Source organism: Amblyomma mixtum, chromosome 10, assembly GCF_055824585.1.
Source record: "Amblyomma mixtum isolate Tamu chromosome 10, ASM5582458v1, whole genome shotgun sequence".
In the NCBI taxonomy this organism is placed as follows: Eukaryota; Metazoa; Arthropoda; class Arachnida; order Ixodida; family Ixodidae; genus Amblyomma; species Amblyomma mixtum.
Genome location: NC_143021.1, coordinates 124,254,317 through 124,326,405, shown reverse-complemented (window position 1 = coordinate 124,326,405; position 72,089 = coordinate 124,254,317). Strand labels below are relative to the sequence as shown.

Genomic DNA, 72,089 nt, shown 5'->3' with positions numbered 1-72,089 from the left:
AGGCTTGTACATCCAACAGAATCTATCTCGTTCCAAGGAGAGTTCCAAGTCCAAAAACTGTAACTTGTTGTTTTGTGGAAATTCACAAGTGAATTCCAAACCATGGCTCAGTTCACTAAATGCATCTAGAATTTCATTTACAGTGGCTCTGTAAGCTGGTGCGTCTTGCTTGGTTAACACAACTAAACAATCGTCGACATACCGGAAAACCGACATACCTGGCACTGCCTTCCTATATATTGCGCGAGTTTCGCTCAATAAATTCAGTTGTCAGTCAGCGCTCTTTCCTGTCACTTCCTCGTTTCGCCTTCGGGCTTCTTCTTTCGCGCTGTTTTCACCAATGGCATTGATATCAAACCGGCTAACTCACCAAATCCTTTATTTATCGTCATCATCATTAGGTCCGCAAACTTATTAAAATCTCATCCGCCCACCTAACTTTCTGCTGCCCCCCGCCACCGTTGCCTTGTGTTTGAATCCACTTCGTTACCCTGAAGGACCAACGGTTTCTAGCCTTCCCATTGAATAACATGCCCTGCCAACCCCACTTCTTCCACTTGATTTCGAATAGGAGGTCATTACCACGCCTGATCCGTGGCTCACATTGCTCTCTTCCTGGCTCGGAAAACTACACAAATCATTTTTCTTTCCATAGCTCGTTGCGTTGTCCCTAACTTAAGTCGAACCCTCTTCGTTAGCCTCCACGCTGTTGCTCCATGGGTCAGTACCGGTAACATAAAGCAGCTTTATACTTTTCTATTGAGGGATGCTGGTAATCTGCGTTCATGACCTCAAAGAACCTGCCATAGACGCCCACATTGCAGTTTCCTTGCTAGGCTGTTGAACATTACTTTGGTTTTTTGAATGTTAATTTTTATAACCACTGTTCTGCTCTGCCTAACTCATTGCCCATGCTTTCCAGCTCATCTACTGGGTGACTGAGCAGGGTAATGTCATCAGCAATCGCAAAATTCTTAGGTGTTCTTCATAAACTCTTATCCCAAAATGTTCCCAATCTAGGCCTCGGAACACGTCCTCAAAATAGGCAGTGAATAGCATTTGTGATATCGTGTGCCCCTGGCAGACACCCGTTCTTACTGTAATTTTATTGTTGAGCTTATGAAGGACTATCGTACCTGTGCAGTCGTTAAAGATATCGTCCAGTATTTTCACATGTCTCTTCTGCACCCTGATTCCGCAATGCCTGGATGACAGCTGAGGTTTCCACTGAAACAAATGCTTTCTCGTAACAAATGAATGCTATAGATAGGGGTTGGTGCTACAGTGCGCATTTCTCTCTCATCTAATCGATAGTGTGAATATGGTCTACTGCTGAGCATCCTTTACGAAAGCCTGACTGGTCATTTCATTGATTTAAATCTGAAGTTGTCTAGATTCTGTTTGCGATTAACTTAGCAAATATCTGGCAGATGCTCTTGCGTCATAAAAATTCACTATAATCATCAGCAAATACCTTGTAGAACGGGCAGTATGCTGATCGGTATATAATTTTTCAAGGCGTTCACGTCTCCTTTCTTATGAATTATGACAAAGTTAGCTTTCTTCCATTTTTTCTTTTCCTTTATTTCTGCGCAATTCAAGAGCGAGGAAAAGGTTTTTTGCCACCTGACAGTGGCCTGCTTTTGCTCAACAATAAAACATCTTTAAACACTAAAGCACTGTATCGCATTTATAAGGACTAGTACATTGTGGATAGTATAGAAAGTATAGGCATGCTCGAGGTTATAAGGCATTGAGTCTGCAGGATCGCGGTTTTTTCTCGCAGAACGTACCCTCCGTCATTCAAGAGATCGGCTACTACCTTATCCTCAAGAACTGATGGTGATGATGTCCTTGGGCTGCTTGCCCCTTTGCATTGCTCCTAAGGCTTTCTACTTCCTCTTTACTCGTGGGATATCCCATTGCTCTGCGCTCCTGCAGCTCTCATTAACGTTTTGATTAGACTGGCTACTGTACAGATTCGTGTTTGACCCTTCGGCTGCATTAGCCACCTTATCCATATTACTAATGACATTGCACTCTTTGTGTCATAGCGAATACATCTAGTTTTTTTTCCTATGCCTATTTTCCCTTTCACTGCTTTTAAGCAACCTTCGTTCTTCACAGCAGGCTAGATTTCCCACATTAAACTGCCTTATGTCGGCTAAATTGAGCTTATTCGTTAACTCTAATAGATCTGCCGGCTGTATTCTCTCCGTAGGGTTAGGCACTTTCATGCTTTGGCATTTCTTAATCAGATCTCTTTCTCATGAGGTAGCTTGCCGGTATGCTGTCGAACCATCCTACTGGCTACTCTACTGCGCACATCGAAATAATAGCCGTGACATTATATTAGATTGTTTGAACAATAATATGGTCTTTATCAGTTAGAGCTAAATATCTGTTATGCAGCGACAACTTGAACTCCTCTACTTTCCTTCATACGGCTAAGACATTAATTGGCTTCCACTTCACTAATTTCTTTCATTCTCTCTCCCTTCAGGTCTAAGCTAACTCGAGACTTTACCATTATGCGGTCGCTACAATGCACCAATCAGAGGACCTCTACATCCTGCACAATTCCATGTTGAGCGCATAGTATGAAGTATATTTTGTTTGTAGTCTCAGCACTGAGTCTTTTCCACGTCCACTTCTTGTTGAGTAGGCCTTGAGATTGAGCTAGTTGGTGAACAGATATTGTAAAAGGAATACAATAGCGCACCAAAACGAGGACCAGGACGCCCAAAAGACAGGACAAGCGCCACCAACCAAATGATTTTATCAACAGATAATAAAATCAGTTGGTAGTTGACGCTTGCCCTGCAGTTCGCGCGTTCTGGTCCTCATTTTCTTGCACCATTCTATTCCTATTACGACTTCATGCTCCTTCGTTTCCGGAAAATGGTTTTCATGATGCGTAAAATATTTCTCCCAGCGAACCTCACTTATAAATCCCCCGTGGTATTCTTGGAATCTATTCTATAGTCGCCTACCGCCTGGTCTCTGGCCTGCGTCTTCCATACCGTCGCATTGAAGTTTTCTATTAGTACAGTGTACTGTGATTTTACTTTGTTCATTGCCGATTCCACGTGTTGATAGAATCTTTCAACAATCTGGTCATCATTGATTGATGTAGGCGCCTAGGCTGCCCCACCTTCAGCTTGTACCACTTATTAAGCCTAATTACGATAGCTGCCACCCTTTCTTTAATAATGTAGAACTCCTTCCTGTTGCCAGAAATATACTGATTAATGAGAAATCCTACACCTAGTCCTCGCCTGTCCGCTAATCCACGATAGCGGACATATTATTCCGCTATGCCGAAGCATTTTGTGGTGTTAAACTGCAACGCGTACTTGTTTTACTCTGTTGGAGCGACAAATACAACGCGCACTTGCTCTTTCCGTTGCACATCGTCGTCTTCAGCAAATATTTGCGTTTTCGAAAAGTAGAGGAGGACATGTGATGAGATTCCAGTTGCCCTTTGTCTTGTCCACCATTCAGTTCAATTTTATATAAGAAAAAGCTGTCATCCTAAAATCTTTCCCAATTCCATTTTTTATCTATTCACGTTAAAAATAACCTGTAAACAAAACATCCTAAACAGTGCAAGTATATCCCAGAATTCATTAGTTACCATTAGTCACCGGTTTCCCAGAGTCTGATTCATTCTTAATTTAAAACACTTAATCTGCACTCATTTTTTTTACCTCAAAACGTTCTTCACCATCTCGTGGTCGCCGCCTGTGTCTCTGCCAGTTGCCCGCATTGGGTAAGAGCCACTAAGTCCTTGGAGATAGTAACAACAGCCGACAAGTGTCATAACTATTCAAAATAGTCTCAGCAAGTTATATATAAAGAGTTAGCGACGCAACAGGTGGAAATGCATCGTCTGCCGCTGCTCGTAACTGAGCTCCCCAAGCAGAGGCCGCCGCCGAGAGGACCCTGCCGTTAGCGCCGCCGAAGCACAGCCTCATAGCCACCGCCGAGAGCACCCAGGAATACGTAGTGCCAAAGGCATGTTGACTCCTTCAAGAGGTCCCTTTTCTTCATCCCAAAAGAGTTTGCGTAGAAACTAAAGAATTTTTGGAACTGTACACACTCACACGTGTCTATAAAGTGTTTTACCTGAATATATCGCAAAACCATGACATTACAAAGCCGCACTCCTTGATTTATCTATTATCGTAATCGCCTTTAAAAAGTGTATTTTCATTAATGTAATGAAGGCATTTACGCGCAAAATCAGCTCCGCGCTGTGTCAGCGCATGGTGTATTTTTTTACGGGTGCAAAAAAAAATTTAAACTCATAATCCTTCCTTTTAAAAGTTGCGGCACAGAAAGGAGTCATCTATGACGCAGGATAGAGAAAAAGTGCCTTGCAAATGTTGGCACGCAACTAACGTCTTCAAACTTAGGGGTTCAGTGCTCTCAACCTGCAACGCTTCAACTATTTTTCAGTGGCATTCGGCAGTAGTTCGTATGCAAAACAAACAATGGGAGGCGCGGAGATTTCCTCAGTTTGGGTGGAATCCTAGGCCACGGGTTTCAATATATAAGCAACAGCCAGTTAAAATAAAGTGAATGAATGACTGAAAAACTTTGTTGTCACAAGTGTTCTCCCAGCGTATAGGTGGAGCCCTCAGTCCAGGGCCCCAGTGGCCCTTGCAGTCTTGCGAGCCCTGTCGATCAGCTTGAGCTGCTCTTCAGGCTTCGAGCTGGACAGCGCAGCCTCCCACGGCTCCGGTGTTGGTGTGTTGTTTATCGGCGCTGCCTGCATTTTCTGACAGGCCCATGTAACGTGGTAAAGCGTTGGGTGTTCACCGCATAGCGGACATTTGTTGTCATATCGGGAAGGATAGATTTTGCGGAGTAAACTCAGATTTGGATATGTATCAGTACGCAGTTGTCTACAGGCAACCGACTGCTCTCTACTAAGGTCTTTGTGGTCTTTGTACCGTCTAGCGACTGCGTCCAGTTCCCCTTCGGTGCGCGCCTCCCGGTTGGCGTATGCTCGGGCGTTGGCATCCGTACGTTGGTTCCCTTTGACAGCCTCACGGCCTGTGTCCACGTGATGAAGCATCTCGTAAAGGTTATTGTCCTCGCCTTGAGTATGCGAATGGCTGCAGTGGATATGCGCCCACTGCTTTACCTCCTGCATGCCTCTTGCGAGTCCGTAATGATGTGTGCATGTGGCTCGTCACCCTGCTGGATGATGGCGTGTGCAACTGCTGCTTCCTCAGCCTCGAGGTTGCTGTTGGTTTTTATCGAGGCGCAGTTGATTTCCCTGAGCTGGTGATCCACCACGCTGGCTACCGAGCCGTATCGGTGTCTGTATGTGGTTGCGTCAAAGTATAATACGTCTTTTGTCCCGGCGAAGCTTCTTTCGTCGAATTCGGATCTTGCCTTTCTTCTCGCCTTATGTATATCTGAATGCATGTTGTTCGCAATCGTACTGATCTCAGTGATCCTCCTGATTTCATTTGGTACGCTCGCTGTGCTGTTGATTTGTTTCAAAGCGTCCCTCATGCCTAGAAACCGCTGCGTATTTCTGCCCATTTTGGACAGCAGAATTCTTGTTTTCTGCGCGAGAAGGTGGGCCTCCATAATTTCTTGTACTGTGTTGTTTATGCCCAGTTTAAGGAATTTAGCCATCGAAGTGGTGACCGGCAGTCCGAGAGCGCATTTGTATGCTTTCCTAAGAATTGCCTCTAACTGCTCCTTTTCTCGCTCGAGCGGTCTCTGATAGGGGACGCCGTATGAGTTCCTACTGACCATGAGGGCTTGTACTAGCCTACATGTGTCTTCCTCCTTCATACATCTTTTTCTGTTGGAAATTCTTGCAATCATCCTGGTGATCTGTGCTGTGGTATTTGCTAGCTGTCTGATCGTGTGATCAATAGGCCGGTTGCTTTGGATCCACATGCCAAGGATCCTAACTTTCGATACTTCCCGAATCTTCGTTTCCCCTATGTAGATATCTGTGGAGTTTTGCAGATCACACCCTTTTCTGTAGACTCTGAGCACCTCGGATATGTCAGGGGAGCATGCAAGTCCGCAGTGTCGGCCGTATGCGTTGGCCGTGTCTGCTAGTCGTTGAAGAAGCTCTTGTTTTTCTCCAAAGGATCCTCTTGTCACCCAGATTGTGATATCATCTGTGTAGATGGCATGCCTGATTCCTTCAATTTCTTCGATCGTCCTTGCTAAGGCAATCATTGTAATGTTAAAATGCATAGGGGATAGCACAGAGCCTTGCGATGTTCCTTTTTTAGGGGTGTTGAAAGTGTCAGCCCTGATGCGTCCTATTCCAATGGTAGCGGTTCTGTTAGGAAGGCTTTCATTTGGTTGAATATTCCCTGCCCGCAACCCAGTTTGCTGAGCCCCTCCAGCACAGCCCTGTGACTGATGTTGTCGAAGGCCGATTCAACATCGAGAGCGAGCAAGAAGTTTTCTCCATATTTTAGGAAGGTATTAAGCACCTCCTTCTTTATCTGCAGGAGAACCTCATGTGTTGATAGGTATTTTTGGAGTCCAAACATCGCGTGCAGCATGAGGTAGTTGCCCTCAAGGTGGATCTGCAACTTGTGATGCAGAACTCTCTCGTACACATTTCCCAAGCTTGATGTTAACGAAATGGGTCTAAGATTTTCCAGGTTTGGAGCCTTTCCAGACTTCGGAATCATTACTACTTCTTGATTCATATTGCAGCGAAGAAGCTTACACACAGAGAAGGAACACGCAAAAAAAAAACACGGTGCGTGTTCCTTCTCTGTGTGTGTGTGCTTCTTCGCTGCAATATCAATCAAGAATGTTACCAACTTGCCCAAAAACGTGTTTTACTCAAGTATATTACTACTTCTGCATGTCGCCAATCGTTCGGGAGGGTCCCCTGTTCCAAGTGTTTATTCACGAATTCCATGAATATATTGATTGAATTGTCATCCAGATTCCTTATCATGGCACTGTTGATGTCATCCTTCCCTGGTGTTGTGTTCTTTGTGGCGGACATCACAGCCTGTGTGACTTCTTCTATGGTAAAGGGTTCGTCCAGAGCGGGATTCGCTTCACCCGTGCATGCCAAGCTGCTGTCGGCGTGTGTTGCATAGCCGATGTAGAGCTGCTTGATGTTCTGTAGCATTTCCTCGTCAATGCCTTGGAATTGGTGCGCGAACCTTTGGGTCGTCTTATGAGTTTCGGATTTTCTCGTGGTTGGGTCTATGAGAGCCCTTAGCAAGGCCCATGTCTTGGCCCAACCTAGAGTCTCCTGCAGTTCGTTGCATGTTTGGTTTGACTTTTCCTCCGTCTTAGTAGGCCCCATCTGGCGTTACAAAGGTGTTAAAGATGTGTGCTCACGTCGGGTGTGTTGGTAGGGAGGGCGACCTTTCGGGTTAGTTTTTGGCAGTCTGTCTTGATTATTGCGACCCAGCCTTTAATGTCCGTGATCTCAGCTTCTTCAGACTGTGCCCTGGATTTTATATAGACTTCCCAGTTTGTCAGTCTAGCCTGGCCATGTTTTCTCCAGGTCCGGAGGGTTTCTATATGGATGCGCAATATGCAGCGTTCACTGCCTAGAGTTTTCCCGTTATTTTCCCATTTTGCGTGCCTTACCCCTCTGACGAATGATAAGTCTGGACATGAATCTCGGCTTATGCTGTTCCCCACTCGCGTGGGTTGGGTGTGGTCAGTGATGAGGGTGAGCCTTCTACGAACAGCTTCTGTAGCTAGATCTCTGCCTTTCTGGGTTTCCCGAACGTAGCCCCAGCTTTTATGCCAGGCATTAAAGTCCCCCAGAATGACGAGACAGTTATTGGGTGCTGCTTCTTCTGCCTTGCCTAGCCGGTAGCTGAAATTGGCTTTCGTCTGGCTTGGCGGGCTGTACACGTTAAGCAGGAGGGTGCGTTCTTGGCTTCTCTTTTGGGTGATGATTTCTATAAGGACGTGATCAATGTCCGTTTCGTCGATGACGTGTCTGATTGTGGTGACCGCTTTCGCAACCAGCGTGGCAACCTTGCTTTGCCCCTGCCCCTCGTAGACGGAGTACCCCGCGAGAGTGAGTGAGCAGCCGGTTTCCTGTAGGGCGATTATGTCTGGCGGAGAGGTGCAATTTGTGATGTGTTGTTTAAGAACACACTGCTTTTGGCCGGTCCCACGGCAGTTTCACTGCCATATTTCGAAGGTTTCCAACTTGACCCAGCGTTTACGGTCACTCGCCATACTGAGATGGCCTGTTATAGGGTTTGCTCTGGATTTCATGGCTTTGAATTGTTCTGGGCGCTCTCTATCCTTGTGCGTCTCGTCTTCGATGTTTGAGATGAGGTTGCTAACATTTGCCAATGCGTTGTTAACCGCCACCATGGCAGTCGTGAATTTCTGCCGCCCTATAGCTGTCGCTTGATCTTCTGTTTGCGAGTTCGTGTTGTTCTGCCTTGTTCTTTGGGCCTTTAGATCGTCTAAAAGATCGTTCAGTTTCTGTCTCAGCTCGGCGTTTTCTGCCCTGAGCGTCTGAGTTATTTGCCTTAGCTCTTAAACTTCCTCGTTAGGTTGCCCATTAGCGTTGTTAGCTATCACTGTTGTCGGTCTGTTCGTGTTTTTTGTAGCAGTGGGAGAGGAAGGAAAAAGATGCTCTCTCCAGCTCACCCTGTTTTCTTACTCGTTTTTTTGTGTGGTCTTCTTATGCTCCTGCTTCTTTTTGGTTTCCGGAGCCTCCCGAGTCCTGGGCGCCGATCGCGACTTCGATCCTGGTCTTGATGCCGATCTGGACCCGGATGTCGAACTGTAGTCCTCGCTGGACCAGCGTTTCCGGCCTCGTCCGCCTCCACCATTGCCTCCGTCGCCCTTGTATACACCTCCTGGTTCCTATTTTTTTCTCGTCCATGGTCTCGGTTACCTGAGGCGTTCCTTGCACTCCTCTGGCCCTGTAAGATGCACTTCCGTGCATAGCGCACGCCTGGGCTCGCTGGAGTTTCCGTCCTTGATCACTCGATCGGTGCATCTACAGCAGACGACGAAGTCTGGTTTGGGGCACACGCCCGCCTTATGTCCGCCCTATGCCCGTATTGAAGGACTCCGGAAATTTCGATCGCCTGGGGTTCTTTACCGTACAGGAAGGGAGGAAGTGGGAGTGAAAGAAGAAAGACAAAGAGGGTTCGTATTGAAGAGAATGAAAAATGTATTCGGGGAAAGAAAATTGCGCAGTAACTGCCTCGAAAATCTCTGTGGACTCCCGTCATCCGTTTGTAGAGGGAGGGAGGAAGTGGGAGTGAGAGAAGAAGCAGAAAGAGGGACCGTAGTGAAGAAAATGAATTTGAGGAAAGGAAATTACGGAGGAGGCTGCGCCGCTGCGCGGAGGAGAGGCAACAGTTGGCACGATTCCAGCGCACTGACGGACATGGCGAGCATGATCCATTAAAGGCTTTCGCCTTCAAAAGCTGTGTCCTGCACCGTGCAACTTATCAAGATTCTTCCCTATCGCGTTCAAGAAAAAGAACTGTGAATGCAGATAAGGACGAACAGCGCAATGCAAGAAAGGCGCCACTGGCATTGTGCGCAAAGTTTATTTGTCACACAGCAGTTCCCATATGGGTGAATGTGAATCGGTCTTTCTAAGAGAGAGCGAAAGAGCTGACGTTCTTCTTGAAAACAAGGTAACTGCACAGAAAACACGGACAACACAAACAGAAGTGGAAGGGACGCGGGCAGACTGACAACTGAATTTTTTTTTTGTATGAAAGATGGTAAACGAAGATATTGACAATCTTTCTGGTGAGTTTTCCCACGCTGAAAAACATTGTTGTGCCTGCGAAAAAAAAATTGAACTTTCTCCTTGCACTCCTAGACAAGACGTTCGTGCGGCCAATCATAGAGTACGCAAGTGCAGTGTGGAGTCCTCATCAAAAGGGTTTAAAACGGAAACTGGAAAGATTGCAGAGGATGTCAGCACGTTTTATATGCTCTAAATACCGCCGCACTGATTCAGTCACAGCAATGCTAAAAGAGTGTCAGTTAGAATCACTAGAAGTAAGAAGAACAAAGCAGAAAATGAAACTTTGTTTGTGATAATGAATGAGAAAGTCAAAGTTTATTTATTTATTTATTTATTTATTTATTTATTTATTTATTTATTTATTTATTTATTTATTTATTTATTTACCCTAAAGACCCAGAAGAGGGCATTACATAGGGGGGGGGAATGATTAAAACATCACTATGCTACACCTCCCCTGAAGCGTTGCCGTCGGAAAAATCACAGTAAGGTATTACAACCTATTATTACACGTACTGATGTCTATCGCTACTCCTTTTTTCCCGATGCTGTAGAAATTTGGAATCAACTACCAAGTGACGTTGTGGACCAAACAGATGTATACAAATTTGTGATAGGTGTGAACGCGTTCCTGGAAGATTGCTATGCAAATCTGTAATTCTGTGCATTTGAGTGTTGCTTTTTTAGCGAAGATAATTGTACTTGTCTGTATATGTTTCCCTCCCTGTAATGACCTTCATGCAGAGGGTTAACAGTATGAATAAATAAATAAAAATAAAGACAGAAATTTTGGGCGCGCACAGCGACGCCATACATTACAGTTGTTCCTGGCGTGTATTATAAAGACAAAAAATCGCGTTTTTTTTTCAGCGCTTCTTGCGTCGAACTTTCAGATTTTGAGGGGCAATTTCTGGGTGTGAGGATGCGATAGCAACTAATTGGCAGCCTAGACCACGTGGTGTTTTTTTTTTTCCCCGAACAAAACTCAGTTGTGAGTGCGCGCGTTTTCTGCACATCTGTTTCGTTGCGCTTGTTTTCTGCCGCAGTAACGCCATTTTCAAGAAGCACATCCGTCTACTAACCCAGCTTGCCGCTCTACTACAGAAGAGGTTGCAAAAAATAATGCTGGAATCCTTTCAAAAAAAAAAACGCGGAAGGGAGATCATTCAAGACTGGAATATTTAGAAGGCCAGTGACAGGTACGTGGGCACGCTCCCAGTTTCATTACCTCAGGAGGAAATAACGTTTCTCGAAGATTTTATGAATTACAGGAATGTTTTCATTCTTGCTGCCGCTTTATAATGGTTCGATTATTTTCGTATTTATACTTTTACCATTGACACCGCTTTTGCCACGAGTGTTTTACTTTGGATTACCCATGGCCTGCTTTTGGAATGTCGTCCACTGTTCTGTACTGCGCCGTCGCCTGCTTCTTTGTCTGATATTGTCAGATAAAATTAGCGTGAACCGCCAATAGGAGCGCGACGACGGACTGGAAACGGCGAGATAGGTGCCGCCTCTCGAGATCTCCGCACATGCGCAAACTTTCGCCTTCTGGCGACCATTCCGCTGACAGTAGCGCGGGCCGCGCGTTGCCGGGTTTTCTTTATGCATGACACATGCTACGCGTCAAATATGCCAGTGCTATCCACCTTGCCCCTTAATCCGCTGGAGCGCTCTTCACTGGCAACATTCATCGGCAATATAGTCAAGTTTCTCTCTTACGTACACCGTTCCATGCGACCAATTTGAATTTTGAAATATGATAGGTCATGCGATTCGGCTGCGGCTCGAAGTACGCTGCTGACGAAACGAAATCAGAGCAGCAGACGCTCTGGAGTAAGGGCTACTCTAGGCGCTCCTTCCGCGAAGAAAGACAGACAACCAGCGCGCAGGCCTATTCAAGTTGTGCAACAAGGCAGGTCGAGGGTGTGTGTGCTGAATCTATAGGCCGCTCTGCTACACAAGTTCCTCATTAGCGACCAGCTAGTGTGCCGCCGAGCCCACTCATAGCTTTGTCGTGGGGCGTCTCGGTGATTTTTTTTTTCAGCCAGTGATCACGCACCTGACATGAGACGGTGAAGCAAAAAATTATCTGCGATTTCATCGGTTTGCAGGGAGCGAGAAGCTGTACTCTCATGTGTTACTTTAAAAATATCACTCGAGCTATGACTGTTCGCTCAGTAGATCAGTACGCTATCATGGAACGAGTCGGCAAACTCTACGAGAGTAGCTGCATGCGCACGAAGCACACGACTGGGTCACCGTCATCTCCAAGTATGTTCCTTAAGCTGCGCACGGCCGGCGGTTGTTTTCTGCAGTTATCGCATTGTTTGGAACGTTCAGAGCGATCCACGTGACGTTAATTGCATGCAGTATGCTCAGCGTTTGCTGCGAATCTCAAACTAAACATTTTACTCGTTCCTCTATTAGAGAGGCTGGTAGTATCTGATGCTGTTCGTTTCAGAGCGCTCTGTGCGCTAAGAGGCACGCAGCGCAATCAACCGGCTAAAACCAGGCACTTTTACTACATTCGGCTGGCTCTTCCCAAGCGCTCGCCTCTGCTGAGGTGGCCTCGAGGCGTTCCGAATTTCTTCGCATAGCGTTTGGATACCTTGGAAAATTCAGAGCAACAAAGGGATGAGCAGAAAGGAAGAAGAGACAGACGAGCCGAACTCGCCCAGCTCAGCACAATTGGGAGAGAGAGAGACTCTTTAATGAAATACAGAGAATTTAGCCGGCGTTTCAATATTGCTTGCATGCTACTCTGCGTAGGGAGGGGAATTTTGGAGATAAAGACAGAAGGAGAGCAGCGTGGAAGAGGTAAAAAAAAAACGAAGATAAAATGCGGCCATGAAATGGGTACTAAGGATGCAATGGTGAGTATTGGTGTAACCTATGGAATGATGGAGTGCATAGTCCGACAAATGGGCTGACGAAGTTCACTGCATGAAGAACGCATGAAGGTAACCTGCAAGCGAATTTAAACCTTATCGAGATGTCCAATGTCTTTTAAATATGTAAATAGAAAGTTCATTGCAAGTCTCTTTTCCCTGAAGCAGGCTAAGGGACCTAAAACTTTGTCTGTTGTTAGGGGCACTGGGCACAGCTTCTGCATGCAATGTTCATAGTACGCACGGTCGTTAGCATACGCAGGGCACTCAAGCAGAATATGTTCCACAGTTTCTATCTAGGCACAGTTGTCACAATGCAGACTGTTCATTTGTCCAAAACGGTATCGCAATCCGTTTGTATACGCAGCATTCAGACGAAATCGGTGATAAGGTGTTTCCAGATGTCGAGGAATTCTGGGTGAGAGTCTTGATCTAAGATGTGGGTCGATTGAGTGAAGAAATTGGTACTGATGTGTCGGCAAACTCCAAAGCCGATACGTTCCTTCGTAAGCAAAACTTTTAGCCATTTGGAACGCATCAGATTTCGTGAAAAAAGTTAGAATGTATCTCCGATGTTGATGGCCCTCACGGGCCGCTTCATCTGCTTTTTCATTAGCCAGAATGCCACAGTGAGCAGGTACCCACCGGAATGTTATGCAGTGGCCTGCGGCAATAGCTAAATGATGTAGATACCCGATGTCCAGGGAAACTGGCTGATGATTTCGTTTCTTTAGCAGGTTGGCCAGGATCTCCAGAGATGCTTTTGAATCGGTGAAGATAAGCCAACGGCCGGCGGTTCGGCGCAGGATGTAAGAAACAGCTTCCTTATTGCCGTGAAGCTCAGCTGTCGTAGAGGATGTCCTCCACTGCAGCCTGTAAGAAAGGGCATGGCCTGTTGAGGGCATATAAAGGCCACGAGAAGAGGTTTCTTTTGTAGTTGAACCATCGGTGAAGATACGAGTGTGCTGCGTATATTCTTCAAGTAGGCGAGAGTAGCTTGCAGAAGCGCTGCCTGTGGCATGCGGCTCTTTGCATTCACTGCTGGAACAGACTTCTTCACCTTTGGAGGAGACAGTGTCCATGGAGGAAAGGCCAGAGGTAGTAGTTTGTGGCTGCTTAATAGTAGGGAGGGGCAAGAGGTGCACTGCCTGGCCAAAGCTAGAGTTGCTGTGAGTTAGGTGGACACGGTGTAGGAAGTGCTTTTTCCCTTGCAGGACATGGCAGAGATGGGTACGCATAGTTTCCTGGGCGGCAATCACCTCTAGTGGGAGACTTCCTGCCTCCGCTACTGTTCCTGATGCAGAGGAACTCTTTGGGAGGCCAAGACATATTCGCAGGCAGTTGTTCCGTGCGGCATTGAGAGTCGTATTGCTTGTTTTAGATAATCTTTGACATTTTTCTAGCGCTAAGACAACAAGGACGAAAAAGGAACAGACAAGGACGAGCGCTACTTCCAACTGTTTATTTCGTAAAACCGCAAGTGCTTAAAAGAGTTCTCGAACGCTTTTATGACACCGCAGTAAATTGCACGTGCGCGATTACACAGTATAGCTACCGAGACTAACAGAACTATGAAGATATAAGTGCACGATTACGTTGATACCCTGAGGAAGGCAAGTTCTTTTTTTGACAATGAAATAGACGGTGAGCTTACACAATTGCTACCCAGTGATGCTATGTTCTGTGCTTCTATAATCTCTCGGGTTATTTGATCGCGACTAAGTCCGATGATGTGGCACTGATTTAACAATGGAGTACAATTACGGCACTTACTGCAGTGAATGGCTAGGTTGCTTCCGTAGGAATTTTTAACATTGTTGTTGTGCTGGCGTAGCCGGTCATTGAGACAACAGCCCGTTTGCCCAACATACTTTTTGCCACAAGATAGAGGGATGCAGTACACAAAAGAGTCTACAAAGTCCACGTACGCTGTTTGGTGTTTGATGCCACATAATTGTTTGACAGAAGAGTAGGGTTTCGTCAGCTTGCAAAGTTTGTTAAGCTTGTTAGGGGCCGTGAAAACAACTCTATCATCTGCTTTCTGCACTACCTTTTTCAAGTTGTGGGAAACAGTGTGCACGTAAGGGAACACAGCAACCTTTTTTCTCTCACTAGACTGATTTGCGATTTCGTCACGACCGTTCAGGTTCCTAAGGACGCGTTCTGCTACCGAGACCTGAAGTGGAACCGGGTAGCCAGCGGCGGATAACCGGTTCACTTGTTTTTGGAAACTACGGGGCATGCAGCGGTGGCAAGATTTTGTCAATGCGTTTCTGAAACAAAGTGCAATCACTCCTCGCTTTACCAGCTTAGAGTGGGCGGAGCGGAAAGCTAAGAGAGGTTTATTGCCGCGAGGTTCGTAGCTCCAGCAAACGTGGTTGTCGGTGAGTGAAAAGTTAATATCGAGGAAGCGGATTTCCCCGTCAGATGGTAGTTCATGGGTTAGTTTTAGTGGGCTGAGATTATTCTGGAAGGCTAGTAAAATCTGGCTAGCTTCGTGTTGAAGGGAGTTCTGGTCACAGTCAAGAAAAACTAAAAAGTCATCCACAAATCTAAACACCTTAAAAACCTTTGAACCCTCCAAATACCGCTGGAGGGCTCTGTCATGGTAGCTTAAAAACAGATCGCTGAGCACCGGTGCTATACAGGAGCCTATACATACACCTTCCTTTTGTAGGAAGGGTTGGTTGTTCCAGGAAATAAAAGTATTTTTCAGGTAGAACTGCAAAAGTTCAAGAAAGCCGCTACACGAAACCCCGGCATCATTTTGGAAGGGGACAACACCGAAGTGGTCGATGCTGTCTTGAACATATTCTAGTAAAGAAGCATGTGGCAGTGAGTAGTATAAGTCTTTACCATCGATTGAAAAGGCCTGAAGACTCTTGTCGGGATGGGATGAAACAAAGTCTAATACTTCTTCTGAGTTCTTAACCACAAAGGGGTCGTCAATGCTTAGCAGATTTAGCTTTTCTTGAAGAAACAAGGCCACACACTTCTGCCACGTCCCATTCTCTGAAGTAATCACCCTTAAGGGTACGTCAATCTTATGCGTTTTCGCACTGAAAAAAACATCGAGGTGGTTCCACGGACAATTCTGAATGCCCCTGGTTAGTTTGTCTAGGCTGAGTCTGGTGCACAATTTTTTCGCTTCGGTTTTCCGCCTAGAGAGCGAGATCTCACCGTGGGAATTGAAGGTGGCGGAGATAGCCTCCAGCGCTTTGGCGTTGAAACTCTCGTGGGAGAAGACAGCAAAGCCGCCTTCCTTATCTGCCGGTATAACACACATGGACTGTTCCAACAAAAAACCTGCAACGCGTTTCAGGGGAAGTTTGGATGGATTCGGTCTGCTGCGGTTGAGGACGTCAACGCCGTCCAAGGTGCAACGGCTGGCCTCGTCGGAGTCTGGAGCTAACTTGGATACACCATGTACCATGGACAGAAGCTCATGACCTGACTTCTTCGTTTCGTAGGCGAACATGGGGCCAAGGGCCAGGACGTTCTTGATGTCTTCTGGCATAGCCAATCCCTCGGGGTTATTCAGGGTGCCCTTGGCTTGTGCTCGGGCGGCGATCTGCGACCGTACAATCTTCAGTTGCTGCTGTCAGATGGCCTCGGTAGCTCGAGAAGACAGGCGCTGGTATTCCCGTAGAAGGCAAGCAGATTTTGACGAATCCGTTGGGTCATGCAGCTGCATAGCCAGGTGGCTTCTGTAAAGCCGAGCTTGTCGATGACATTCTGCCCGCAGGATCTTGCATATCCTTCCGGAGTGCCCAACAGAAGGAACAAAGCCTCCGAGCACGGTGATGACGTCCTGGGGAAGGAGTTTTTCTCGCATGCAGAAGGCAAGCGAGCGTGCTCTGCATGTCACTGCAGCGATGAGGGACACTTTCGCACTTGGGAACACAAAACATTGAAGAAAGGGCCCGTTGAACTAGCGATGAAGTTCAGAAGGGTAGCGGATCGGGCTAGTTGGTGCAGGTTTGACATTTTTCTAGCGCTAAGACAACAAGGACGAAGAAGGAACAGACAAGGACGAGCGCTACTTCCAACTGTTTATTTCGTAAAACCGCAAGTGCTTAAAACAGTCCTCGAACGCTTTTATGACACGCCAGTAAATTGCACGTGCGCGATTACACAGTATAGCTACCGAGACTAACAGAACTATGAAGATATAAGTGCACGATTACGTTGATACCCTGAGGAAGGCAAGTTCTTTTTTTTGACAATGAAATAGACGGTGAGCTTACACAATTGCTACCCAGTGATGCTATGTTCTGTGCTTCTATAATCTCTCGGGTTAGTTGATCTCGACTACGTCCGATGATGTGGCACTGATTTAACAATGGAGTACAATTACGGCACTTACTGCAGTGAATGGCTAGGTTGCTTCCGTTGCGGGCAGAATGTCATCGACAAGCTCGGCTTTACAGAAGCCACCTGGCCATGCAGCTGCATGACCCAACGGATTCGTCAAATTCTGCTTGCCTTCTACGGGAATACCAGCGCCTGGCTTCTCTAGAGTTACTGTATATGCTACCAAAGGTAGCAGAGTTGCGCGTCTGTTTGATCCACGCCGCTCGCGACTCCATTGGTAGAGCGCCATCACGTGGTGTCCAAGCAACCGTGTACTGCGGAGAAGACGACGCTCGATGGGCAAAATCGTTCACTTTCGGCTCTGAACCGGTTTTACCGGTGTCGAGTGCTCCCCCGCCGCCTCTGTCCCCGATTCGAGACGCCCTGCAGCCTTTCTTCTCCCTGTGAGAGCCTCCTCGGTACGGTGCATGTTTTGCCCATCCGGCCAGAAACACGTGCGCTGATGACGTAGGCCGGCCGCCGCCGCTGCAGCGAACTGGATTGACAGCCGGCCAAGTTCGAAGCGGATCCACTATCCAACGGCTGTTTACGTTCGCTGCTGTGGGGTGTAGCTCACGCGTTTTGTTTGTTTTTTTTTTGCTAAAAGTTGCATTGAGGTTTCTTTACCGAAAAAAGGCTGGACTTGCGGCTCTGCGCTTTTTCGTGTACACTGTTGAAACGCTAAAATAGAGCTCTGCGTTGCGTATTTATGCCTGTTGGCATAAAACCTGAATGGCAAACCATTTTTTATCGAGAGAAACATGTTTAGGCATCTGATTGTGTACGTCAGATGGTAACGTTCATCCAGTTTCGAGTAAACTGTATTTTGGATTTTTATACAGTCCTTTCTATAGTTCCGGCTCATAACTTTTTGCAGGGTTTCGTATTTAGTAAAGGAGACTATAAACAGTTTATTTAATGCAGGTCCGGTGAATAAATGTTGCCGCAAAGATGAATGAATGCTGCATTTGCACGGCGTATTTAGAATACTGAGTCTGCCCTTAGGTTATCAGGTAAATAGTTCGGGGAAGGTGACGGGAATCGCCTGCTGCCGCAGCTCACGGCGCGCGCTAGAGCACCGTTTTTTCTTGGCCACATTTGTTTACTGGGTTACGCAGTCAGCTTTTTAGGGGCTTTTTGTTTGCGATCAATCGAAAAAGTGCTTTAAAAACCTCGGAAAAGCGCTCGCGGTCGATCGGTGATGCGCTAGGCATGTCGCCTGCAGAAACGGAGTGCGGCTTCGCCGCATAACTTCGGTTGCTTGGCAGGCAAGATGGCGGACCTACGCGCAACTCTGCTACCTTTGGTAGCATATACAGTAACTCTAGGCTTCTCGAGCTACCGAGGCCATCTGGCAGCAGCAACTGAAGACTGTACGGTCGCAGATCGCCGCCCGAGCATAAGCCAAGGGCACCCTGCATATCCCCGAGGGATTGGCTATGCCAGGAGACATCAAGAACGTCCTGGCCCTTGGCCCCATGTTCGCCTACAAAACGAAGAAGTCAGGTCATGAGCTTCTGTCCATGGTACATGGTGTATCCAAGTTAGCTCCAGACTCCGACGAGGCCAGCCGTTGCACCTTGGACGGCGTTGACGTCCTCAACCGCAGCAGACCGAATCCATCCAAACTTCCCCTGAAACGCGTTGCAGGTTTTTTGTTGGAACAGTCCATGTGTGTTATACCGGCAGATAAGGAAGGCGGCTTTGCTGTCTTCTCCCACGACAGTTTCAACGCCAATGCGCTGGAGGCTATCTCCGCCACCTTCAATTCCCACGGTGAGATCTCGCTCTCTAGGCGGAAAACCGAAGCGAAAAAATTGTGCACCAGACTCAGCCTAAACAAACTAACCAGGGGCATTCAGAATTGTCCGCGGAACCACCTCGATGTTTTTTTCAGTGCGAAAACGCATAAGATTGACGTACCCTTAAAGGGTCCCTGAAAGGGGTGTCTGAGGTTGGCAAACAAATACTTGCATTATGTAGAGCGTAGGCCACTGAACGTTCATGCCGCGTACAATACATCAATGGCGAGTAGATAATTTACAATACATTTTCAAAAACTACCTCTCCCGAGCCTCGCGGCGACTAGCGGCGGTGAACTTCCGCCCGAATCCGTACTCTTTACGTCAGTTTGTACTCTTTACGTCACAAGTGCTGGGCTATGATTGGTTCGCGGTGCCAACGTGAAATCACGCATTTAACAAACTAGAAGCTCTAGATACTTCACACTCTTACTCTTTTCGGAAACATTTCGCATTTCAGCAAGCAGAGTTGTCGTTTATATGCATGTTTACGCAGTTATTGTGTGGTCGGTGTCAGAAATTAGTACTGCACTTCCGGTTTACAATGTTTTCGTCTGCTCGTGCCGCTTGTGTCACTCCGCCGGCGCCGCCGTCGAACCGAATCGAGAATCGAGGTGCGATTTGGAGTCACCGCACTACTGATTTCTGTCGCGACCTCCGTCGCATGCGCAATCAAAATGGACCGGCCGTGCTGTGTCGTTGGTTGCAAAGCCAGGGTTCGGCAAGATGTTGCCCTTCGTCACTGTCTGCCGAAAGATGGAAGTGAGCGAGCCGTCGTCGTCGTCAGGATTCAGCGCTCGATTTCTGAACGGCGTGTCCTTAAAAGCTTGGCCGACGCGCTGCACCGATCGTCGCTTGCGAACTGCCGCCCCACTACAAGCAGGGAGACACGGAGCGGTGAGCATCGCTGCGCCGCCCTACCCAAGCTCCGCTCACAACCGGTGTCGCACTTCGCCGCCGTGCAGCAATGCCTGAGCGCTGCTTGGGATGGTGTACAAATATCACAAGGCAAGATCGCCTTGTTATCAGAAATACTTCTCGAGCAGCGACAAAGCACGCCTGCTTATGTTGCGAGCTTTCGGCAACGGCACCGCTCGCGGGTGCTCAGGGCGACGAGCTCTGCTGCTGCCTGGCTGCCGTGGTCGTCGCTAGGCCTATTGCCTCTTTGGCATCGAAGCTGCAGCGGCCGGCGCTTCGGAAGTCGCCTGAGCTATAATACAAGGCTTAATCTACACATCGCTTTGCAGTCAACAGCATCATCTCACAATAAAATAATAGTATGGTCACTTTCCGCGACTCCTTCTGCAGCGAAGCGAGCGGGCGCCAGGCGAGCCGGACCCCACGTCGGGCCAGCGGCAGCTGCGAGACGGTTGTGGCAAGAAATTTGCTCGTATCACAGTCGTTACCTTTACCAGCAGCTCAGTATTGGTCAGCGATCCTCAAAAATGACACATTTTTCACATTTCTTATCCCAGGGTTTATTATTTACGTCAAGAACACACTTTAGCTCGTTTTTATGTCGCCGGCAGACGGGATCCAGGCCGGCCGGCCGGCATGCTCCGCGTACATCACGTTCGCACAAGAAAATGCAAAACAGCCATGATACCAGCGAGGATGCTTCCTAGATTCGAGCAACGAAAATATGTCTGTGCAAAAGTGGATCTTTCGGCAACGACACCACCTGCGGCAACGCCGCGCGACGAACTGCGCGCTGGTCTCAGGCTGCCCTAGTCGTCGCTAGGCCTATCTGGTTTCGCATTGAAACCGCAGCTGACGGCGCTACGGAAGTTGCCTGCGCTATAATAAAAGGCCTACTATTCACATCGCTTTACTGCGAACTCGTCCCATAATAAAAGATATGTTCGATTTCCACGATGCCTTCAGCAACGGAGCTAGCAGACGGTAGGCGAACCGCACCAAGTAGCAGCAGCACCAAATCGGCTGTTGGATGAAATTTGCTTGTATCGCAGTCATCACTTTTACCAGCAACTCGGTATTGGCCAACGATCGTCAGAAATTCTGCATTTTTGACATGCATCTATCCAAGGGCTTGCTATGGACGAGAACAAACAATGCTAGCGCGTTTTTCAGTCGCCGGTGGCCGGCATCAAGGCTAGCAGGCCGGTCCGGCGTGGCTCGGCCCCGAGCGCCCTGAGCAGCGCGCTGTACGGCATCATGACGCTGCCGCTCTCCGCACTCGTATTGGCTCCCGCTTCCCGTCGTTGCGTTTTCCGCGCGCGGCTTGTCGTAGACATCCAGCAGGTTGGACGCAGGCGACGAGCTGCGATCGGTTGTTACGACGTCGTTCACAACGGCGCGCCGCAGCGAATCGCACACACTTTTCGCACATGTGTCCCCGCCTTAAGACTGAAATCCCATTTCGGCACTCATCCGCAAAAGTCGTTCCTTCAGCTCGGGGTCTATAGTACGAGAGAGGCCGCAGCGACGGTTGCGAGACACAGGTGGACATAGCAGACAGCGGGAAAGCGAGCGAGCGAGCGATCGAGCGAAAGAGCGCGTCAACCGGAAGTAAACAATCCGATCTCGTCGATGACGTATTTGTGGGCGGAGCATGGTCCCGGCCTGTAATCTTTATTTTTTTATGGTTCGCTCCGGTGTGCGAGTTGAGAGGGAAAAGGCTGGTGGTCATTTTTAATAGCCATTATCTCTGGTTCCGCACAAGGTAGATCAAAAATTTTTGCGGTAGGATGATGGATCGTTCAATGTCTATCAATACTTCGACTTCTCTTTGCCTACATGGACAGCGTTTCAGGGACCCTTTAAGGGTGATTATTTCAGAGAATGGGACGTGGCAGAAGTTAGTGGCCTTGTTTTTTCATGAAAAGCTAAATCTGCTAAGCTTTGACGACCCCTTTGTGGTTAAGAACTCAGAAGAAGTATTAGACTTTGTTTCATCCCATCCCGACAAGAGCCTTCAGGCCTTTTTAATCGATGTTAAAGACTTATACTACTCACTGCCACATACTTCTTTACTAGAATATGTTCAAGACAGCATCGACCACTTCGGTGTTGTCCCCTTCCAAAATGATGCCGGGGTTTCGTGTAGCGGCTTTCTTGAACTTTTGCAGTTCTACCTGAAAAATACTTTTATTTCCTGGAACAACCAACCCTTCCTACAAAAGGAAGGTGTATATATAGGCTCCTGTATAGCACCGGTGCTCAGCGATCTGTTTTTAAGCTACCATGACAGAGCCCTCCAGCGGTATTTGGAGGGTTCAAAGGTTTTTAAGGTGTTTAGATTTGTGGATGACTTTTTAGTTTTTATTGACTATGACCAGAACTCCCTTCAACACGAAGCTAGCCAGATTTTACTAGCCTTCCAGAATAATCTCAGCCCACTAAAACTAACCCATGAACTACCATCTGACAGGGAAATCCGCTTCCTCGATATTAACTTTTCACTCACCGACAACCACGTTTGCTGGAGCTACGAACCTCGCGGCAATAAACCCCTCTTAGCTTTCCGCTCCGCCCACTCCAAGCTGGTAAAGCGAGGAGTGATTGCACTTTGTATCAGAAACGCATTGACAAAATCTTGCCACCACTGCATGCCCCGTAGTTTCCACAAACAAGTGAACCGGTTATCCGCCGCTGGCTACCCGGTTCCACTTCAGGTCTCGGTAGCAGAACGCGTCCTTAGGAGCCTGAACGGCCGTGACGAAATCGCAAATCAGTCTAGTGAGAGAAAAAAGGTTGCTGTGCTCCCTTACGTGCACACTGTTTCCCACAACTTGAAAAAGGTAGTGCAGAAAGCAGATGTTAGAGTTGTTTTCACGGCCCCTAACAAGCTTAACAAACTTTGCCAGCTGACGAAACCCTACGCTTCTGTCAAACAATTATGTGGCATCAAACACCAAACAGCGTACGTGGACTGTGTAGACTGTGTTGTGTAATGCATCCCTCTATCTTGTGGCAATAAGTATGTTGGGCAAACGGGCTGTTGTCTCAATGACCGGCTACGCCAGCACAACAGCAATGTTAAAAATTCCTACGGAAGCAACCTAGCCATTCACTGCAGTAAGTGCCGTAATTGTACTCCATTGTTAAATCAGTGCCACATCATCGGACGTAGTCGCGATCAAATAACCCGAGAGATTATAGAAGCACAGAACATAGCATCACTGGGTAGCAATTGTGTAAGCTCACCGTCTATTTCATTGTCAAAAAAAGAACTTGCCTTCCTCAGGGTATCAACGTAATCGTGCACTTATATCTTCATAGTTCTGTTAGTCTCGGTAGCTATACTGTGTAATCGCGCACGTGCAATTTACTGGCGTGTCATAAAAGCGTTCGAGAACTGTTTTAAGCACTTGCGGTTTTACGAAATAAACAGTTGGAAGTAGCGCTCGTCCTTGTCTGTTCCTTCTTCGTCCTTGTTGTCTTAGCGGTAGAAAAATGTCAAACCTGCAGCAACTAGCCCAATCCGCTACCCTTCTGAGATAATCTTTGAAGCACTGGTAGACAGTAGCGCAAGGTTCCTTCAACGTAGGCTTTTTCAAGCAGAAGCATTGATGGGCAGTTGCTATTCCACCTTGCTCCCGCCATGAACCTGAACACTTGCGATGCTGCAGTAATCCTCTCGCGGAGATTTTATCTGAGATGACCATGACAGATTATAGTCAATTACAACACCGAGGAATCGCTGATATCATACATATGGCAGCGATCGTCCGTCTAGAGGCAGTGGATATCGGGTCATCGTTTTTCGTGTAAACGCCTTTGTAACAATCTTTTCTGGCGAGAGACGAAGAGCTCTGGAAGCCAGGTACATCGAAATGTGCAATAGCGCTCTATGAAAACGTTGCTGGGTAATATAGCGCGAACGTGATGCGGTCCAGATGCAGATATTATCAGCATAAATTGTTATGCGTACCCCTCTCGGAATGTTTCTTCTTTTGTGTATAAGGACAATATTGAACAGGAGAGGGCTGAGCACCGCTCCCTGTGGTACGCCCCTCTCCACTGCGTGAAAGCGTGTTAGACCGTTCGGAGTGGTCATAGAAACTTGCCGTTCTTTTAAATGATGCCCAATCCACTTGTATAGCTTTCCTCCAAGGCCATTACTGGCAAAGGCTGGGGCAATTTCATGGTGAAAGACAAAGTCAAAGGCGGCCTTTATGTCTAGGAAAACGGCTAGCGGTATGTACCCAGCATGAAGGTACTCCTTAATTGATGAGACGAGGGCGATGATGTTCTCAGTCGCAGACCTGTTTTGACGGAACCCGTTCATTTCTTGGGGGAACTCATTTCGGCTTTCTAGGAACCAAGTTATGCGTTTGCAGATCATGCGCTCCATGAGCTTACCTACGCAGCTGAGTAGGGCAATGGGCCGGAATGATGCGTAGCTTGTTGGCTGCTTATAAGGTTTCAAATCGGGCACAATTTTCGCCAGCTTTCATTCCGTGGGGACCTCACCAGCCATCCAGGAAGAATTATAATACTCCAGGAGTCGAAGACGGGAGGTACGGGGTAGCTTTGCAAAGGCGGCATAGGGCACCTCATCATTACCCGGAGACGTGTGTGTGTTTGTCTCCGCGATAGCTGTGGATAGTCCTTCTATTGTTAGTTAGTTATATTGATTTTTATGGCGCAAAAGCAACTGAGGCTATGATGCGCCAAACACAAGGTTAGAGTTTTTGTTAATGGTGAAGCTTTTTAAAAATACTTAGAGTTTGTTTAAAACGTTGGATTCCTTGAGAAATCTAAAAATACATGAAATGTCAACCAGTGCTCGATCACCTAAGAGTAGCATGGGGTGTAATGGGATGCTTTCCCTGTAAAATGTTGTGAAATATTTCTTTCTTAGTTCTTCTAGTTTTATGCATGAAATTAAAATGTGGTTCACTGTGAGTTCAGCACCACACATTTCACAGAGAGGTTTGTTTTGTTTGGCTAGCAGAAAGTTGTGCGTGAGGTGGGTGTGTCCAATGCGGAGCCGACATAAAATAACTTCGGTAAAACGTTCTTGATGCCTACATGATTGCCATTCCCCTAAAATTGGCTTCACAGAATGTAGTTTGTTGTTTACATGCTCTTGCCATGCAGCCTGCCACTTATTTTTGAGTTTACTGTATATAAACTTTAAACAATCCCTGTGCGGTATGCTCACTTGTTTTATTTGGCCATTCCGGGCTTGTGCAGCGCATACATCTGCTTTCTCATTACCTACGATTCGAACATGGCTAGGAACCCAGCAGAATTTAATGTTATGTTTTTGTTTTGTGATTTGAACAATGTTATGTATGATGTTACCTATTATGGGTTCAGCAGCATTTCTGGAGTGCAGTGCTTTGAGCATACTCAGGCAATCGGTGTAAATGATGCTATTTTTGATATTCTCTCTTACTATTTTTTCCACAGCTACAAAGATGGCATAACACTCAGCAGTAAAAACCGATGCGCATTCTGGTAGTCGCATTATCTGTTTGTTTTTTCCTTGGATTACTGCACTTCCAACGTGACTTTCTGCTTTTGAGCCATCGGTATAGAATTCAATGTAAGTGTCATACTTTTCTTGTAGTGCAAAGAATTCCTGTAATATGTACTCATTTGGCGTTTGCTTTTTATCTAAATGTGTCATTGTGAGGTCACATACTGAAGGCAGGCTGTACCATGGTGGTAAATATTCATTCCTTTGTGCAATACTCGGTAAGCATTCTAGTACTGTTAGCTCTTCACATTTGTCTTCAAAGCGCAATATTGTCACGTTGTAGTGACGGCGGTCCAGCGGTCAGGAAGACACCAGAAATACTTGCAAACGAAGCTCTTTATTTGGGCTGACTTGCGCCCGCAAAAGAACTGACTCACTCGGTGGCGGCGTAAGCAACAAGCGTGCTCGTCAATCGTCGAAGTACGAATGTCCGCTGCTCGCGGCATCGCGCAATTTAAAGCCGGCAAGGAAACTTCCAGATAGCAGGACAAGATCATCTACAGTAATCTGGAAAAACCTAGATGCAGCCTTTCATGGCTGCGATCAATCGAGATTAGACTGGTCGCTTCTCGCGTCACGAACAAAAATGATAACAGCCCTTTCCCGCAGCCTTGAGCGTGAACGAACAAACACTACAATGATACGTGGCAATATTAATGGTCTGATAGAATGTGGTTTGTTGATGAATAATCTTTTAGATGGGCACTTGGTGACAACTGAATGGCAGAGATGTTTCGGAAGAGAACGGATTTTTAAGACATATGAGCATGTAAGGGCGATTCTTCGATCCTCAAGAGCGGCTTCATTAGTTTCAACGTAAAGGCTAACTACTGGTGATGTTCTGTATGCTCCAGATGATAGGCGCAGACCAAGATTATGAATGGGGTCTAATCTTTTTAAGTAGGATGCTCTTGCCGAACCATATACTATGCACCCGTAGTCCAGCTTGGAGCGCACCAGAGAGCGATATATTTGTAAAAGGCTTGCTCTATCGGACCCCCACCGCTTTCGTGAGAGAACTTTTAAGATATTAAGTGCTTGAGAAGCTTTCTTTTTAAGGTTGTTAATGTGTGGTAGAAATGTGAGTTTCTTGTCGAAAGTTAGGCCTAAAAATTTGTGTTCTTGTTGAATTGGTAGCGCAGTGTGATTCAAGCATAGATTGGGATCGACCTGTAGGCCTCGTCGCAATGAAAAAAGAACAGCTACTGTTTTTTTGGGGGAAAATTTAAATCCATTTCTGTCTGCCCAAGAACCTAGTTTATATAGTGTGATTTGTATTTGTCTCTCACAGGTTGATATGCTAGAGGACGTGCATGCTATTTGTAGGTCATCTACATAAACTGAATACATTATTGACTTGGGTATTACTTTAGCTAAGGAATTCATTTTTACTATGAAGAGTGTCGTGCTTAGAATGCACCCCTGGGGTACGCCGTTCTCTTGGGTGAAAGTCATGGAGAGAGTTGCTCCTAGGCGGATTCGGAGTGTGCGGTTAGCCAGGAAGTCGTTCAAGCAGTTCATCATCCTGCCGCGGATACCTAGCTCTGCTAGGTCCCGGAGGATGCCGAACTTCCACGTAGTATCGTAGGCCTTCTCCAAGTCGAAGAAGACCCCAATACAGTGCTGCTTGTGGATGAACGCCTCCCGGATGGTGTTTTCTAGGCGGACAAGGTGATCTGTGGTGGAGCATGTTTTCTTAAACCCACATTGGTGTTTATCTAGTAGTTGCCGAGATTCAAGTACGAAGGTCAGTCTAATGTTTATTACACTTTCGAACGATTTAGCAATGCAGCTGGTGAGGGCTATTGGTCTGTAACTGCTAGGACTTGTTGGTGGTTTTCCGGGTTTGAGAAAAGGTATTATGACTGCTTTTTTCCACTCGTCAGGTATATTTCCAGTTATCCAGATTTTATTAAAGAATTTTAACAGTGCCTCTACAGCAGCCTCCGAGAGATGGGCAAGCATAGCGTAATGCACGTTGTCTGGTCCTGGTGCTGTCTTTTTTCCAGAAGATAATACCTTATTTAATTCTTGCAGTGTGAGAGGCTGGTTCTAATCCTCATGTATACCTGCTGCGGATGGGAATTTTTGTTTTTCAGCTATTGCTTTGTGTAGTTGGATGAACTTGAGATCTCAGCAAAATGCTCGCCCAATATGTTGGCCTGTTCTTCTAAAGATGTTTGTGTCCCGGGTGCTGTCAAGAGAGGAAGTGTGAAAGGGGTATGGTCACCAGTAAATTTACGAACTTTTTCCCACATTTTCTTTGATGTTATTGAACTATTTATTGAGGAGACATATTTCTGCCAAGAGGTCTTTTCTGCATTTCTTCGGACATACCGCGCTCTGGCTTTTGCCTTCTTAAAGGTAAGTAAGTTCTCTGCAGTGGGATATCGACGCAGAGCGCTCCAGGCTTTGTTTTGTTGTTTTTTTGCTAATGTGCATTCTTGTGTCCACCACACTTTATGTTTCTTTTGTGCAAGTCCTGTTGTTTGTGGTATAGCGAGTGTTGCGGCCGATATTATGCATTCAGTAAACTTCTCATTAATTTCATCTGTGCTAAGCTCGTCACAAAATTCCTTTTCCAGAGTGGCACTTTTTGCAAAAAGTGACCAGTCGGCGAGCTGAAGTTTCCAGCGCCGTGGCCTTGTGGGGATGATTGGAGTGGACGATGAGAGCCTGATGACGGTAGGTAAGTGATCGCTGCCCATGGGGTCATTTAAAACATCCCATTTAAAATCGTTAAAAAGTAATGGTGATGCGAAAGCTAAATCGAGAGAGCTCATTTTTGCTGACCTTGGACAGCAATATGTGGCTTTTCCCGCATTTAAAAGACAGACATTATTCGAAAGCTTTCATCGCCGACACTGCGCTGTTCCGTTGGCCGTCTTCTACATCGCTTTCCGCCGAAGCAAATCCCAGTGCCATGAGTATCGTGGTGCCCTCTCGCGGCTTGGGCGACAGTTGTGGGCACTGCAGAATGATGTGCTCCGCCATTCCTCCATGTGCTCCGCCGTGTCCTCTTCGTTCCCACACGCTCGTTTTCGATCTGCGGCTTCCTTGGCTCCCGGTCAGTGGGAACACGCGCTTGTACCGCCGATGTTAGATGTTTGTGCGCCTGTATGCTTTTGTGCAAACGGACAAACACGCCATGACCTATAAATAAGAAGCAATGAGTGCCGGATATCAACTCGCATCCATAGTTTCGTTTCCGAGAAGCGCTACCGTGCGACCTCCGGTGTTTCGACGCTGCTGATGTCCAGCCAGCACGGGGGATCGAGCGTGCGCCATTTATTGGGGCGGCGACATCATACATGATCCTGCAGCGGTCATCCCACTTTTGAAGTGACTGGTGAAAATGTGAAAATTTTTTTTTCGTTTGCCTATCTCGCTTGTTAGGGCACAGTTGTTGCAACAGCTCTTTCTGTACTGTCGCTGCTGCTCGATATTGTTTTGCATGCGCAGTGCTTTGTCGAACACTGTGCCTTTTTATGTCTGACTGGTAATTTCTCTTTATCACTGCTCTGATTGCGAAAAGGAATTTGAGAGCGTGGCGTACATATACTTGTAAGATTGTTAGAGATTCGACAACATGGCAGACAAGAGCAAAACGTACAAACAGCGCTTCAGAGACTGCTGGCTTAAAAAGGATAAGAACAAGGACTGGCTCATGGCGATTTCCGAGGACCCCTTGAAGGCTTTTTGCAAATTTTGCAAATGTTCTATCGAGGCGAAGAAAGCGAGCATCGATAAGCACTCCACGTCTGCAAAACACCTGGCCTGTGCGCCACGCAAAGGATTTCAGCAGCGTGCTCTAACTGATGTCATGCCAAGTGTAACGCAAAGTCCTGTGCAGCAAGCAGAAGCCACCCTTGCTCTTTTTGTTGCTGAACATTGCGCGATGAACACCATCGACCACTTGGGCGAAGCTTGCAAGTAGATTTTTCAAGATAGCCAGGTCACGTCTAAGATTAAGATTCACCGCACAAAGTGTACTAATCTTATTAAGAACGTCCTTGGACCGCATTTTGAAAAATCGTTGCGGGAAGACATTGCGGAACAGAAGTACAGCGTTCTGATCGACGAGTCGACCGACATTAGTGTCGTCAAGGTGCTTGGCATCGTTATCAGGTATTTTTCCCAGTCAGATGGTGAGGTCGTTTCGACTTTTCTTACCCTGCAAGAACTCGAACAGTGCAATGCTGAAGGCATCACCTCAGCGCTTTTAGAAGGATTGTGGTCTAAGGGCTTGAACCCCCAAAACCTTGTCGGCGTTGGAGACGACAATGCAAGCGTCATGACGGGCGTGAATAGTGGCGTCTACACTCGACTCAGAAACGAAATGCCCCATCTTGTTATGGTGCGATGCGTCTGCCATTCACTCCAGCTTGCAGTTTCACATGCGTCGGTTGCCTTGCCACGAAACGTAGAATTTCTGGTCAGAGAGACATACCGATGGTTTGCTCACTCCTCAGCAAGGAAACTGGAATACCAAAGCTTATACCGCGAAATAAACGATGGCGAGACTCCGCTTACTATACCGCTAGCCTGTGACACACGCTGGCTGCCAATACACACTGCAGCAAGTAGGATACTTGCCCAGTGGACTGAACTGAAGGAAGTTTTTGAAAAAGCACAGACAGACAAAAATTGCTACACGGCAATGATGCTTTATGAAATATACAGCGACCCCAAGAACAAATGCTACGTATTATTGCTGGACTGGGATTTAGCGGAAGTTCAGCGTGTCAACAAATCCTATCAAGCGGAAAAACAAGACCAGATGAAATTGTTCGAAGACCTGATGATCCTTGTGAAATCGACGGTCGCAAAAGCATCTTTGCCAACCTCCCGATACGACGTCTTAACGGTCAATATCAACGAGCATCTCGACCCAAATCCGTACTTTGGTCACCGGTTTGAAACAGCACTCCGAGACGCATGCTTGCCACGCGACGATGAAAAGGAGCTGCGCCTTCGCTCGCGACGTTTCATTGTGGAACTCTTCAACCAGCTGCGTCAGCGGCTTCCAGAAAACATTCAGTGCTTGCAAAAGGCTTCCCTCCTATCTGTTGAGCACGCACTGAGAGCAACAGATGAGCCAATTACGGAATTGGCGTCACAGTTTCTCTCCGTGGAAGCCGTGTCCGCTTGCGAAACTCAGTGGAGGAATTTGCGGCACGTAAAATGGTGCTCCACGAATACAACCGATGGTTTCTGGGCAGAAGTCGGTTCCTATAGGGACGCGCAAGGTGAAAACCCCTTTGTCGAGCTGGCCACTCTCGCCATGACAGTGCTGTCATTGCCTTTCTCAAATGCTGGAGTAGAAAGGTGCTTTAGCGACATGAGCATTGTGAAGAACAAGCGTCGTAATAGGCTAGACATTGACACACTAAATGCGCTACTAAGTGTGCGGGACGGGCTTCGGAGGCACAAGAAAAAATGTCATGAATATAGCTTGCCACGTGTCGTGGTAGCAAAAATCGGCACGATGGCATCCTACTCAACGGCAGATGATGATGCTCTGCAAGCTGCAGATATTATTCAAGAACTGTGTGTACAGCACGACTGATTGCGTTTATGTACTCCTGTATAGTTGTACGTTTCCTGCTTATTGTGCTGTATATATTGTCTTCATCCGGTTTTGCTGTTCTGATGAAAGTTCAGAGATTTTTATCACTCGGCCTTACCATATGTTATGGGTTGCGGTTATGTAATATAGTGCTTTTTTTGTTCGCGAATGTGTTTGACTGTACGCTCAGAAGTACCTACGATAAAATCTCTATTGCACGTTATGTGTATCAAATGCTATTCTAGATTGCTTCGTTCGTTGCAAATGTGCAATTTTGTTTTCAGTTTATGGCATCTTGCTATTTATGTGGACGGAAAGGTTTTCCACTCCGTACGAACAGCGCAGCCTAATTCGTCTACGTTAACGTTTGGTTTGCCCGGTGCGGAAGATTGCGCTCAGATTTGTTTTTCTATAATAATGTATTTTGCTTATGAACACATGACGCGGTGAAATATGGATTTTTCATGTTTTCTTCAGCAAGTCTGTTGCTAGCTTTTGTATAATCAGTGTTCTAACGATCGGTTGAACCTTTTTGCCGAGCGTTCATGGCTTTCACATATGCCTGCATGTGTAGGCTTCCATCAAAAGTTTTTTGTTATTAAAATCAACATCCAAAAAGCTTTCAAGTGTTTTTGTGGTGATTTTGTGTTCATCAGTCTGAAGTTGACTTTAGTTTACTAATGTCAGACTTTTTTTAAGGTGCCTTCTAGCAGTGTATTTTTGTATCTGATCATTATCTGATGAATACACCAGACAACTGGGCATCCTCCATGCCACTGAATGGTAATTAAATGTGGTTTACAAACAAGGCAATACAATATATAAATGCTTGGCGTAGGGCTACAGAATAGGCAATTAAAATCCTATTTTGTTAAAGTGCTCAGAATTGAGCACTTTATCAGTTTTTCTTTTTTCCTGTTTTACAGTTGCACATTTTGTTGAAAATTTGAGTTTCGATTTCATAGGCCTTTGGGTACGCCTATAAAGTATACGTAGTTTACTTTTACATGTCTACAGAGCAGTACGTGATGCATTCGCTGCACGGCTTTCGTGAGCTCGCAAGCCTTGACGCCTTGCAAAAACTGCGCCTGCCCTAAATTATTGGAACAAGAACCCGGAGGACATTTATTATTCGTCCATACATGTTCTGCATGGTTGGCTTCAAAGAAACATGACTTGAGAGCTGTATTTGCTTTTTAGGGTTATACGGCTGCAAATAAATGCGTTATACACATAAAGTATATTTTAAAAAATCGCTTGAAAAACATTTAGCTACTTTTAGCTCCTTGCTGGATTTTTTAGCTACTTCTAGCTACTTTCAACCTGACATCTAGCTACGTTTGCTCGCCAACATTTGGCAACACTGCTCACAGTCGCTCGAAAGGATTCACCCTCACTAAGCTGCAGTGCAAACAGCGATCTTTGTCAATTTTGAAGCGCTTTAAACGAGTGTAGTGTAGAAAATGAGTCCTTGAGAAAGTGAAACTAGGAAGCGCTCTCAGACGCGACCGGCGAGCCAAAGGCAGACATCTTGAACTAACCGGAAAACTACAGGCATTTCCATACGATTCCATACGATTCACAAACATAAGAAGCATAATACCAAAGCGGGAAGATCTAAACTCTGTCATCGAGTCATGTGATGCCGATGTTGTATTGCTAACAGAAACGTGGCTCTCTGCAAAGATAGAGAGCAAGGAACTGTTTGATTGCAAGAAGCGCTACAATGTTTATCGTTCTGATAGAGGTCACAGAAGTGGAGGAGGTGTTTTAATAGCCATCGCCGATAATATTGTGTCTTCACCGGTTAGTCTTTCTAGCACTTTAGAGTTGGTTTGGGTTGAACTTCGCGTTCATTTCAGGAAACTGATTCTGGGCATATGCTACCGTCCCCCGTCTTCGTGTGCAACTTTCGCTGAAGATTTGCATGATGCTCTTAACATGATCTCAGTACGTTATCCGGGCGCGGCAATCCTTCTTGCTGGTGACTTCAATTATCCCAGTATCGTGTGGGCTAATACGTCGCCGTATCCTCGCCCCTTTTCTACCGAATGCAATAACTTTTTGCGAACCGGTTTGGACTTTAACCTTTCGCAGCTAGTTACTAAGCCAACTCGTATCACGCCATCATCTTCCAATGTTTTAGACCTTGTGCTAACCAACGCGCCGGATCTTATCGCTTCAATCTCGTACTTACCTGGTCTTAGTGATCACACCTTGCTTCATTTCGATGTAAAAATTAATATTCCTAATCTCCGGAACATCTTCAAGTCAATTAGAGATTACAAGCGGGCTGACTATGATGCTATTAATCGTGAATTAGCTCTTTTCTTAAACAGTTATTTACCAGATTTTCCACAGCGTTCTGTCCACACTAACTGGGAAATGTTTAGGGACACTGTTGAACGTCTCACTAATACATTTGTGCCGCTAAGAATTTTGCGGTGTAATAGCCAATCACCGTGGTTTAACAACGTTCTAAAAAGACTATCCAATAAGAAAAAACGTTTGTTTCGCTCGGCGAAATCGTCGAATTCGCAACAACGATGGGACTGTTACCTTTCTGCGGCCGCTGAGTACAAATTAGCTCTGAAAAATGCTAAGGACACCTTCTTTAACAGTACTTTGCCTGCTTTGCTGATTAATAACCCTAGACAGTTTTGGAACACTGTGAACAAGAAAGATAGTTCGTCAATACTACTTACATCTTCTGACGGCGTTGCATTTTCACCTCATGAATGCGCTAGTGTTCTTAACAGTGTTTTTGTTGCTGCTTTTTCTGGCAATGTTTCCCTTACCAATCAGGAGTGTCCGGTATTGGATGCTTTTCCCATGGATCCAATTCTTTTTGAGACAACTGGCATCCTGAGGATAATTGAAAACCTTAAGATTTCTTCCTCCTGTGGCGTCGATAACATTAATTCGAAATTTCTAGTTAACACAAAGATGTACAGTTCCATGATCCTCACCAAACTGTTTGACCAGTCCCTGGAAACATGCTGTATTCCCAATGACTGGAAGGTTGGGAGGGTGATTCCGCTGCATAAGTCTGGCGATAAACATTGCCCTGATAACTTTCGCCCTGTGTCGCTCACCAGCATTCCATGTAAAATCATGGAACATGTCATCTACACTCATCTTGTCAACTTTTTAGAATCCAATTGCTTTTTCACTAATGCCCAACACGGCTTCCGTAAATCATTTTCATGCGAAACGCAACTCATATGTTTCACAAATGACCTGCATTGCATTCTGGATCGTGGGTCCCATGCTGATTCTGTATTTATGGATTTTTCTAAAGCATTTGACAAGGTTTAACATGAGCTTCTTTTTCTTAAACTAAACAGCCTTAACATTGATTCCACATTGCTTGCATGGCTGCATTGTTTTCTTTCAAACCGAAGTCAGTTCGTAACAGCAAATAACGTCAATTCAGATTCCTCTCCTGTTTGCTCTGGCGTGCCTCAGGGGTCCGTTCTTGGGCCCCTCCTCTTTCTCATTCATATAAACGAATTACCAACTAATATATCGTCTTCCATTTGTCTTTTTGCCGATGACTGTGTTATTTATCGCGAAATTAATGATGATAATGATGTATGTGTTCTTCAGTCAGATATTAACAAGGTACTGGATTGGTGTAACCTGTGGAATATGAAGCTAAACATTACTAAATGCAAGCATTTGCCCATTTCTCGTCTATCTAATACACCCTCTACCTACTGCATCAATGGCATCACTCTTGAAACTGTGTCGTCTTATAAATATCTGGGTGTTCATGTTTCTTCTAACCTGTCTTGGAAAACTCATGTTGACTACATTACAAATAACGCCAATCGCATGCTTGGATACCTTCGCAGAAATTTTTCATGTGCACCGAGTTCATTAAAACTATTACTTTACAAAACATTGGTCCGCTCTAAATTGGAATATGCTTCATCGGTGTGGAACCCTGGGGTCGAATCTCTCATTTCTGACTTAGAATCTATTCAAAACCGCGGTTGTCGCTTCATACTTTCCAACTATCATCGTACTAGTAGTGTAACTGCCATGAAAACTAGCCTTTCCCTACAGCTTCTTTCCCATCGCAGGTCAATAGCTTCATTATGTACTTTTCACAAAATTTATCATAATCCTTATCTTAAAGAGAAGTTACTAAAAAGACCACCCTATATTTCCGCACGCATTGATCACCGTCACAAAGTTTGGATCCCTCCTTGTCGTACAAGATGTTTTCACGATTCATTCATACCCAGAACTTGTGTCAGCTGGAATCACCTTCCCCAGAATATTGCTGTAATTACGGATACTGCTGCATTTCGTAACGCTGTTATTAATTTTATATAAGTATGTGTCTATAACTTTGTTAATTTATTAGCTGCTGCTTTCTTTTGCGTTTTGTTTTGTGTAATGCTGCCTTTTGTTAATTCTGTTATTGATTTTATACCAGTGTGTGCTGTAACTATATTCAATTTTTCTAGCTGCTGTTTTGTTTATTATACTTGCATGTTATTCCCACTCCCCTCTGTAACGCCTAACGGCCCTGAGGGTAAATAAATAAATAAATAAATAAATACGACGCTGCACTAAGCCGGCGCGCCTGCAGAGCGGAGGCGCCGCTCCGCTGACCCGCTCGAGGGTGAGCGTACTGCGCATGGGCACTTGAACGTCCGCACCGCTCAGCTGGGTAGCGGGCCGCAAAACCGGTCAGCTCAGCTAAAAGTGTCTAATAAAGAGTTAACTGGGAAGCATTAGCGACGCGGCTAGCAGCGTCCTGAAAGTTTTCGGTCAGGAACAGGCTGGACAAATCGCTGAAGCGCCTTTGTGACAGCTCTTACGATTTTCGTTTTTTTTTCTCGCCGACAGCAACTTTACAGTAGGCAGTTTCGTCTTGCAACGTTAATACACTTGCGCATCATGAAATAACGAAAATATTCCATTATATGACAAACATAGTCACCCTTCAAATCATCGCTGCCGCACGCACTGCGGAAACTGGTCACCATATCGCTGTTTCAGGAAAGGCCACGTGAGGTCGGCAGAATCGCTGGAACGATCGCGCCGTGTTTCTCAGTGCCCTAGCTGCCCCGTCAAGATGTGGACGATGCGACTGAGTGGTGTTCCAGAGCATGTCAACCACCGTGCCGTTTCCATCAATGGCAAGGTCTACTCGTTCGGCTCATTTGAAGTGGACAGGCCTCACCCCTTAAGGAACCTCGTCGACGTGTCCATCTTCGACCCTGAAACGTCGCGGTGGCATATCGTGGAAACACATTCACCGTCCAATGGCCAGCCGAATAACATTTTCCGTCGCACCGTTGTCGCCTGCGGTCACTGCGCGTACCTTTGTGGCTTGCGGAACGGCTGGGAGTCGGACAGCGTCCTTTATAGTTCCGACACCAACACCATGACATGGAGCTGCCCTCAAGTGAATGGTGAGGCGCCGACACCGCATTACGGCGCCTCAGCTTGCATGGTCGGTCATCGCATGTATATTTTTGGGGACCCACATGATTCCCAAGACGTCAGCGCGCTTCACCTGGATACCATGGAGTGGCATCGTGTCCCCACCAATGGAGAGGTCCTTCCTCCGCGATCCTTCCACACGGCCTCTGTAATCGGGACCTGCATGTACGTGTGGGGTGGAGGCTTAGCTGCCACTTTTCTCGCTGGTCGCATTGAAAACGTCAACTCATTATTCTACCTGGAAACAACCACCTCGACCTGGGTGCGCCCACACGTACTGGGCGTTCCTCCCGTGGGTCGGCACGGGCATTCAGCGTTTGTCTACAGAGGCGAGCTTTACATCTTTGGGGGGTTCAACCAACTTCGGGACACTTACTGTGCTGACATGCACAAGTACGAGCCTGACATCGTGCTGGACTGAGGTGAGGCTGCTGGGCTTAGGCCCGTCTGCCAGGTGGTTTCCAGGCTGTTGCATTACTGGCGAAAGAGTGTTTGTGTTTGGTGGTTATGGCCCGGTACAGAACATGGAGGAAGGGGAGATTATTGCGGAGCAAGCGACGCTAACCGATATTCACGTGTTGCACCGGAAGCCACACTGGAGAACTTATGCCTGTTTGCGGTCATCGATGCACGACTGGATGCAAGCGATATCCCACTCACAAGAAATTAGATCAGCGCTATCCTGTCACCCAGATCGAAGTCGCTAAGCAGATGCTGCACTTCAAGCAAATGGAGCCCCTTCGACGAATCTATATTTCTCGTCACCGATAAATGAGTTTTCAACCTAGATACCTATCTCTTGAATAAACACAGAAGAAACAAAAGAAGCCGTTCTGTACTCAGCATAGAAATTCAAACCCATAAACTGTGCGAATCATTTGTTAATACGCTTTCCATTGCTGGGAGTTGAAATAGTTTCTGTATTGTTTGCTCCTATCAATATTTATCGTCATTTTCCTTACAGCGAGCAACACCGCCACCTACTGCTTGCCATCGCTGAACATGGACTAGCTTTTCCTCATCGCATCACGTCCGTGCCGCAGGACGCAGGCAACAAGGATGAGCATGAACTAATTGTCTTCTACTTTGTATTGTATTTGCTCGGCTGCGCATTATCGGCTGCAGCTCTGACTGGAGAGCTCCTTTCAAAATCTTCATGCCGAGAATCATTGCATAGCCTCTTCACCGAAGCAGAGAAGTGAAGTATAATGAGTTTATTATCCCCTTACATACTTAATATGTTTTTCATGGGTACCACTCGCCATATTTACGGGCCATTGTTTGTCAATTTGGCATAAAATTATTTATCGTTCTGTTATTACAGAAGCGTATTTCCTCTTCAGAGAGTGGCCATAACACGTGACGCGTAGCGTCTTTTCAACTATTTTCCGGAAACGCCGAGCCTGCACTTTTTGTGACCCTGCATTGAAAAGTGCACCAGAGTTCATTACGTGTGTGTAGTAACCTGTAATTTTGTCACGAACGCATATTATACTGCTTGAAATACCCACACTCATGTGTACACATTCGTTTTTCCGTTTTCAAGCAAAGGTTACAGGTATTGAACCTAAGTGTGTTGTAGTTAGCAAAGCACGGTACAGGTAAGGAGTGCGCCTTGCCATCACATGATCACTACATTACATAATGAACCTGCTCGGATAAAGAAACGAAATTAATGATATGCGGCAAGCAACGAGGAAAAGTTTAACACTTGAAGTACTTGTCTTTTCGCCACTACTGGGTAAGTTTTGCACTGGTGCCATCCATATTTATGCAGGAGAACCTATGTCACTCACAAAGAAAAACTTTTTTTCGTGTTTTTTCATTGCTTTCAGTACCGAGATTTTCCCCTAGAATGGAATCATTATTTCCGTTGAAGTTGTTAGAGGACAACATCAACACGCCCTAAGGGAATGCACCGTGCACGCTAGACTCGTTTTGACGTACATTTAACATCGTTGGTTACTCTTTCCTCTTTTATCAGATAAAGGAACGGTGAAGTTCAAGCTTTAGGTGTTAATGGGCTGTTTATTGATTTCGACACACCGATGTTCCCTGCACATACGAGCAGCAATAACATTAAAAGAATATTAGTGAGGACAGCGGATGAGCATAGAAGTATTTTTGGGTGATACTACTCTAGCTTTAAGTCGGGAAGAATTTCTCCTAAATGACGAACAATCGAATGAGTTGATCTGTAACGCACCGCTTATAATGCGGTGTTGCTAAATATTGTCTTGAGTTGAAGTCGTCATTTACTAATTCACTAAAAATGTATGTAAAACAGACGGAACGAAGGCTCAGAGCGTGCAGTCCGCTGCGCTGCCACTGCTGCCAAACGAGGAGTGGCTATGCAGAGCGGTTCCTTTTATGCGCTTCGGTGATCCTGGTGGCGTCAAAGTCGCAACTAAGCAGAAGCTTAGGTCGTTTTTCGCACCACCTGCCCGTAGAGACGACGATCCCGGTGACGGCTTTCTTTCTTGCTTCTGATTTCTACACATATGACAGCGGGACTCTGCAAAACAGACGGAACGAAGGCTCAGAGCGTGCAGTCCGCTGCGCTGCCACTGCTGCCAAACGAGGAGTGGCTATGCCGGGCGGTTCCTTTTATGCGCTTCGGTGATCCAGGTGGCGTCAAAGTCCCAACTGCGCAGAAGCTTCGGTCGTTTTTCACACCACCTGCCCGTAGAGACGACGATCCCGGTGACGGCTTTCTTTCTTGCTTCTGATTTCTACACATATGACAGCGGGATTCTGTAAAACAGACGGAACGAAGGCTCAGAGCGTGCAGTCCTCTGCGCTGCCACTGCTGCCAAATGAGGAGTGGCTATGCCGGGCGGTTCCTTTTATGCGCTTCGGTGATCCTGGTGGCATCAAAGTCCCAACTGCGCAGAAGCTTCGGTCGTTTTTCGCACCACCTGCCCGTAGAGACGACGATAACGGTGACGGCTTTCTTTCTTGCTTCTGATTTCTACACATATTGCCACGTATCATTGCAGTGTGTGTTCCCTCACGCTCAAGGCAGCAGGAAAGGTTCGTTATCACTTTTGTTCGTGGCGCGAGAAGCGACTAGACTAATCTCGATTGTTCGCAGCCATGAAAGGCTGCATCTAGGTTTTTCCAGATTACCATAGATGATCTTGACCTGTTATCTGGAAGTTTCCTTGCCGGCTTTAAATTGAGCGATGCCGCGAGCGGCGGACATTCGTAGTTCGACGACCGACGAGCACGCTTGTTGCTGCCCGAGCTCGTCCAGACCCAGCGAAGTATTTTCGGCGCTGGCTTGCTTAGAAGTTTTGACAAGTGCAGGCGGGCCTCGGATCCACTGCGACCCCGAGGTTCCGCAACCAGCCTCCCAGCCCAGGCGCCGTGCCTTTGCCGGTGCTCGGGCAACTACGAGACCTTCAAGCAGCAGCCCAGTCGGCCACCCGTGACGTCATGGGAGGCCCGGGCCCTGCTGCCCCCCCGGTGTTCCGTGCGCCGCCCCCAAAGGCGCACTGTTTCCAGTTCGAAGTTACTTCCGACGCGACGGCTGACGACATCGTCGACGGCATCGAGTCGGTTGTCGGCCCGAAAGGGCTAGAGAGCCTCCAACACCATGGAGGCATGAAGTTCTGTGTCGCCATGGCCTCGGCTGCGGCGGCAGAGAAGATGCTACTGGAAGGCGCCTTCAACGTGAATGGCACTTCCGTCCCAGTAGCCTGCGTGGGTCCTGCCGTGGTCCACGTGACGGCTTTTCGTGTGCCGCTGTTCGTGGGAGACGCGGCGCTGGCGGCGGCACTGAGCTCCTACGGCAAGGTGCTTGACATCACCCACCCCGTCCTCAAGGGCCGTCGTCACGTCGGCAACGGGACGCGCGTGGTCCGGATCGAGATGAAGCAGGCGGTGCCGAACTTCTTGACCGTCCAGGGCCACCGCGTCATGTTTGACTACCGAGGCGTCCGGAAGGTGTGTTCCCGCTGCGGGCAGGACGGCCACATCGGCGCGGCGTGTCGAACGCCGCGGTGCGCTCGCTGCGAGGTGTTCGGCCACGACACGGCAGGATGCGGAGCGGCTTGCAGGCGCTGCGGTGGAAGCCACGCCACAGCGGACTGCCTGCGGCCACGGTCGTATGCGGCGGCCGCCGCCTCGAGGAAGGCCCCGAGCAAAGACAACGTGGCCGCGGAAACACGGAGCGCACCAACCCTCCGGACGCCTGTTGCCGACGTGGTCCCTACGACCAGCAGCACGAGGGAGCCCGAGCCCACCCCCGCGACGGAGGTGCCCGTGAAGGAGCAGCTCGAGGGGACGCCTTCAAACGAGGTGGAGCCGTTCGGTGCTGTTTTCGCGGAACCCTTGCCGCCGCTACCCCGCACAGCTTCCTTCAACACCGAGAGCAGCAGCGGCGATGAGTCGAGCGTGGCGTCGGGCGACCTGGTGGACGTACCGGACAAAGACACGCCGCTTCGCCTGACAGGCGACTTGACGTGCGGCCAGGTGTCAAGTCCGACGACTCCTGGAGGTGCGGACGACGCGCGCTTCTCGTCACCAGCCAGCCACACCCTCCCATAGGCGACCCTGGCGTCGGCATCGGCTTCAGCTGCGAGCGTCGCCAAGACCACGCAGCAACCGGTGAGCAAGGCCACAAGCGCCGACGGCCCCGAAAACATGGACTTTTCCCGACCAGACTTCAAACGTGCCCACCCCCAATCATCGGAATCCGAAGGGACTGTTAACGAACGTTCTAGCAAAAAAGTGCCGCGCGCGCCAAGCGCCGCCCATGGCAGCGCTCTTTAGGTTGTATGCTATGCCGTCGGTGCTCTTGGCAGTCATGGCGGTTGTGCATCTCCTCTCCCTGAATGTTCGGGGATTTCAATCCGTAGACAGACAGAGAGAGGTGATGCACTTTGCCAGGGCTAGGGGCGTCGACATCCTGTTTTTACAGGAATGCAACTTCCGTACTTCACTTGATGTGCTGAATTTCACCACCCGGTTTTCTGTTTTTGCTTATTTTTCGTTGACTGATTTTCATATGTGCGGTGTTGGTGTCGTTTTTGTAAACCCCTGCCTGCGCGCGGGTGCTCATTGCACTTTCGGGCTGGACGGCCGCACTCTTGCGGTCGACTTCACACTAAACCAGCGGCGGGTACGTGCGTTGGTTGTATATGCGCCAGCACGGCAGACTAGTAGTTCTGATTTTTTTGAGCGCCTCGGCTCATTTCTCCTTGATCCCTACCCCACTTTTATCGTCGGTGACTTCAATTGTGTACTTAACATCGACCGTGACGTCCGCGGAGCGGGTCATGGTCGCCGTTATTGCGGTGCCCCCGCGCTCCGCGATCTCGTGACTCAGTTCCGCTTGACTGACGCGTGAGTGCAGCTTCACGGGGATTCCTTTGGAGCGACGTTTGAGAGAGCACAGTCAGCGAGTCGGATAGACAAATTCTATTTTCCACCAGAGCTCGCGTCTTTTGTCGTCAGCTGCGAAGTTCTCGCGTTCCCTGCAGGCACGCCGGTGATTTCCGATCACCACCCCTTGTCAGTCAGGCTCGACTTTGGTGAGGACACCCCACGTACTGTTACGTGGCGCATGGACACGAGCCTACTGGCGGACCCGGAAAGCGTGGCGTCGCTGCGTACGGCGTTGGCAGCATCGTGCAAGATCTTCGTTGCGACTGATTCATGGGACACACTCAAGGCTCGTTGGCAGGCAACTCTGGTGGCGGCCGGTCAAGACCGCAGACGCCGGGTAACTCATGCACTGAATGACACCCTCGAGCGCATCCGTATAGTGCAAAGGGGAGCTCCCTTAACCTTTGCCATGAGCGATTACCTGAGTCTACTTAAAGCACGTTACCACGTGTTGCTCTGCCAGTCATCACGGGCAGCTAGTCGTGCACACCAGCTCGGGCGGCCTATATCAGACCCGGCTGTGCTACGACACGTACGCGCAGGCACGGCAGAGGAATTAGCTCCCGCTACTGTTCCTTTCGTGACACTCCCAGACGGCACCCAAAGCAAAACCGCGTCCGATATTTGCACGATCTTTGCAAGTCACTTCTCGAACCTGTTCTCTACGGACAGTTGGCTAAATCTTCAAGATGGTTATGACGGGCTTCTACAAAGCTTTTTTGGAAACTTGCCACGAGTAGCTGAAGAGCTGCATGAAAACCTTTGCGCACCAGCCACAAGCCAAGAGCTGCACGCCATCCTGCAGAGTATGAATGCAGCCTCTGCCCCCGGTCCAGACGGCATTCCAACAAGTTTATATTCAAACTTTTTTTACGAGATCCAAGGAGCGCTCCTGAAGATGGTCAACGGCTTCCTCGCGGATGGGTTACGTCCAAACTCTTTCCGCGAATGTCGCATCATACTCATTCCGAAAGCGGGCGGTGACCCCTCCGACCCGCAAGCATGGCGCCCCATAAGCCTCTTAAACGCAGACTACAAAATAGTCGCATCTTTACTGAACACAAGAATGCGGACGATCTTGCCTCACCTAATCCACCGAGCTCAAACCAGCAGCGTGCCTGACCGCTCTGTGTTTGATGCACTGGCACTCACAAGAGACCTGTTCACATTTGCCAGCAGGACGGGCTTCAGCGGGTGCTTTGTTTCACTAGACCAGGCGAAAGCATTCGATCGGGTGGAACACTCGTATCTGTTCGGAGTCCTTGAAGCCTTCGGATTCCCTCCGCAAATTGTCAGCAGGCTGCGCTTACTTTACGCAGACCTGAATGCTCGTCTCTCTGTAAACGGCCACCAGAGCGCTCCCTTCTCAGTCACCAGGGGCATAAGGCAAGGATGCCCTCTCTCCCCAACATTCTTCGTGTTATGCCTGGATCCACTCATCCGGCGCATTAACGACAGCCCATCCATACGCGGCTTCCCTCTGCCTGGCCAGGGCCAAATCAAGGTATCGGCCTACGCCGATGACGTGTCGCTTTTCCTCAAGGACGAGGAAAGCTACGCCGCTTTTTCGCGGCTGTTTCTCGAGTACAGCGAGATATCAGGGGCCCTATTGAACAGGAGAAAAAGCAAGACACTAAGGTTTGGCACCTTCACACCGAACCTTGCGGGCGAGGTGGAGTGGGTGCAGGGAGTGAAAGTCCTGGGAGTAGTATTCCAAGCCAGCGGAGAAGTAGCCCGCGAAACCTGGACTAACCTCCGCACGAACGCTGAGAAACGCCTCTCGGTGGCGTCAACTTTCCGCCTTTCAATGGCAGAGCGCTGCTATATAGTTAAGTCCACAATCCTAGCCGCATATTTTTTTTGTCGCCCGCGTCGCAAACCCAGCGCGCACGTTTCCGCGCAGGCTAACCTCGGCCTGTGGCTCTTTCGTTTGGGCGGGCAAAACCGAACTTGTGTCACGAATGTTCATACGCCTTCCATCGTACATGGGTGGGTTTGGTATACCTTGTATCCGCACCATGTGCAATGTGCTCGCTTTGCGAGGAGTACGTGATCTTGTACGCAACCCAGACTATCCCGGGAGAACACTCCTCACATACTTTCTGGGTACAGCGCGTAACGTGTTTTTTTCACAACACGTGGTTGGCCCTACAGCCGAGCAGCCCCCGGCATTTTTCGTTAATGTGCGCCGCACACTGACGTCGTTGACTGCCAGCGTACCCGATCTGGATGTTGATGAAACCCCGCCCTCCAGGATGTGTGAAGCACTAACGGTCGCTGCGCTGACCCGCGAACAACTCCAGAAAACGAGACGGGCACGCTGGCGCCAACTGACCTCAGCTACGCTTCCTGCAGATGTCAGGGACTTCGGCTGGCTGCGAGGCTGGCGGGTCCTGCCCACAAGAGACCGCCTTGCGGCGTGGGGCGTGGCGCCCTCCGCCCGATGCCCGCAGTGCGGTCTGCTTGAAACTTTGCAGCACGCAATGTTTGAGTGTGTAGTTGCGCGCACCTTTTGGACATTAGTGTCACGCATGTTTTTAACCCGCCTCGAAGCGCGCACTAGTTCACGCGAACTGTTCACAAATATGCTCTTGTGTGTCGGCATGTTCGTTTTGTGGCGGCAGCGTGGAGTGGCATCCTTAAATGGGCGTCCGCAAAGAACAATGTTCCCAATGTTGCAGCACCTGCGCACGCGCCTCTTTGAACAAGCATGCATGGACGCTCTGTCAATGAGCGAGGCTGAGTTCTTGCGCAAATGGTCGACATACTTTATCGTCCTGCGCGGCGGTCGAGTATCGGCATTTTTACTGCATTACTGACGTGCTCAGTGCTGCGTCACTGCGCATGTGCATGACTGATCAGAGAATTAAGTTCATCTGTTTTGTTTTGTATTTTCTATGTTAAAACAGAAAAAATAAACTTCTCTTTCTACGCCCGAGCTCGTCCAGACCCAGCGAAGGTTTTTTTCGGTGCTGGCTTCCTGAGAAGTTTCATCGACAAGTGCAGGCGGGCCCCGGATCCACTGCGACCCGGAGGTTCCGCAACCAGCCTCCCCCGCCCAGGCGCCGTGCCTTTGCCGGTGCTCGGGCAAACTGCGTGAAGTTCGTGCAAGCAGCAGCCCAGCCGGCCACCCGTGACGTCATGGGAGGCCCGGGACCTGCTGCCCCTCCCGTGTTCCGTGCGCCGCCCCCAAAGGCGCACTGTTTTTCATTTACAGTTACTTCCGACGCGACAGCTGACGACATCGTCGACGGCATCGAGTTGGTTGTCGGCCCGAAAGGGCTAGAGAGCCTCCAGCACCATGGAGGCATGAAGTTCTGCGTCGCCATGGCCTCGGCTGCGGCGGCGGAGAAGATGCTCGTGGAAGGCGCCTTCAACGTGAACGGCACTTCCGTCCCAGTAGCCTGCGTGGGTCCTGCCGTGGTCCACGTGACGGCTTTTCGTGTGCCGCTGTTCGTGGGAGACGCGGCGCTGGCAGCGGCACTCAGCTCCTACGGCAAGGTGCTTGACATCACCCATCCCGTCCTCAAGGGCCGTCGTCACGTCGGCAACGGGACGCACGTGGTCCGGATCGAGATGAAGCCGGCGGTGCCGAACTTCTTGACCGTCCAGGGCCACCGCGTCATGTTTGACTACCGAGGCGTCCGGAAGGTGTGTTCCCGCTGCGGGCTGGACGGCCACATCGGCGCGGCGTGTCGAACGCCGCGGTGCGCTCGCTGCGAGGTGTTCGGCCACGACACGGCCGGATGCGGAGCGGCTTGCAGGCGCTGCGGTGGAAGCCACGCCACAGCGGACTGCCTGCGACCACGGTCCTATGCGGCGGCCGCCGCCTCGAGAAAGGAACCGAGCAAGGACAACGTGGTCGCAGAAACGCGGAGCACACCAACTGTCCGGACGCCTGTTGCCGACGCGGACCCTACGACCAGCAGCCCGAGGGAGCCCGAGCCCACCCCCGCGACGGAGGTGCCCGTGGAGAAGCAGCTCGAGGGGACGCCTTCAAACGAGGTGGAGCCGTTCGGTGCTGTTTTCGCGGAACCCTTGCCGCCGCTACCCCGCACAGCTTCCTTCAACACCGAGAGCAGCAGCGGCGATGAGTCGAGCGTGGCGTCGGGCGACCTGGTGGACGTACCGGACAAAGTCACGCCGCTTCGCCTGACAGGCGACTTGACGTGCGGCCAGGTGTCAGGAACGACGACTCCTGGAGGTGCGGACGACGCGCGCTTCCCGTCACCAGCCAGCCACACCCTCCCATCGGCGACCCTGGCGTCGGCATCGGCTTCAGCTGCGAGCGTCGCCAAGACCACGCAGCAACCGGTGAGCGAGGCCACAAGCGCCGACGACCCCGAAAACATGGACTTTTCCCGACCAGACTTCAAACGTGCCCACCCCCAATCATCGGAATCCGAAGAGACTGTTAACGAACGTTCTAGCAAAAAAGTGCCGCGCGCGCCAAGCGCCGCCCATGGCAGCGCTCTTTAGGTTGTATGCTATGCCGTCGGTGCTCTTGGCAGTCATGGCGGTTGTGCATCTCCTCTCCCTGAATGTTCGGGGATTTCAATCCGTAGACAGACAGAGAGAGGTGATGCACTTTGCCAGGGCTAGGGGCGTCGACATCCTGTTTATACAGGAATGCAACTTCCGTACTTCACTTGATGTGCTGAATTTCACCACCCGGTTTTCTGTTTTTGCTTATTTTTCGTTGACTGATTTTCATATGTGCGGTGTTGGTGCCGTTTTTGTAAACCCCTGCCTGCGCGCGGGTGCTGATTGCACTTTCGGCTGGACGGCCGCACTCTTGCGGTCGACTTCACACTAAACCAGCGGCGGGTACGTGCGTTGGTTGTATATGCGCCAGCACGGCGGACTAGTAGTTCTGATTTTTTTGAGCGCCTCGACTCATTCCTCCTTGATCCCTACCCCACTTTCATCGTCGGTGACTTCAATTGTGTACTTAACATCGACCGTGACGTCCGCGGACAGGGTCACGGTCGCCGTTATTGCGGTGCCCCCGCGCTCCGCGATCTCGTGACTCAGTTCCGCTTGTCTGACCCGTGGGTGCAGCTTCACGGGGATGCCTTTGGAGCGACGTTTGAGAGAGCACAGTCAGCGAGTCGGATAGACAAATTCTATTTTCCACCAGAGCTCGCTTCTTTTGTCGTTAGCTGCGAAGTTCTCGCGTTCCCTGCAGGCACGCCGGTGATTTCCGATCACCACCCCTTGTCAGTCAGGCTCGACTTTGGTGAGGACACCCCACGTACTGTTACGTGGCACATGGACACGAGCCTACTGGCGGACCCGGAAAGCGTGGCGTCGCTGCGTACGGCGTTGGCAGCATCGTGCAAGAGCTTCGTTGCGACTGATTCATGGGACACACTCAAGGCTCGTTGGCAGGCAACTCTGGTGGCGGCCGGTCAAGACCGCAGACGCCGGGTAACTCATGCACTGAATGACACCCTCAAGCGCATCCGTATAGTGCAAAGGGGAGCACCCTTAACCTTTGCCATGAGCGATTACCTGAGTCTACTTAAAGCACGTTACCACGTGTTGCTCTGCCAGTCATCACGGGCAGCTAGTCGTGCACACCAGCTCGGGCGGCTGATATCAGACCCGGCTGTGCTACGACACGTGCGCGCAGGCACGGCAGAGGAATTCGCTCCCGCTACTGTGCCTTTCGTGACACTCCCAGACGGCACCCAAAGCAAAACCACGGCCGATATCTGCACGATCTTCGCAAGCCACTTTTCGAACCTGTTCTCTACGGACAGATGGCTACATCTTCAAGATGGTTATGACGGGCTTCTACTTGCCACGAAACTTGCCACGAGTAGCTGAAGAGTTGCATGAAAACCTTTGCGCACCAGCCACAAGCCAAGAGCTGCACGCCATCCTGCAGAGTATGAATGCAGCCTCTGCCCCCGGTACAGACGGCATTCCAACAAGTTTTTATTCAAACTTTTTTTACGAGATCCAAGGAGCGCTCCTGAAGATGGTCAACGGCTTCCTCGCGGATGGGTTACGTCCAAACTCTTTCCGCGAATGTCGCATCATACTCATTCCGAAAGCGGGCGGTGACCCCTCCGACCCGCAAGCATGGCGGCCCATAAGCCTCTTAAACGCAGATTACAAAATAGTCACATCTTTACTGAACACAAGAATGCGGACGATCCTACCTCACCTAATCCACCGGGCTCAAACCAGCAGCGTCCCTGACCGCACTGTGTTTGATGCATTGGCACTCACTAGAGACCTGTTCACATTTGCCAGCAGGACGGGCTTCAGCGGGTGCTTTGTTTCACTAGACCAGGCGAAAGCATTCGATCGGATGGAACACTCGTATCTGTTCGGAGTCCTTGAAGCCTTCGGATTCCCTCCGCAAATTGTCAGCAGGCTGCGCTTACTTTACGCAGACCTGAATGCCCGTCTCTCCGTAAACGGCCACCAGAGCGCTCCCTTCTCAGTCACCAGGGGCATAAGACAAGGATGCCCTCTCTCCCCAACATTCTTCGTGTTGCGCCTGGATCCACTCATCCGGCGCATTAACGACAGCCCATCCATACGCGGCTTCCCTCTGCCTGGCCAGGGCCAAATCAAGGTATCGGCCTACGCCGATGACGTGTCGCTTTTCCTCAAGGACGAGGATAGCTACGCCGCTTTTTCGCGGCTGTTTCTCGAGTACAGCGAGATATCTGGGGCCCTATTGAACAGGGCAAAAAGCAAGGCACTAAGCTTTGGTACCTTCACACCGAACCTTGCGGGCGAGGTGGAGTGGGTGCAGGGAGTGAAAGTCCTGGGAGTAGTATTCCTCGCCAGCGGAGAAGTAGCCCGCGAAACCTGGACTATCCTCCGCACGAAGGCTGTGAAACGCCTCTCGGTGGTGTCAACTTTCCGCCTTTCAATGGCAGAGCGCTGCTATATAGTTAAGTCTACAGTCCTAGCCGCATGTTTTTTTGTCGCCCGCGTCGCAAACCCACCGCGCACGTTTGCTCGCAGGCTAACCTCGGCCTGTGGCTCTTTCGTTTGGGCGGGCAAAACCGAACTTGTGTCACGAATGTTCATGCGCCTTCCATCGTACATGGGTGGGTTTGGTATACCTTGTATACGCACCATGTGCAATGTGCTCGCCTTGCGAGGAGTACGAGATCTTGTACGCAACCCAGATTATCCCGGGAGAACACTCCTCACATACTTTCTGGGTACAGCGCGTAACGTGTTTTTTTCACAACACGTGGTTGGCCCTACAGCCGAGCAGCCGCCGGCATTTTTCGTTAATGTGCGTCGCACACTGACGTCGTTGACTGCCAGCGTTCCCGATCTGGATGTTGATGAAACGCCGCCCTCCAGAGTGTGTGAAGCACTAACGGTCGCTGCGCTGACCCGCGAACAACTCCAGAAAACGAGACGGGAACGCTGGCGCCAACTGACCTCAGCTACGCTTCCTGCAGATGTCAGGGACTTCGGCTGGCTGCGAGGCTGGCGGGTCCTGCCCACAAGAGACCGCCTTGCGGCGTGGGGCGTGGCGCCCTCCGCCCGAAGCCCGCAGTGCGGTCTGCTTGAAACTTTGCAGCACGCAATGTTTGAGTGTGTAGTTGCGCGCACCTTTTGGACATTAGTGTCACGCATGTTTTTAACCCGCCTGGAAGCGCGCACTAGTTCTCCCGAAGTGTTTCAAAATATGCTCTTGTGTGTCGGCATGTTTATCGTCCTGCGGCGGTCGAGTATCGGCATTTTTACTGCATTACTGACGTGCTCAGTGCTGCGTGACTGCGCATGTGCTTGACTGATCAGAGAATTAAGTTCATCTGTTTTGTTTTGTATTTTCTATGTTAAAACAGAAAAAATAAATTTCTCTTTCTACGCCGCCACCGAGTGAGTCAGTTCTTTTGCGGGCGCAAGTCAGCCCAAATAAAGAGCTTCTTTTGCAAGTATTTCTGGTGTTTTCCTGACCGCTGGACTGCCGTCACTACAACGTGACAATATGACAGCGGGATTCTGCAAAACAGACGAAACGAAGGCTCAGAGCGTGCAGTCCGCTGCGCTGCCACTGCTGCCAAACGAGAAGTGCCTATGCCGGGCGGTTCCTTTTATGCGCTTCGGTGATCCTGGTGGCATCAAAGTCCCAACTGCGCAGAAGCTTCGGTCGTTTTTCGCACCACCTGCCCGTAGAGACGACGATCCCGGTGACGGCTTTCTTTCTTGCTTCTGGTTTCTACACATATGACAGCGGGATTCTGCAAAACAGACGGAAGGAAGGCTCAGAGCGTGCAGTCCTCTGCGCTGCCACTGCTGCCAAATGAGGAGTGGCTATGCCGGGCGGTTCCTTTTATGCGCTTCGGTGATCCTTGTGTCATCAAAGTCCCAACTGCGCAGAAGCTTCGGTCGTTTTTCGCACCACCTGCCCGTAGAGACGACGATCCCGGTGACGGCTTTCTTTCTTGCTTCTGATTTCTACACATATGACAGCGGGATTCTGCAAAACAGACGGAAGGAAGGCTCAGAGCGTGCAGTCCTCTGCGCTGCCACTGCTGCCAAATTAGGAGTAGCTATGCCGGGCGGTTCCTTTTATGCGCTTCGGTGATCCTGGTGGCATCAAAGTCTCAACTGCGCAGAAGCTTCGGTCGTTTTTCGCACCACCTGCCCGTAGAGACGACGATCCCGGTGACGGCTTTCTTTCTTGCTTCTGATTTCTACACATATGACAGCGGGATTCTGCAAAACAGACGGAACGAAGGCTCAGAGCGTGCAGTCCTCTGCGCTGCCACTGCTGCCAAATGAGGAGTGGCTATGCCGGGCGGTTCCATTATGCGCTTCGGTGATCCTGGTGGCATCAAAGTCTCAACTGCGCAGAAGCTTCGGTCGTTTTTCGCACCACCTGCCCGTAGAGACGATGATCCCGGTGACGACTTTCTTTCTTGCTTCTGATTTCTACACATATGATAGCGGGATTCTGCAAAACAGACGGAACGAAGGCTCAGAGCGTGCAGTCCCCTGCGCTGCCACTGCTGCCAAATGAGGAGTGGCTATGCCGGGCGGTTCCTTTTATGCGCTTCGGTGATCCTGGTGGCATCAAAGTACCAACTGCGCAGAAGCTTCGGTCGTTTTTCGCACCACCTGCCCGTAGAGACGACGATCCCGGTGACGGCTTTCTTTCTTGCTTCTGATTTCTACACATATGACAGCGGGATTCTGCAAAACAGACGAAACGAAGGCTCAGAGCGTGCAGTCCTCTGCGCTGCCACTGCTGCCAAATGAGGAGTGGCTATGCCGGGCGGTTCCTTTTATGCGCTTCGGTGATCCTGGTGGCATCAAAGTCTCAACTGCGCAGAAGCTTCGGTCGTTTTTCGCACCACCTGCCCGTAGAGACGACGATCCCGGTGACGGCTTTCTTTCTTGCTTCTGATTTCTACACATATGACAGCGGGATTCTGCAAAACATACGGAACGAAGGCTCAGAGCGTGCAGTCCTCTGCGCTGCCACTGCTGCCAAATTAGGAGTGGCTATGCCGGGCGGTTCCTTTTATGCGCTTCGGTGATCCTGGTGGCATCAAAGTCTCAACTGCGCAGAAGCTTCGGTTGTTTTTCGCACCACCTGCCCGTAGAGACGATGATCCCGGTGACGGCTTTCTTTCTTGCTTCTGATTTCTACACATATGATAGCGGGATTCTGCAAAACAGACGGAACGAAGGCTCAGAGCGTGCAGTCCTCTGCGCTGCCACTGCTGCCAAATGAGGAGTGGCTATGCCGGGCGGTTCCTTTTATGCGCTTCGGTGATCCTGGTGGCATCAAAGTCCCAACTGCGCAGAAGCTTCGGTCGTTTTTCGCACCACCTGCCCGTAGAGACGACGATCCCGGTGACGGCTTTCTTTCTTGCTTCTGATTTCTACACATATGACAGCGGGATTCTGCAAAACAGACGGAACGAAGGCTCAGAGCGTGCAGTCTTCTGCGCTGCCACTGCTGCCAAATGAGGAGTGGCTATGCCGGGCGGTTCCTTTTATGCGCTTCGGTGATCCTGGTGGCATCAAAGTCTCAACTGCGCAGAAGCTTCGGTCGTTTTTCGCACCACCTGCCCGTAGAGACGACGATCCCGGTGACGGCTTTCTTTCTTGCTTCTGATTTCTACACATATGACAGCGGGATTCTGCAAAACAGACGGAAGGAAGGCTCAGAGCGTGCAGTCCTCTGCGCTGCCACTGCTGCCAAATGAGGAGTGGCTATGCCGGGCGGTTCCTTTTATGCGCTTCGGTGATCCTGGTGGCATCAAAGTCCCAACTGCGCAGAAGCTTCGGTCGTTTTTCGCACCACCTGCCCGTAGAGACGACGATCCCGGTGACGGCTTTCTTTCTTGCTTCTGATTTCTACACATATGACAGCGGGATTCTGCAAAACAGACGGAACGAAGGCTCACAGCGTGCAGTCCTCTGCGCTGCCACTGCTGCCAAATGAGGAGTGGCTATGCCGGGCTGTTCCTTTTATGCGCTTCGGTGATCCTGGTGGCATCAAAGTCCCAACTGCGCATCAGCTTCGGTCGTTTTTCGCACCACCTGCCCGTAGAGACGACGATCCCGGTGACGGCTTTCTTTCTTGCTTCTGATTTCTACACATATGACAGCGGGATTCTGCAAAACAGACGGAACGAAGGCTCAGAGCGTGCAGTCCTCTGCGCTGCCACTGCTGCCAAATGAGGAGTTGCTATGCCGGGCGGTTCCTTTTATGCGCTTCGGTGATCCTGGTGGCATCAAAGTCCCAACTGCGCAGAAGCTTCGGTCGTTTTTCGCACCACCTGCCCGTAGAGACGACGATCCCGGTGACGGCTTTCTTTCTTGCTTCTGATTTCTACACATATGACAGCGGGATTCTGCAAAACAGACGGAAGGAAGGCTCACAGCGTGCAGTCCTCTGCGCTGCCACTGCTGCCAAATGAGGAGTGGCTATGCCGGGCGGTTCCTTTTATGCGCTTCGGTGATCCTGGTGGCATCAAAGTCCCAACTGCTCAGAAGCTTCGGTCGTTTTTCGCACCACCTGCCCGTAGAGACGACGATCCCGGTGACGGCTTTCTTTCTTCCTTCTGATTTCTACACATATGACAGCGGGATTCTGCAAAACAGACGGAACGAAGGCTCAGAGCGTGCAGTCCTCTGCGCTGCCACTGCTGCCAAATGAGGAGTGGCTATGCCGGGCGGTTCCTTTTATGCGCTTCGGTGATCCTGGTGGCATCAAAGTCCCAACTGCGCAGAAGCTTCGGTCGTTTTTCGCACCACCTGCCCGTAGAGACGACGATCCCGGTGACGGCTTTCTTTCTTGCTTCTGATTTCTACACATATGACAGCGGGATTCTGCAAAACAGACGGAACGAAGGCTCAGAGCGTGCAGTCCTCTGCGCTGCCACTGCTGCCAAATGAGGAGTGGCTATGCTGGGCGGTTCCTTTTATGCGCTTCGGTGATCCTGGTGGCATCAAAGTCTCAACTGCGCAGAAGCTTCGGTCGTTTTTCGCACCACCTGCCCGTAGAGACGACGATCCCGGTGACGGCTTTCTTTCTTGCTTCTGATTTCTACACATATGACAGCGGGATTCTGCAAAACATACGGAACGAAGGCTCAGAGCGTGCAGTCCTCTGCGCTGCCACTGCTGCCAAATTAGGAGTGGCTATGTCGGGCGGTTCCTTTTATGCGCTTCGGTGATCCTGGTGGCATCAAAGTCTCAACTGCGCAGAAGCTTCGGTCGTTTTTCGCACCACCTGCCCGTAGAGACGATGATCCCGGTGACGGCTTTCTTTCTTGCTTCTGATTTCTACACATATGATAGCGGGATTCTGCAAAACAGACGGAACGAAGGCTCAGAGCGTGCAGTCCTCTGCGCTGCCACTGCTGCCAAATGAGGAGTGGCTATGCCGGGCGGTTCCTTTTATGCGCTTCGGTGATCCTGGTGGCATCAAAGTCCCAACTGCGCAGAAGCTTCGGTCGTTTTTCGCACCACCTGCCCGTAGAGACGACGATCCCGGTGACGGCTTTCTTTCTTGCTTCTGATTTCTACACATATGACAGCGGGATTCTGCAAAACAGACGGAACGAAGGCTCAGAGCGTGCAGTCCTCTGCGCTGCCACTGCTGCCATATGAGGAGTGGCTATGCCGGGCGGTTCCTTTTATGCGCTTCGGTGATCCTGGTGGCATCAAAGTCTCAACTGCGCAGAAGCTTCGGTCGTTTTTCGCACCACCTGCCCGTAGAGACGACGATCCCGGTGACGGCTTTCTTTCTTGCTTCTGATTTCTACACATATGACAGCGGGATTCTGCAAAACAGACGGAAGGAAGGCTCAGAGCGTGCAGTCCTCTGCGCTGCCACTGCTGCCAAATGAGGAGTGGCTATGCCAGGCGGTTCCTTTTATGCGCTTCGGTGATCCTGGTGGCATCAAAGTCCCAACTGCGCAGAAGCTTCGGTCGTTTTTCGCACCACCTGCCCGTAGAGACGACGATCCCGGTGACGGCTTTCTTTCTTGCTTCTGATTTCTACACATATGACAGCGGGATTCTGCAAAACAGACGGAAGGAAGGCTCACAGCGTGCAGTCCTCTGCGCTGCCACTGCTGCCAAATGAGGAGTGGCTATGCCGGGCGGTTCCTTTTATGCGCTTCGGTGATCCTGGTGGCATCAAAGTCCCAACTGCGCAGAAGCTTCGGTCGTTTTTCGCACCACCTGCCCGTAGAGACGACGATCCCGGTGACGGCTTTCTTTCTTGCTTCTGATTTCTACACATATGACAGCGGGATTCTGCAAAACAGACGGAACGAAGGCTCAGAGCGTGCAGTCCTCTGCGCTGCCACTGCTGCCAAATGAGGAGTGGCTATGCCGGGCGGTTCCTTTTATGCGCTTCGGTGATCCTGGTGGCATCAAAGTCCCAACTGCGCAGAAGCTTCGGTCGTTTTTCGCACCACCTGCCCGTAGAGACGACGATCCCGGTGACGGCTTTCTTTCTTGCTTCTGATTTCTACACATATGACAGCGGGATTCTGCAAAACAGACGGAACGAAGGCTCAGAGCGTGCAGTCCTCTGCGCTGCCACTGCTGCCAAATGAGGAGTGGCTATGCCGGGCGGTTCCTTTTATGCGCTTCGGTGATCCTGGTGGCATCAAAGTCCCAACTGCGCAGAAGCTTCGGTCGTTTTTCGCACCACCTGCCTGTAGAGACGACGATCCCGGTGACGGCTTTCTTTCTTGCTTCTGATTTCTACACATATGACAGCGGGATTCTGCAAAACAGACGGAACGAAGGCTCAGAGCGTGCAGTCCTCTGCGCTGCCACTGCTGCCATATGAGGAGTGGCTATGCCGGGCGGTTCCTTTTATGCGCTTCGGTGATCCTGGTGGCATCAAAGTCTCAACTGCGCAGAAGCTTCGGTCGTTTTTCGCACCACCTGCCCGTAGAGACGACGATCCCGGTGACGGCTTTCTTTCTTGCTTCTGATTTCTACACATATGACAGCGGGATTCTGCAAAACAGACGGAAGGAAGGCTCAGAGCGTGCAGTCCTCTGCGCTGCCACTGCTGCCAAATGAGGAGTGGCTATGCCGGGCGGTTCCTTTTATGCGCTTTGGTGATCCTGGTGGCATCAAAGTCCCAACTGCGCAGAAGCTTCGGTCGTTTTTCGCACCACCTGCCCGTAGAGACGACGATCCCGGTGACGGCTTTCTTTCTTGCTTCTGATTTCTACACATATGACAGCGGGATTCTGCAAAACAGACAGAACGAAGGCTCAGAGCGTGCAGTCCTCTGCGCTGCCACTGCTGCCAAATGAGGAGTGGCTATGCCGGGCTGTTCCTTTTATGCGCTTCGGTGATCCTGGTTGCATCAAAGTCCCAACTGCGCAGAAGCTTCGGTCGTTTTTCGCACCACCTGCCCGTAGAGACGACGATCCCGGTGACGGCTTTCTTTCTTGCTTCTGATTTCAACACATATAACAGCGGGATTCTGCAAAACAGACGGAACGAAGGCTCAGAGCGTGCAGTCCTCTGCGCTGCCACTGCTGCCAAATGAGGAGTTGCTATGCCGGGCGGTTCCTTTTATGCGCTTCGGTGATCCTGGTGGCATCAAAGTCCCAACTGCGCAGAAGCTTCGGTCGTTTTTCGCACCACCTGCCCGTAGAGACGACGATCCCGGTGACGGCTTTCTTTCTTGCTTCTGATTTCTACACATATGACAGCGGGATTCTGCAAAACAGACGGAAGGAAGGCTCACAGCGTGCAGTCCTCTGCGCTGCCACTGCTGCCAAATGAGGAGTGGCTATGCCGGGCGGTTCCTTTTATGCGCTTCGGTGATCCTGGTGGCATCAAAGTCCCAACTGCGCAGAAGCTTCGGTCGTTTTTCGCACCACCTGCCCGTAGAGACGACGATCCCGGTGACGGCTTTCTTTCTTGCTTCTGATTTCTACACATATGACAGCGGGATTCTGCAAAACAGACGGAACGAAGGCTCAGAGCGTGCAGTCCTCTGCGCTGCCACTGCTGCCAAATGAGGAGTGGCTATGCCGGGCGGTTCCTTTTATGCGCTTCGGTGATCCTGGTGGCATCAAAGTCCCAACTGCGCAGAAGCTTCGGTCGTTTTTCGCACCACCTGCCCGTAGAGACGACGATCCCGGTGACGGCTTTCTTTCTTGCTTCTGATTTCTACACATATGACAGCGGGATTCTGCAAAACAGACGGAACGAAGGCTCAGAGCGTGCAGTCCTCTGCGCTGCCACTGCTGCCAAATGAGGAGTGGCTATGCCGGGCGGTTCCTTTTATGCGCTTCGGTGATCCTGGTGGCATGAAAGTCTCCACTGCGCAGAAGCTTCGGTCGTTTTTCGCACCACCTGCCCATAGAGACGACGATCCCGGTGACGGCTTTCTTTCTTGCTTCTGATTTCTACACATATGACAGCGGGATTCTGCAAAACATACGGAACGAAGGCTCAGAGCGTGCAGTCCTCTGCGCTGCCACTGCTGCCAAATTAGGAGTGGCTATGCCGGGCGGTTCCTTTTATGCGCTTCGGTGATCCTGGTGGCATCAAAGTCTCAACTGCGCAGAAGCTTCGGTCGTTTTTCGCACCACCTGCCCGTAGAGACGACGATTCCGGTGACGGCTTTCTTTCTTGCTTCTGATTTCTACACTTATGACAGCGGGATTCTGCAAAACAGACGGAACGAAGGCTCAGAGCGTGCAGTCCTCTACGCTGCCACTGCTGCCAAATGAGGAGTGGCTATGCCGGGCGGTTCCATTTATGCGCTTCGGTGATCCTGGTGGCATCAAAGTCTCAACTGCGCAGAAGCTTCGGTCGTTTTTCGCACCACCTGCCCGTAGAGACGATGGTCCCGGTGACGGCTTTCTTTCTTGCTTCTGATTTCTACACATATGATAGCGGGATTCTGCAAAACAGACGGAACGAAGGCTCAGAGCGTGCAATCCTCTGCGCTGCCACTGCTGCCAAATTAGGAGTGGCTATGCCGGGCGGTTCCTTTTATGCGCTTCGGTGATCCTGGTGGCATCAAAGTCTCAACTGCGCAGAAGCTTCGGTCGTTTTTCGCACCACCTGCCCGTAGAGACGATGATCCCGGTGACGGCTTTCTTTCTTGCTTCGGATTTCTACACATATGACAGCGGGATTCTGCAAAACAGACGGAACCAAGGCTCAGAGCGTGCAGTCCTCTGCGCTGCCACTGCTGCCAAATGAGGAGTGGCTATGCCGGGCGGTTCCTTTTATGCGCTTCGGTGATCCTGGTGGCGTCAAAGTCCCAACTGCGCAAAAGCTTTAGTCGTTTTTCGCACCACCTGCCCGTAGAGACGACGATCCCGATGACGGCTTTCTTTCTTGCTTCTGATTTCTACACATATGACAGCTGGATTCTGCAAAACAGACGGAACGAAGGCTCAGAGCGTGCACTCCGATGCGCTGCCACTGCTGCTACCGGGAGATTTATCTTTTGTGCGAAGCATATTAACGTAGGTTTCGGGCCTTCGCGCGACGCCCGGCGGTGGCCACCATTGACCCTGAAGTGGGGTCACGTGACATGACGTCACGTGATGACGTCACACCGGCTGCAGATGGGGCCTCATATCGCGCCGTCGGTCGCCTCCCGGCGGTGGCCACCATTGACCTTGAAGTGAGATCACATGATGTGACGTCACGTGATGACGTCACACCGGCTGCAGATGGGGCCTCATATCGCGCCGTCGGATGTCGCCCGGCGGAGGCCTCCACGCTTCGGTTCGCGCCGTCGCGCGCGACGCGGCGGCGGCGCCACCATCGCTGCATCACGGGATATGTGACGTCACGCCAGGGATGAAGCAGCGCAAGCCCGCAGTCGCGTCAGTCTCTGTGCCCGCAACCGCGCCAGCGTCTTTGCGCCGGGCGTGTACGCGGTCAAGATGCCTCCAATCGCTAAGGACGTTAATAATAGGAATGCCCCATCCACACTGAGGCAGCTGCTTAACATGCTTCGCATCCACTGGGCTTAACCTTGATAAGCCTCCAAATTTTTCAGGCTGATTTTAATTTTCTTTGTACTAAACAACTGTAGTGAAGGAAACGAATACACAGCTGTTTGTCAGAAAAATCTTCATATTTTCTGAAAACATATGTCTTAAGGTATGTACAGCGTCACATTTCCTGTCTCATAAAATGGCCTACACAGATACACGTGGCAGAAAATATCGAACCTTTCGCGATGTTCACCGTTTTTTCAGCAATTATATCGAAGCTAATGCTGCTAGCCTCAGCGTTAAGACTTTGTTCCCAGATCAAGTTTTAAACGGAAAATTCGGAGACATTTGCTGAAAAGCGATACGTTCTACAAAAGGCGCTTGAAAGAATACCCACGGGAGAAAGTCTAGGTGCAATGGGCACAGAAACTTTCCCTCGGTGTTTTTCAGCCTATTCTTGAATTATCAGGAAAAAATAAGGTGTGTTTAAGATCCTTAAAGTTTTCGACTGATTCTTTACTCTTCAAAAGAAGATTTCAAGAAAGCGACAACTTTAAAAAAATGACCTACCAGCACGATGAATTACGGATTTGTTCCTTTTCAAGACAGCAGAACAACTTTCATTCCAATCCTAGCCCGTAACCTATTCATATAAGTCACCAGCAGGATAATGAGACAGGAACTTTGTGTTTCTTGCAAATTTAACTGTTCTGATTAATATTTAGTTTTGTTTTTTTTTTCGGTTAAATTTCTATTCTAAGCCTGCTTTTAGCCGTTCTTTCATAGAGGAAGCCGACTACCCTCCACGTGGCGCGGAGGTTTAGCGTTTACATTGCCATTTCAGAATGTAATAAGGGAGTAATTACTCATTGATGTCCACCCAAGTGCAGCCATACGGCTACAAAGGAAAACTATACAGCTTTCTCAGAAACTTCGCAGTTAAATAAAAATTCGTCCTGGTCCGGTGTTCGAACCCGGGACCACCGCTTCTCTGGAGCAGTTGCTCTACCAACTGAGCAAACCGGGACGGCAATCTTATGGTAGGGCGAGAGCGAATAGATCAATAACTCGAAGTGGGAACAGTGTTCGTCAAATTTTTAGGGGAATCCCCCAAGGTAGGGGACTCTGCTCCAAGGTGGGGGAATCTAATGCTGGTTATCATTCCTGAAAGATCCATCAAGTAGCAATGCGTTGGCGCGCCCTTCGTTAACAGAAGTAAGACATTCGCGTCCTATGTAGGTGTGTTCGTTATCGTCTGTCAGCACAGAAGCCAGCGCATTAGAATGGGCGAGATTTTCTCGAGATTTCCTTGGAATGCTGCCGTTGCCACAGTGGAGACTTCGGGCCCCCTGAAGCTGCCTAAAGGAAGCTCTTACTGCAGCTCGCCACCATGATGTACGTATTAATGGCAACCGGGGATTTTATTAAAATATTTATTATTTAGCCACCCGAGGAACTAACGAGGGCAGTCCACATCTCTTGCATGAAGTGCCTTGAGATCTGTCCGTTTGGTTCAGCTTGCATTTCCTGTGCGCTCAGTGTGTCACTAATGCAGCATAAAGCCGCCATATGGATTGCTTAAGGCTCATATTTACTTCATCAAATAAGGTTTCCTGATCATTGCTCGTTGCGCTTAGCCCTCATAATGCGCCACACCGTATATCAAATGGAAAAAAATAATTCCCTGAGGAAAACCGCACAGGAAGGAAAAAGGCCTCTTCCATAGCTGTCCAAAGAGACCTCTCCGGTGTGAGCTGCGGCCACCCGATCCTCGCGAATTTCTTAGTCTCATTTCCCCACTTAATTTCACTGCCAACCCCAGCTAGGCTTCCCTTCACTCGGAATCCAGTCTTTTACCCTTGGGGACTATCGTTCATCTTGCCTTCGGATAAGACGCCTTGCCCAAGCCCAGTTCTTCGTCCTGATTTCGACTAGGATGTAATAGCTGGTGTTACTTAGGTGTTACTATAGCCACTAAACTTAGCTGGAATAAACATATAACCAACATATATACACCCCCGTAAAAAAATATACAGCCCAAGGGGTTTGATTGTGAGGCTTGCGATCAGCCTCGTTGTGCCTCCTCAGCGACCGTAATTTCTCGAAAGAGGAATGGCTATGCGTCCTTAATTTTCCCAAGGTTTGGACTTTGAGATGTGCTAGGGGGCCCCGCTAAGCAGCTTAGAAGCAAACTCCTTGGGCTGTATACTTTTGACGGGGGCTGTACGTCATCCTTTCGGAAATTTTGCTTTCTTAAGCATACATTAAAAGGTGCCCCTTCTGGTGCAAAGCTTCTAGCCTACACATCCATCATCGGACCGAAACTTGAGTACGCATGCACCGTCTCGGACCCTTACAAAAAATATAACATTCAGGCCCTGGAAATGATCCAGCAAAAGTTTGATAGATTCATCTTTAATACATATTGTTCTACTGACTCTCCAACCACTCTTATGGAGCACAAAACAACATACAGACATTGCAAACACGAAGAAAAATTCAACGATCGAAATTTCTTTTCCTACTCAAAAGTAACAAGCTCTCCATGAGCACTCATTTATTTCTTAAACCGATCACAACGCGACTAACACTCCATCGTCACAAGGAATCACTAACACCGCACATCGATAGAATCAGCTTTTAAATACTCATTTTTTCCTCACACAATAACTAAATGGAATGAACTCCCGCCTGAGGTTATAAGCAGCAACGGTGCCATTAACAAAATTGCTTATTGATAATTGCTGAATTGTTTTTTCCTTGTTCTTTAGTATCTTCCATTACTCATGCGTTAGTTTTGTGCTCTGTAATTTGCCGCGCTTCTTTTTATGTACTTTTGCCCCTACTGCTTGGACCCATCTTGGAGTCAGCAGTATTCTATAAATAAATAAAAGATACGCGATTGATCGATAGCCCACTCTACCCTTTTCCTGCCCCTCAACGTCATAAAAATAATTTATCTTTCCATAGCTGGCTGCGCTTAATTTGAACTCTTTTCGTTTGCCTCGACGCTTTTATCCCATCGGTGAGTACCGATAAGATACAGCTGTTGTATAACTTTCTCTTCAGGGATATTCGTGAACTCTCATTCATGTTCTGAGAGAACCTCTCAATTGCGCTCCGCCCTATTCTTACTCTTCTAGTTCTTTCACTCTCCTGATCCGTATCTTCACGTAGACGTATTCCCTCAATACATCCAGCACCTCGCTACCAATTGTAAACTGCTGTTCCCGTAAGAGATTAAACATTGCTTTCATTTCTTGCATATAATTTTGGACCCGCAATAGAGCAACGCCAGTCTAACTCATTGATCTTGTTTTGCAATTGAAATCCTGAAAGGCAAGGCAATGTCATCAGATAATCACAGATTACTAAGGTACTCTCCATAAACTCTTATTCCCAACACTTTAATTTTATGCGGTGTGTCTCAGGATGAAGCCGCGGAAGTTTAAAGAACGACCCTTAAGAGATATTCATCACCTGGAATTTTTTTGTGTTTCGCAGAAGATAAGTTATCGCAAGTCAACGTTCGAAACTCACCGTCTGCGCGCCTGTGCCCTCCTCTCGTCGCTTTCTGCACGCTGAAAGTTCGGCGCTCTACCCCTCTGCAGTCACCAGTGAGTGGTATCATTCAGTTTTGGAGACATGCCATTTCTTTTACACATTTATCACATCTTTGTGTTGGAACGAAAGTTTTCGTATGCACCTTTAAAAAAACACCTCAAAATAATATTACTCTACGAAATATGAGGGCTAAGCGCAACGCATGCAAAAGTTACGGTGATGATACAACATCACCATAATGTTGGATTACCCTTACGACCTACGTGGCTGTTTTTATTGTGGCTTTAGTCTACTAAAGTCGTGCTCCTAATCAATGGCGTAGCTTGTGGACGGTGCATGTGCGCCAAGCGAGGTGATTGTGCAGAGCTAATTGGAGCCCCATGCATACGGAGTGCGCTTGTTGCACGCGATGGAAGATCCATGCAGACTTGACGAAAAAAGAATATTGGAGGGGATTCTTGGGCTATGCCTTCAGGTACGAAGGGATAGCGTAATGGTTTAATTACGATACCTTATAATCCTCATATCCCTCCTGGCGCAGTGGTGCAGTGGTTAAGCGACGCGACGCTGCCTACGATGGCTGGTGCTCCCAGTGGTAAGCCTTCCCGGCCTAACAATTATTAATTTAACTGACTGCTGCAATGGGGGCGAGTTTCCTCACTATATGTTGGAAGGTTGTGAAGACGCCTCAAGGTTGCGCCACCAAGGTGGCCCACCTGTCTCCTACGTTGCTCTCTGGAGAGCACCTGCCAGAGCCATGCTGCTGCTCTGCGACAGCCATGCAACACACGGAGACGCGTGAAACGGACGAGAGTCCGAGGATTAAAAAGTCGCCGGAATGAGCTCGCCAGTTTTCGCCCATGATTGTCGCTTCTCTGGTAGATGTAGAAGTGTTTTTAATTATTGATACTGTCAGCAGTCAGGCCGCTACAGGGTGGAAACAGACGCATATGTAACAAAAGTCACACAGCCACAAGTATAAACAGTACACAATTCAAAGAGTCAAATTGAAAACGACAATCGTCGCAACACGGCCGTCCTGCACTGCAGATACAGGCCTTAAGTACAAACGCTAATGGGTAAATATTTGCAACCATAAAATAGCAGTAGGGAAACAAAACGTAAGAAAAGAAAAACAAAATTACAGGGATGTCTATTCAGGTAAATGACGGTGCAAGCAATTTTCAAATTTGGGGAGATTGCCTATTTGCAGAAAGGCCTTAGGCAGGGAATTCCATTCTGTTATTGTTCTGGGGAAAAAGGAATATTTAAAACAGTTAATACGGGCCATCATGGGTGAAACCTGGTAAGTGTGACAGCTTCTTACAGGGCGACACGAGCGTTGTTGCAAAGAGAGGCTTGTGTTTAAGTTGAAGTGAATATTGCGCAAAAGATAAAGAAATTTTAGCCTGGTGATCTTCTTTCGTTTCGACAGGGAAGGAAGTTGTAATTCATGTAGCATGTCAGTCAAGGAATCAGTATATCTATATTTTGACAGAATGAACCTGGCGGCCCTTCTTTGAACTTTTTCAATCTTATCCGTTTGATTTGACTGATACGGATCCCATATGACGCTCGCTGAGTTCAGTTGTTCGCGACACAATATAGAGATTTCCGAGTTTTTCCTCTTCTTGGGTGTTTTGAGAGGTGCTTTAAGAAATTGAACAGCAGTCTTATTGCCACCAGCCTCTTAACTGTTGTTCCTTCAGGAAATACTACTCTAAGCGACGGTGTCGAGAGAGGTGCCATCGGCAGAGGCCGCTCTCGAGTCTTGTGTTCAAGCAAAGAGTACGGGTGCACTCGTGCAAAGCGTTCTGCCTCAATGGCACGGCCCGAGTACATCAGGTGACGCCTAGATGCGCATTTTGTGCGGCCTCGCAGGCGTTTAGGCACTGTCAGTGTGCAGTCTGTGCAGAAGAGTGGATGCAGCATAATTATCCTGTTTTGAGCCTGTTTTCATCTCCCTCTACTGCAGTGTCACCTTAAACAAAATAAGTACACTAGATTTTTTATGAAGCTCTTCCTCGGAGCTCATGCTTACTAGCGCCACTGTTTACATGGCTCCCGGAGCTTTTATTTCGGTTCTAAGCATATGAGAAGGTGTCCACTATGGAGCCATAAAATCTCGTTTATTTGATAAACGTCGTTGTCACGCCTGCACAAACAGCGGTGGCACTGCTGGCCTAGCTAGAGGAAATGCACGCTCCTCCTTACTGCAGTACTACTGGAACTTGTGTTTTTCATTCGTGTTGCAGTGTTGCAGGTTGGTTTACCAGGGTGCTGGTTCCATCAGTGCCAGTCCCTGTGCTCTCTCGAAGAGAAGCTATCTCCTCACTTGTAACAGGTAAACAGCAGGCGCTGAAGCCACTCGCTGCAGTTAGATAGAAAGTTAACCTCAGAAAACTTCAGAGTAAATATTGTAACAAATATTCTGTCAAATCAGCATTCGAGGATAACAAGTTGGATGTGTTAGTACCGCATTACCTCAGCTTTAGAATGGTAACAGCGAGTGATCGACCGCAGACTGCGCTCCAGCAACCAGCCCATTTATTGCATATTGTTAGGTAGCCAAAGCAGTGAGGGCGCTCGGTGTTAACATCTTTTACAGGGCGATGAAAATAAAGAACTCGTCGCTTTTCCTTGTTATCACTCATTCAAGCGGTGACGATCTCTGCGAAACGGCTGCTCTTGACAGAGCTCTTCCCTGCGGAGTTTTCTCGTCTGCGCATGGAGAAAGGGGGAAGGACACATCAGCTCCAGATGGCAGCTTACGCCGTTCGCGGATGGAATGCGGTACGCAGCTCATATACAGGTTATTAAGGAGAAGTTACTGAAGAGGAACTGTCGCATCATCGTCATGTATGCGACAGTTGTATATATTTATTTGGAAAATTTGTACAAGCGTATGTGGACGACAGGCCCGCTAATAAAATTTTCTCAAAATGAAACACTCCAAGAATTTCACCGCCTTTTCATTTAAGGTATGCACATGTGGGCAAAATGGGCGGAACCGAAAGTTTGTTATAGCGCAGCTACTAAGCGGCCGTTCGTTCCTTGATCCGCGTCTCCGCCATCGGTGTAACCGAGCCAAACACTTATTAAATAAAAGAATAAAAAGATTGCCGCGACTGAAATTGTAACTGTTGTCGGCGTGAACAGATCAGCTTCTCTGGCCACTGCACGAGAGTACTATGCCATTGCCACAGTTTTTCTTTATTGCATTGATATCAAACCGGCTAACTCACCAAATCCTTTATTTCTCGTCATCATCATTAGCCCCGCAAACTTATTAAAATCTCATCCGCCCACCTAACTTTCTGCTGTCCCCCGCCACCGTTGCCTTGTCTTTGAATCCACTCCGTTACCCTGAAGGACCAACGGTTTCTAGCCTTCCCATTGAATAACATGCCCTGCGAACCCCACTTCTTCCACTTGATTTCGAATAGGTCATTACCACGCCTGATCCGTGGCTCACTTTGCTCTCTTCCTGGCTCGGAGAACTACACAAATCATTTTTCTTTCCATAGCTCGTTGCATTGTCCCTAACTTAAGTCGAACCCTCTTCGTTAGCCTCCACGCTGCGGCTCCATGGGTCAGTACCGGTAACATAAAGCAGCTCTATACTTTTCTCTTGAGGGATGCTGGTAATCTGCGTTCATGACCTCAATGAACCTGCCATAGACGCCCACATTGCGCTTTCCTTGCTAGGCTGTTGAACATTACTTTGGTTTTTTTAATGTTAATTTTTATAACCACTGCTCTGCGCGACCTAACTCATTGCCCATGCTTTCCAGCTCATCTACTGGGTGACTGAGCAAGGTAATGTCATCAGCAATCGCAAAATTCTTAGCTGTTCTTCATAAACTCTTATCCCAAAATGTTCCCAATCCAGGCCTCGGAACACGTCCTCAAAATAGGCAGTGAATAGCGTTGGTGATATCGTGTGTCCCTGGCAGACACCCGTTCTTACTGCAATTTTATTGTTGAGCTTATGAAGGACTATCGTACCTGTGCAGTCGTTAGAGATATCGTCCAGTATTTTCACATGTCTCTTCTGCACCCTGATTCCGCAATGCCTGGATGACAGCTGAGGCTTCCACTGAGACAAATGCTTTCTCGTAACAAATGAACGCTGTAGATAGGGGTTGGTGCTACAGTGCGCATTTCTCTCTCATCTAATCGATAGTGTGAATATGGTCTACTGCTGAGCATACTTTACGAAAGCCTGACTGATCATTTCAATGATTTAAATCTGAAGTTGTCTTGATTTTATTTGCGATTAACTTAGTAAATATCTGGCAGATGCTCTTGCGTCATAAAAATTCACTATCATAATCAGCAAATACCTTGTAGAACGGGCAGTATGCTGATCGGTATATAATTTTTCAAGGCATTGACGTCTCCTTTCTTATGAATTAAGACAAAGTTAGCTTTCTTCCATTTTTTCTTTTCCTTTATTTCTGCGCAATTCAAGAGCGAGGAAAAGGTTTTTTCCCACCTGATAGTGGCCTGCTTTTCCTCAACAATAAAACATGTTTAACCACTAAAGCACTTTATCGCATTTATGGATAGTATAGAAAGGATATGCATGCTGCTCGAGGTTATAAGGCATTGAGTCTGCAGGATCGCGGTTTTTTCTCGCAGAACGTACCCTCCGTCATTCAAGAGATCGGCTACTACCTTATCCTCAAGAACTGATGGTGGTGATGTCCTTGGGCTGCTTGCCCCTTTGCATTGCTCCTAAGGCTTTCTACTTCATTTTTACTCCTGGGATATCCCATTGCTCTGCGCTCCTGCAACTCTCATTAACGTTTTGATTAGACTGGCTACTGTACAGATTCGTGTTTGACCCTTCGGCTGCATTAGCCACCTTATCCATATTACTAATGACAATGCACTCTTTGTGTCATAGCGAATACATCTAGTTCTATTTCCTATGCCTATTTTCCCCTTCACTGCTTTTAAGCTACTTTCGTTCTTCACAGCAGGCTAGATTTCCCCATATTAAACTGCCTTATGTAGGCTAAATTGCGCTTATTTGTTACCTCTAATAGCTCTGCCAGCTGTATTCTCTTAATCGGATTTCTTTCTCTTGAGGTAGCTTGCCGGTATGCTGTCGAACCATCCTACTGGCTACTCTACTGCGCACACCGAAATAATAGCCGTGACATTATATTAGATTGTTTGAACAATAATATGGTCTTTATCAGTTAGAGCTAAATATCTGTTGTGCAGCGACAACTTGAACTCCTCTGCTTTCCTTCGTACCGCTAAGACATTAATTGGCTTTCACTTCACTAATTTCTTTCATTCTCTCTCCCTTCAGGTCTAAGCTAACTCGAGACTTTACCATTATGCGGTCGCTACAATGCACCAATCAGAGGACCTCTACATCCTGCACAATGCCATGTTGAGCGCATAGTATGAAGTATATTTTGTTTTTAGTCTCAGAACTGAGACTCTTCAGCGTCCACTTCTTGTTGAGTAGGCCTTCAGATTGAGCTAGTTGGTGAACAGATATTGTAAAAGGAATACAATAGCGCACCAAAACGAGGACCAGGACGCCCAAAAGACAGGACAAGCGCCACCAACCAAATGATTTTATCAACAGATAATAAAATCAGTTGGTAGTGGACGCTTGCCCTGCAGTTCGCGCGTTCTGGTCCTCATTTTCTTGCACCATTCTATTCCTATTACGACTTCATGCTCATTCTTTTCCGGAAAAAGGTGTTCATGATGCGTAAAATATTTCTCCTAGCGAACCTCACTTATAATTCCCCCCTTGGTATTCTTGGAATCTATTCTATAGTCGCCTACCGCCTGGTCTCTGGCCTGCGTCTTCCATACCGTCGCATTGAAGTTTTCCATTAGTACAGTGTACTGTGATTTTACTTTGTTCATTGCCGATTCCACGTGTTGATAGAATCTTTCAACAATCTGGTCATCATTGATGGATGTAGGCGCATAGGCCTGCCCCACTTTCAGCTTGTACCTCTTATTAAGCCTAATTACGATAGCTGCCACCCTTTCTTTAATACTGTAGAACTTCTTCCTGTTGCCAGAAATATACTGATTGATGAAGAATCCTACACCTAGTCCTCGTCTGCCCGCTAATCCACGATAGCGGACATATTATTCCGCTATGCCGAAGCATTTTCTCGCAACCGATTACACGTGGTGCTAAACTGCAACACCCGCTTGTTGTTTTGCTCTGTTGGAGCGACAAATACAACGCGCACTTGCTCTTTCCTTTGCACATCGTCGTCATCACCAAATATTTGCGCTTTCGAAAAGGAGAGGAGGACATACGGTGAGATTGCAGCTGCCGTTTGTCTTGTCCACCATTCAGTTCAATTTTATATAAGAAAAAGCTGCCATCCTAAAATCTTTCCCAATTCCATTTTTTATCTATTCACGTTAAAAATAACCTGTAAACAAAACATCCTAAACAGTGCAAGTATATCCCCGAATTCATTAGTTACCATTAGTCACCGCTTTCCCAGCGTCTGATTCATTCTTAATTTAAAACACTTAATCTGCAGTCATTTTTTTTTTTACCTCAAAACGTTGTTCACCATCTCGTGGTCGCCGCCTGTGTCTCCGCCAGTCGCCCGCAGTGGGTAAGCACCACTAAGTCCTTGGAGATAATAACAGCCGACAAGTGTCATAACTATTCAAAATAGTCTCAGCAAGTTATATATAAAGAATTAGCGACGCAACAGGTGGAAATGCATCGTCTGCCGCTGCTCGTAACTGAGCTCCCCAAGCAGAGGCCGCCGCCGAGAGGACCCTGCCGTTAGCGCCGCCGAAGCACGGCCTCATAGCCACCGCAGAGAGCACACGGGAATACGTAGTGCCAAAGGCATGTTGACTCCTTCAAGAGGTCCCTTGTCTTCATCCCAAAAGAGTTTGCGTAGAAACTAAAGAATTTTTGGAACTGTACACACTCACACGTGTCTATAAAGTGTTTTACCTGAATATAAAGCAAAACCATGACATTACAAAGCCGCACTCATTGATTTATCTATTATGGTAATCGCCTTTAAAAAGTGTATTTTCATTAACGTAATGAAGGCATTTACGCGCAAAATCAGCTCCTCGCTGTGTCAGCGCATGGTGTATTTTTTTACGGGTGCAAAAAAATGTTTAAACTCATAATCCTTCCTTTTAAAAGTTGCTGCACACAAAGGAGTCATCTATGACGCAGGATAGAGAAAACGTGCCTTGCAAACGTTGGCACGCAACTAACGTCTTCAAACTTAGGGCTTCAGTGCTCTCAACCTGCAACGCTTCAAATATTTTTCAGTGGCAGTCGGCAGTAGTTCGTATGCAAAACAAAAAATGGGAGGCGCGGAAATTTCCTTACTTTGGGTCGAATCCTCGGCCACGGGTTTCAATAAATACGCAACAGCCAGTTAAAATAAAGTGAATGAATGACTGAAAAACTTTGTTGTCACAAGGGTTCTCCCACCGTATAGGTGGAGCCCTAAGTCCAGGGCCCCAGTGGCCTTTCAGTCTTGCGAGCCCTGTCGATCAGCTTGAGCTGCTCTTCAGGCTTCGAGCTGGACAGCGCAGCCTCCCACGTCTCCGGTGTTGGTGTGTTGTTTATCGGTGCTGCCTGCATTTTCTGACAGGCCCATGTAACGTGGTAAAGCGTTGGGTGTTCACCGCATAGCGGACATTTGTTGTCATATGGGGAAGGATAAATTTTGCGGAGTAAACTCAGATTTGGATGTGTATTAGTACGCAGTTGTCTACAGGCAACCGACTGCTCTCTACTAAGGTCTTTGTGGTCTTTGTACCGTCTAGCGACTGCGTCCAGTTCCCCTTCGGTGCGCGCCTCCCGGTTGGCGTATGCTCGGGCCTTGGCATCCGTACGTTGGTTCCCTTTGCCAGCCTCATGGCCTGGTGTCCACGTGATGAAGCATCACGTAAAGGTGATTGTCCTCGCCTTGAGTATGCGAATGGCTGCAATGGATATGCGTCCACTGCTTTACCTTCTGCACGCCTCTTGCGAGTCCGTAATGATATGTGCATGGGGCTCGTCACCCTGCTGGATGATAGCGTGTGGAACTGCTGCTTCCTCAGCCTCGAGAATGCGGTTGGTTTTTATCGAGGCGCAGTTGATTTCCTTGAGCTGGTGATACACTACGCTGGCTACCGAGCCGTATCGGTGGCTGTACGTGGTTGCGTCAACGTATAATGCATCTTTTGTCCCTGCGAAGCTTCTTTCGTGGAATTCAGATCTTGCCTTTCTTCTCGCCTTATGTATATCTGGATGCATGTTGTTCGCAATCGGGCTGATCTCAATGATCCCCCTGATTTCATTTGGTACGCTCGCTGTGCTGTTGACTTGTTTCAAAGCGTCCCTCATGCCTAGAAACCACTGCGTATTTCTGCCCAATTTGGACAGCATGAGTCTTGTTTTCTGCGCGAGAAGGTGGGCCTCGATAAGTTCTTGTACTGTGTTGTTTATGCCCAGTTTAAGGAATTTCTCCATCGAAGTGGTGACCGGCAGTCCGAGAGCGCAATTGTATGCTTTCCTAATAATTGCCTCTAACTGCTCCTTTTCTCGCTCGAGCGGTCTTTGGTAGGGGACGCCGTATAAGATCCTACTGATCACGAGGGCTTGTACTAGCCTACATGTGTCCTCCTCCTTCATACATCTTTTTCTGTTGGAAATTCTTGCAATCATCCTGGTGATCTGTGCTGTGGTATTTGCTAGCTGTCTGATCCTGTGATCAACACGCCGGTTTCTTTGGATCCACATGCCAAGGATCCTAACTTTCGATACTTCCGGAATCTTCGTTTCCCCTATGTAGATATCTATGGAATTTTGCAGATCATACCCTTTTCTGTAGCCTCTGAGCACCTTGGATTTGTCAGGGGAGCATGCAAGTCCGCAGTGCCGGCCGTATGCGTTGACCGTGTCTGCTGGTCGTTGAAGAAGCTCTTGTTTTTCTCCTAGAGATCCTCTTGTCACCCAGATTGTGATATCATCTGTGTAGATGGCATGCCTGATTCCTTCAATCTCTTCGAGCGTCCTTGCTAAGGCAATCATTGTAATCTTAAAACAGATAGGGGATAGCACAGAGCCTTGCGATGTTCCTTTTTTAGGGGTATTGAAAGTGTCAGCCCTGATGCCTCCTATTCCAATGGTAGCGGTTCTGTTAGGAAGGCTTTCACATAGCTGAATATTCCCTGCCCGCAACCAAGTTTGCTGAGCCCCTCCAGCACAGCCCTGTGACTGTTGTTGTCGAAGGCCGCTTCAAGATCGAGAGCGAGCAAGATTGAGTAAAGCAGAAATTTGGGCAGGTTGGTACGTATTCATTTTTGAAACAGCGCAACAAAGACGGGACGTGGAAACTGAGGGGTAATGAGGGGTGAGGGGAAGCGTTGAGGGGTGCAGCGCTTGTTTGTCTTTACCCCTCAGTTTCCACGTCCCGTCTTTATTGCGCTGTTTCAAAAATGAGCGAGGAAGATGTTTTCTCCATATTTTGGGAAGGCATTAAGCACCTCCTTCTTGATCTGCAGGAGAACCTCATGTGTTGATAGGTATTTTTGGAGTCCAAAGATAGCATGCGGCATGAGGTAGTTGTTCTCAAGGTGGATTTGCAACTTGTGATGCAGAACTCTCTCGTACACATTTCCCAAGCATGATGTTAACGAAATGGGTCTAAGATTTTCGAGGTTTGGAGCCGTTCGAGACTTCGGAATCATTACTACTTCTTGATTCATATTGCAGCGAAGAAGCACACACACACACAGAAGGAACACGCAATAAAACACAGTGCGTGTTCCTTCTCTGTGTGTGTGTGCTTCTTCGCTGCAATATGAATCAAGAATGTTACCAGCTTGCCCAAAAACATTTTTTACTCAAGTATATTACTACTTCTGCATGTCGCCAATCGTCCGGGAGGGTCCCCTGTTCCAAGTGCTTATTCACGAATTCCGTGAATCTGTTGATTGAATTGTCATCCAGATTCCTTATTATGGCATTGGTGATGCCATCCTTCCCTGGTGTTGTTTTCTTTGTGGCGGACATCACAGCCTGTCTCACTTCTTCTATGGTAAAAGGTTCGTCCAGAGCGTGATTCGCTTCGCCCGTGCATGCCAAGCTGCTGTCGGCGTGTGTTGCATTGCCGATGTAAAGCTGCTTGATGTTCTGTAGCATTTAATCGTCAATGCCTTGGAATTGGTGCGCGAACCTTTGGGTCGTCTTACGAGTTTCGGATTTTCTCGTGGTTGGGTCTATGAGAGCGCTTAGCAAGGCTCATGTCTTGGCCAACGTAGAGTCCCCTGCAGTTCTTTGCATGTTTGGTTCGCCTTTTCCTCCGTCTTAGTAGGCCCCATCTGGCGTTACAAAGCTGTAAGAGATGTTTGTTCAC

At 48.7% G+C, this 72,089-nt stretch overlaps 1 pseudogene; it reads right to left on the bottom strand.

Moving 5' to 3' along the window:
• Positions 1-13,497: 13,497 nt before the first annotated feature.
• LOC149326853 (uncharacterized) lies at positions 13,498-69,985 on the bottom strand (annotated as a pseudogene).
• Positions 69,986-72,089: the final 2,104 nt, after the last annotated feature.